Below are 59,289 nucleotides of genomic sequence, written 5' to 3'. Positions count from 1 at the left end.
AATTCTGTTTTTGTAATAGTTAATATATATAGATTGTGTGTGAAGTGAGGTGATGTACTTTGATAGAGAAACTAGTATTAACAGATCTCAAATTAAGACACTAAGCACAAATGAAGAAATCGACAATTCCATCATTGATGCTTGGGCTACAATTTTAAATTACAAGTGTCGAAAAAACAGCATTTACTTCAGCACGATTCCTTATGTAAGTAAATCTGTTTTTACACTTAAATATATATTTGATGTTCCTTAATATTTTATTAAAAGTTCATATATTAGAACTAGAAGTTCATTAATATTTTATTAAAATTTCATATATTAGAACTTATTTATTTATGTTTTTTATTTATGCGCAGGTGATAGTGTGCACATACCAAATTGTTAAGAAAGAGGGTGACATGGAAACAAGAATTTCAAAATTCTCATTTCCAGACTTCAAGCTAAAATGAAAAACACCAGTATCAAAAAAAGTAAAAGAAGTCAAACAATTCTTTTTCTCGATGTCAGCATGTAACCACTTCTACTTGGTTACTTCAACATGTACAATGCCACTATTGATATGATTGATAACAGAAAGCTTCCCATGGATATGAAAGCAAAAGATAAATATGGTATCAGTCCCATAAAAATGGTAAATACTAAATACTCATCTTTATTCATTTGAACTTTCTGTGTTGTTCACTAATTTATTTCTAATATTCATTTCATTATAACTAACTATTGAATGTGAATTTTCAAAATTAGCTTGAAGCTTTTATAGGGTTTTAGAAAACCAAACATTACGATGAGAAAGAACTGGATGCAATAAAAGCTTTCAATCCTAACTTGATAAAAATGAATTGGAGGAGCAATTGGGATCATAAGAACTATGGTGTTTATTTGTTGAAGCATATGGAAACATATACATCAGAACCTTCAGTAGAATGGGTGTGTGATCTGAAAGCTGATAATGTAAGGTTTCAACCTTTTAAAATTCAATTTATAAATATGTTCATTTATATAGTGTGTTTGTTCATATTTTAAATATCTATGTTCATACGTTTTTCCAGATTGATTAAACCAGGAAGCTAAGAGTGAAGTATTGTGCTGAGATATTACTAAGCAATACCAATAGATAGAGAAGCACACAAAATAAAGATGGCTGCAAGACGAAGGGTGGAAGAATCAACTTAGTTTTTATAGTTAATAACTTTGCAAAGACAACTTACTTTAATAGTAGTGGATTTCTTTTATTACTTGAAACATTGGTAGATATTATGCATTTTAATTTGAGATTTCTCTCATTATTATATAATGGTAGATAACTTATATAATGCTAATTCATCATCATTCTTTTTTACTATGTTAAGTTGCATAATATATTTAAAAGAAATAAAAAAAATCAGTAAATTAATTCTTGAAAATGAAAACCATTTATAAAATGAAAATAAGTAATAATGTGTTTTGTTACAACTTTTAGGCAATAGAATAAATAGTCAATTATTAAAAAATATAAACATTGATTGTCTTATTAAACATGGATAACATTTCATTATATTGTGAAACATTTGAAGATCCACCAACTTCACACCGTTCATCTGTACATTGCGCCTAGCATTAAAATACTAAAAAAAAAGAGATATAATAAAAAACAATTACAAAAAAACATAAGTTCAAAAATAAAGAGAAAATGTTCATAAACGTAAATAAGTTGTTCAGATTTACCTGATACCATTTGATGTTCTCATATTGAAAACTTCCATTTTTAGCTTGATATCCAAATTGACTTGATGAAGAAGGTTGACTCGCATTTGTTGAGGTATTAGTGTTTTTCTTTGAAGGTTGTCGTCCAATACCCTGTAAAATAAATGTTCAGATGCTATTGCATAAAATTCATATTAATAAACTTAAAGTTCACATAGATGATTACTTTTGATGATGAAGTATGAGAAGCATTTGTTGAGGTATTAGTGTTATTATTTGAAGATTGTCGTCCAATACCTTGTAAAATAAATGTTCAGGTGCTGTAGGATAACGTTCATATAAATAAGCATAAAGTTCAAACAAATGATTACTTTTGATGATAAAGTCTGAGAAGCATTTATTGAATTATAAGTATTTTCCCTTGATGAAGTTTGAGCATCATTTGCCGGTACTTTTCTCTTCTTACTTGCACCTTGAACACCCTACAACTATTATAAAAATTTAATAATAGAACACTACTACAATTAGAAAGTTTTTTAAAAATTACCATTGATGATTGCCCATTCGTCTGTTTTGGAAGGACATTAAGACTTGAATCTTTTGTTGTTGGGTGTGAGTAAGTCAAAGGATCACTATCATCATCTAAAACCTACAATATAAAACACAAATATAGCTATGTTCATATCCCATACAAATATATTCACTTAACTACACAAAAAATTCATAAAAGTACTGGGAAAACCTTTTGAGCAGTAGCTTTAACTCCATCCTTGTAGTTATCTACTTTTTTCTTTCACCCCTTGGCCTTATTAAAAGCTTTTTCAACAGTGCTCTTTGGCCTATCATTTTTTTCACTCGTTTTCCTAATTACTTTCGGATTTTGAATAGGTTGTGCATCCTTTTCAACCTCTTGAACCTCTTCTCCATCATCAAAATCTATTGGCCCCCTAACACTCTCAACCTTCTCCCTTAACATTTCAAACGTATATTCAATTTCAGCGCATGCTTCAAGTGATCTTGGCAAGATGTAACAAGTTGAACAAACTTTCTTAACATTTGAGCTCTTCAAATAGAAGAAGAAATCACATTCTCTTGAATAACATCTTCATCAACTTTCTTGATTACCCTAGTGAATTTATTTAACACAATCTCATGCCTAATAATATCTTTATTAGGCCTCCATACCAAGTAACTAATTGTCTCATCATTTTCATACTTTCTCTCTTGAGAACAAGAAATAGCTTTCGAAAATTGATCTTCAAACACAATATAAACCTAAATTGTATAAACCTCTCTAGCATGAATAAGAAGACTTACATTAGCAACTGCCAAATGACGATTACCTCTCAAAAACCGAAAGTCCTGTTTACTTTCCTTACTCCTCCACTTAGCCACAACATCAAGAAAAGTCTTGTAAAAATCACACAAACCATCCGACTTCCTCAATCTATGAGAAACCGAAAGGTTTGTTGTTTCACTCCTTTGTGAACTCAAAACTCCTCCAGAAAAATATTGTTTAGAATAGGCTGGACGCCATCTTTCTTTGATCGAGTACAAATGATTTAACCAATCATTATCATTACAATTGTACTTGTTCATCATCCTAGTATAAGAAAGTTCACTTTAATAGACATCATATTCATATACTACATCATTATCTTCATAATAGATAATATATTATGTAGAACAGTGAACAAAAACATATATATAATCAAATTACATATATTCATAAAATAATCCATGAACTTCATAATATATTTAAATATGTTCATAAAAATATTTAAAACATTCAATAGAATAACAATAAACAAAACAACCAGTATACATGTTCATACTAAACCAACAAATTCATAAAAACGCATATTCATAAAATAAACCTATAAATTCATAAAATATCTAATTATGATCATAAAAAAAATAAACATGTTCATATAAATAACAATGAGCAACAACAAAATAAAAGATAAATATATTAAGCAAATATAGGTTCATGTTTTAATATCATAAATTCATTATTTCATAAAGAAAGTTCATAATGTTGTACCTTGGCCAATAATGTTCGAATTCTGCAGCAGTTTCACTGTACTTGAGCAGATAATAAAAAAGATCAGTGAACCCCTTCAAAGCTCTGAATTTACCGATATTTGTTTTTGAGTTCCCCCCAAGGTGCCATGTACACAAACGATGTCTAGAATTTGGGAAAATTTCTCTTATACCCGCTACAATAGAAGGTGCTTGGTATGTCATTATAGTAATCGGATGATGCCCACCACCTATTAATCTCATGAAAGACTCAAACAACCATATGAAATTGCTTGTTTTCTCATCTAGAACAAATCCCATACCAAATATGACATTGTTACGATGGTGATTTATACCAACAAAAAGGGCACAGATCATGCCATACTTGTTTGTTCTATAAGTAGTGTCAAAATCCATCAAGTCACCAAAGTGTTCATAATCCCTTTTCATTCTTCCATATCTCCAAAAAACACAAGTAAAGGAATTTCCTTCATCTACCTCATACTCATAATAGAAATCAGCTTCCTTTGCTTGCCTTTGAGCAAAATACTTGATCAATTGATTATACTTCGAGCCATCAAGTCTATTGGCCTTTTCAGTAGTCAAAGCATTGTATATATATCCTTTCGAGTACACCCAAGATTCGGCGAACCACCAACTTCTTTGGACAAAAGACGTAGTGAATCAGTTACCCTAACACCACTTGCCTTCATTACACTTATGACCTTCAATTGGTCTTTATTCACTTTTCTTTGAGACCTTAACAAATGTCTCTTGTCAATTGGTATAAAAGGATGATTATGATCCATCTAATTGTGTCAATTGTTCTGAGATAATAGAGGGTATATTAAAGAGACATATGTAAATAAGTCTTTGTTCATATAGTCGTCGTACAATTTCTAGCTTTAAATTAAGGAATAAGTAAACTATGAGGGAGAGCAATTTTAATTTTATTGTTGTAAAAACTGGTGGAAATTAGGAAGTTACGAATTAGAATCTTCATTTATGTTGTAGAGGAAGTTGGAAAGAATATTTTATCTGTGGTTTTGATTTGAAATTTTATGAAATAGTAGTAATTATCATTTTTCTTGAATATATATCTTTCTGAAGTCTCACCAACTAATAAGTCTTTCAAGATGGTTTACATAAAAAATCATAATAAAAAATTGCTAAAACTTAGCCGAATGTAAGATGGTAAAAAACCAAAGAGAATGAAATAGTGAAATAATGTGAATGCTCCAATAAAGTCCAAAATGTCGCGCGTTGAACTTTTGTTTATTTATTTATGTCTAAAACTAGTTAGGCCCTGTTATTTTAAGCTTCTGAGCAGAGCAGAGAAGAGTGGAGCAGGAGTCAGCAAAGCAGATCTCAACAGAGTGGAGCCGAGTCGAGCCGAGAATAGCTGATTTCATTATTATTATTATTATTATTATTATTATTATTATTATTATTATTATTATTATTATTATTATTATTATTATTATTATTTTTATTATCATCATTATTATTATTATTATCATCATCATCATCATCATCATTATTATTATTATTATTGTTATTATTATTATTATTATATTGTTATTATTATTATTATTATTATTATTATTATTATTATTATTATTATTATTATTATTATTATTATTATTATTATTATTATTATTATATGTTATATTGTTATTATTATCATCATCATCATCATCATCATCATTATTATTATATTATTATATTATTATTATTATTACTATTATATGTTATATTGTTATTATTATTATTATTACCGCATTATTATTATTACCACATTATTATTATTATTATTATTCTTATTATAATTGTTATTATTATTATTACCGCATTATTATTAATATTATTAAATGTTAATTATTATTATAATAATTGTTAATATTAATTATTTATTATTATTATTATTATTATTATTAAATATTAATTATTATGATACTAATTCAATATTAATTATTATTTTTAAGCAGAGTAGAGCAGAGCAAGGCAGCTCTAAAGAATGGGGCCTTAGTTTATATTTTGAACTATTGATTTACTAAGAGTGAGGAATAGCTCAAGTGGTTAGAGCTCTCTTCTCGAATCCAATCGATCCTGGGATCGATTCTCACCCTCATCTTTGTGGCTCTCTTTACACCCAAAAAAATAAAGTTTTTTTTTTGAAGTTTATTTGTTTAATATAATTAATATTAAATGATATTTTTTATTTATTTATTACCGTGCATGGCATGGGACTTAAAACTAGTTACAAAATAAAGTTAAAGATACAACTAGAAATAAGGGTGGGGATTTATGGGGAAATACAGATCTACTAGATCAACAAAAATTGTCAATCATAAGGGTATTTTAGGTTTTCCCTTCATTTTTGGTAAAAGCATAAGCTTGATTAGGCAATATCACCATCGCCATTTTCTGATTGAACGACAAACTTACCACCTTAAACATGAAGCCTCATGCCCCTATGCACCATTAATATGAGTATATGACACCCCTGTTGTCAGCAACCACCACCAGCAAGAAAGCATCGGTGGTGAGCACGGTACGACATCCTTTTTAATTTTTTTATTCTATTTTATAAATGGATGGCGATTTTTGAAATTTTTCAACAGAATTGAAGCTCCAAGGGTAGCATTAATAGAGGAGGATAGCACCCCTTCCCTTTAGGGTTAACCATACCCTTAATTTCACCTTTTTAACATAGGGATTTCGTTTAATTTGGTGGAGAAGCCGTCGTGATGTCGTCTGTATAAGATGATGGTTTTGGTGAAAGATGGAGACGATGCAGATGGTGTCAGTGGAAGGAGGAGATGATGCAGATGGTGTCGGCATGGTGGAATTGGTGGTGTCGGTGGAAGGAAGTGGGAGGTGTCGGTGAAAGGAAGGTTGAAGCTTCAATGGAATATTAATGCCTATTTTGATGACTAAGTAATGACTAAACATGACTAAATAGTGACTAAGCATAGATTGACAAAATTTGTTGATCTAATAGATCAAGTAAGGCTCCCTCGGGGATTTATAGCTATATATCCTAAAATATTTGGAAACCCTTGAATAGCTAGTTATCTACACAAGCACCACTTTAAAGTAGACTGTAATTACAATCACACAAATCTGATCCCTCTCCTTAGCTTCAATGCAAAATAAGCCAGGTGAAGTAAGTTTGAACCAGCTGCTGTGCTAAGCAACCGCAATCCTAGGACAGATGGAGATAAGTTTAGAACTTCTTTTAAAGTGAGCCTAGGGAGAAAAGGATCCCAGTGGCACAATATAAGCTCAAGGCATCACCTGCTCTCTCAAAAACATCAAACAACACACAGGCATCCTTAAGCATAGACTTGTACTGATTCAATTGATGCTCAAAATCAACCTCAGAACCTAATCCATCAATTTCATTGGTAAGGGGTTATCCAATTGTCATCCTTATTTGACACGATCATAAAAGAAATTGTACATGACATATATGCAGTTAAACATATGAACAAAATGGCTAGAAAGGAAACATACTTGTCTCACTTGGACGCATAACCTCCTCTCGAGCAACCAAAAGTAAAGCCTCCAAGCAATTTCATTGGCTGACTCAATATGGCAAGCTAGCAGCCTTGTAGAGTACAATTTTTGTTAAGGCTTTAAATCGAATAAATACATTTTTAGTGTCTGATTTTTTTTAAAGGATAAAGCCATATGTATTTTGTATAATGGTCTACAAATATCACATAATATTTATAACCAACATTAGAATATATTGGGGCAGTCCACATATATTGTGAGGGAGGAGAGACAAAATGCTAACTGATGACTCTTACTCACTAGTAGAAAATACTAAATGGCAAGCGGTTCAAACCCCCTAATGGGAAGTGGTTTTGAACCGCATGCGCTTAGGGGGCTTGCCATTGGTCTTTTAAATGGAAAGCGGTTCAGAACCGCTTGCCATTTATAGTGAATGGGCAGCGGTTTTGGCGCCAATCAAATTAATACACAAGAACTTAACATATGTATAAACATAATTTTTTTCATTAATCAATTGTTTCAATATTACATTTTTTTATTTTCATAAAAAAAATACACTAAATAAATTAATAAAATGGTTGCTGCTCTTGTTCCAGTTCCACCATCAGCCATGCACACCACCAGCTGCCCGTGCTACCAGCCGTCACCTATCACAGCCACCACCAACCACCTTAACCCGTATCACCACCACCATTAGCACCTTATCCCGATTCACTCGTATATGCCAAACAAGCACAAATTTTAGGGAAAAAAAATTGCGCTAATCCAATCAAAATGTAAGTCCAAAAAATCAAAGAAATTCCAAAATTAAGCATATAATTCCAAAATCAAAGAAATTCCAGAAAAAAAATTGCGTAAACTAGCAAAGTCAAGCATATAATTCCAAAATCAAAGAAATTCCAGAAAATTCAGATCAAACAAATCAACTCAAAATGTAATTCAATTAATAAAGCAAGAAATAAAACCAAAATCACGAAAATTAAACCTGAAAAAAATTAATATTAGATACAAAAACCATACTGTTCTGAAGATAAGGGCCATAAGTTAACAATCCAGATCTGTGACCTCTAATAATGGCTTCCAAGTATCCGCCATGAATGTTGAAGGTCATAACTTCGAATCCATACATGATGGCAGAAAATTGAGGGTTTTGTTAGGTCAAAAGCGTAAAAGTGGTTGAACCCTAATGCCTTCTTCATTCTACTCGCTCGTCAGTGTCGATTGTCGCTTGTCACTCGCCGCTCGTTGTGATGAGGCGTGAGAAAGGAAAAAAGGGAGGTTAAGAAAGGAAATGAGAGAAGAAAGAGAAGGAGATGGAGAAAGGAGAGGGTGTGAGAATGCTTAATTTCATGAATGGAGGGGAGAGGGGAGAGAGGAGAGAGAAGTGAGGTTTGAAGGGGAGAGAGGAGAGAGATCATGAAAACTAAGGGTTGAGAGGAGAGAGAGCGTGAGAAATGAAGGGGAAAAGGGAGAGAGGAGAGAGAAGAAGGAGGCGGGAGATTTTTTAGGGTTTTTTTAATAAATGGCAAGCGGTTCAATGTTCAAACCGCTTTGCCATTTACAATTTTGCAAGCGGTTCATCCAAAACTGCTTGTCATTTGCTTGTTTCAGATTTTTTTTAAAGGTGTTTTTGAAAGCGGAATTCAATATCCACTTTTCATTTGGGGCTTCCCATTTACTTTTTTCTACTAGTGACTGCAAGCACAAGAGTTGCAATCTAAGGTAGAAGTGCTAGTAACATTCAGGTTATTTGTGGAAATAGGTTGCCTAAAAATTCTTTTTGATGGATGGGCTAATTGATGGTGCCAGTCAAGTGAATCAGTTTTAATGCTTATGAGAGTTTGAGGTGGAGTGGATTGAATTTCATATACACCCGACCAAACTAGACCCTGGAAAAGACAAGCCTCAGTTTTGAGGTCTTTCATAAGAAAAGACGTTATTCTTTTGAGGCGTTATTAAAATGCAAAATTAAGATATGGAGATAATGTTACGAGACATGGAAGGAACATAAAGAACATTATTATTAAGTTTAGAGAAGAGGATGAATGAGAAAGATAGAGAGAGCCAATGTGAGAGATTTTTAGACCTGTACCATCTTCGATAATTAATTCCTTAGTGCCATTGTAGGGGGAATGCAAAGTGAGATTGTTGAGGTCGGTTGTGACGTGGTGAGATGCACCATTATCAAGTAGTCAAGTAGATGGAGAAGGTGAAATATGATTTTTTGCACATGTGCTTAAGATTGAGTGTACCCCTAATTAGGTTGTAGAGTACAGTTGTACAAGAATGGAAATGGTGTGGGTGAGTTTTCCATATCAGTGAAGAAAGGGGGGGGGTTTATAGGGAAGATGGATTAAGGCTGTGATACCATAAAAAGATTGATAGAAGGTTATGTTTTATTATTGATTATGAGCAAATATATATGGTAAATTACGGTTGGAAAAAAAATACCTGTTGATTCCAAGAAGGCAAAAGAATAACAATAGACAAATCAAGAACTTCCCTAGAATAAATTCGATCGCCATACTCGAATCAAAGACCTGTCCCCCTGCGGTTGTGCTGTGGTTTGGTACACACTGCCTTAGAAGTCAAATACGCCATCACCGGTACTAGTATCCCAGTGACACACGCTCCCCAAGTTTACACAACGACCTCCACAATCTGTGTACCCGAATTCGAAGGTTGGAATTACTCAAGAACTGTTCAAATTTCAAAGGTAGGTTTTTGTTTAATGTATTTAGGGTTTTTCGAAGGTTGTTTTATTGAAGAGGCTCTTGTTTGTATTTATAAAGTTCCAATACAAGGAAACCAATGAATCCAAAAAACCTATCAGTTTATGATGTGCCCCACTAGGCCCAACTGATAGTCGCTCCAAATAATATATGACACACACGGTCATGTAGAAGAGGGTACACGACCGTATGTATACACACATACACATACATAAGTAACGATTTACAAAACTAAATATTATTGTTTTCTCACTAAATTATATTTGTTTTGTACATAATTATGAAAATGCATTTAAATATTTTTTTTATAATTTATATTAATAAATTTGAACCCACTTAAAAAAGATGCTAGATTCGTCACCCCGTAACAATGGTTTTCTAGTGATTTGACAATGAATCATCGACATATATCTCAGCATATGAGGAACTAGGTATATCGGGAATTAAAATTTGAATAGGATGAACGAATTCGGTAACCTTAGGCATTTGATAAAAAAATCAATCCAATGGATAGGAAAAGCTGCCAACAAATTCGGATCATCAATAACAATACATCTCTTGGTAATCTCTTCCCATAGCTAGTCCCCCAAGGAATAAGGCCATCTCAAGACTGACTCAACAAAGTCATGTATTATAAATATGATTTCACTGTCATGGCGAATGTTCATTTATTCATAACATGATTTCAGTTTTCGTTGGCAAAACCCATAAAATACAGCATACCGCGTCTCAAACTGAAAAAGATAATAAAAAAAAGCTTTTCAGATATATTATCAAAATTTATCACATAGATAGGTTGAAACTCGTGGATAACTTAATTACAAAAAAATTAATAAATCCCTACGTACTCCAAGAAAATTTACAAGCTAATCTCCTATGCCCTCTATCAGTAGACTAATTTTATGTGTCACCTATATTTTAAGTTGGATATCATGGTAAGAAAATCCTAAACTTAGTTTGATGTAGTAAGATTGGTAATGTTAGTCATTGAGATTACTATTTAGATTCCCACTAAATATGAGATACTTCTTGGGATTGATAAAAAAAAATTTCAAATATGTATAATTTTTTTTTTAATTTTTTAAAAAATAAAAATATTAAACTATAATTAAAGATTCAATAAAAAAAAAATCATCATTAATGTTATGTGTAACTTGTTATAAAAATTCAATGCTACCAACGATAATTGATTTTTTTACAATTTACCAAAGAGAAAAATAAAAAAAAAAATCCGATGTTACGAAAGAGAATTTCCCAAATTAATAATCTATTCATTGAGACGATTCCAACAAGTATCCACAAGACTATATTTTTCCTTATGTATAAATCACAAACATTAGTCAAAGTAAGATAATAAATAGTGCAAAAAGTAGAAATTAAGCATTAAGTATTTACAAACGGAGGGAGTACAGAGATATTATCATTAAGTATATACAGAGTACACCTTCTCCATTTTTTTTATTACCTCCGTTTCATATTATCTACAACAAAGACTTGTCACTAGGGATGGCAGTGGGTCAGGTGATGGGGCAGGGATGGGTATAAAATGTGGACCCGCCATGGGTGATGGGGTGGGTATGGATTTCAGAGTAAACCCGCCCCATATCCACCCCGCCCCGTACCCGCACCATATTTCCTTTAGAAGAGTTTAGAATTTATGAAACTTGATACCCCCTAAGACCCAATAAGCTTGAATAGTGAAAGTCCTAATTTTTTTAACCTAATTTGATATAATTGTCATTTATGTGATACAAAAGAACGTCATGGTAATGGGTTAGGGACGGTTTTGGGGCAGGTATGAGGTGGGTATGGATATCCAAGTGGGTGATGGGGCGGGGATGGATCCTATCTTGTACCCGGTGGGGCAGGTATGGATGTGGATATTGTACCCGCCACGGGTGGGGGGACGGGGATGGGTATAAGATTTTTTAGGCGGGTATGGGTATGGAGGTACCATCATCCGCATTCGGCCTGCCCCATTGCCATCCCTACTTGTCACGGACTCCTATGGAAGATTTGTTTATGAATAATGTTAAATGGAGAGAGAAAAATATAAATGCATGCGATGAATAGAAAAATAAACCCCATCGACAACCTCGATAACCACCTCCCTTTTCCTTCACCTTCAAAATGGTGAAATCGACCACAAAAGACCTAAAACAACCGATTTTGATGGTTAATTACGATCATTATGAAGTGGGGGAAGAGGATGGCTTTTGGGGTATGAAAGGGGCTTAGGCTGCCGATTTTGGGGTGGGAGAAGGGAGGGGGCAATACAGTCGTGGAGCTGGGGGCATTTCGGTAATGGGTAGGGTGTGCCAAAGGAGGGTAGAGGTAGGGTAGGGGGCCGGTGGTGGCTGATGGGGCTGGCTAAGTTAATTTTAGGTTTTTAAAAATTTTATTTTCCATTATTTGGACCAATAGCATGGTGACACCTGGCACATGGTGGACCCACAAATGAATTCTTGGATGGAATGGGTTAAGTTGTGGTAAAATCCATTTTTTGGTTATTTTATGGTGTTTATATAAAATTTTTGTTCAAGCCACAAGACAAACCAAGAGAGGAGGAAAGGAAGTCTTCTTTCGAATAGTACTTGCATTTGAAAACTCTAACAAGGAGGGAGTCAAGGAGGTTCACAAGTCTCCAAGCTTGTTTTTCAAGCAATGCTTCGTTAAAAACACCCATGGAATCAGAGCCCACCAAGGCACTTAGGCTCACACATCGAAGACCAGCTTCGCCAATGAACCTTGCGAGAGCTATTAGACTTTCTCCACTAGAAGTTCGAGACCATAGATCGAATCTCATTAATAATGCATGTTGGGATTTTATACATGCCCGACCATCATGTAGGAAGGAATGACTTGAATTACATATTTGATCATAACTTCCTTTCCGGCACGGAAAAGGAATTTCTCCTTTCACCTCGATAACTTCTTCCAACTTATGTCTTCAACAGCCAAAAAAACAGCTTTCTTCGATCTCGTAAACCTACTTCATTCCATAAGTATTTTGTTATTTTTTTCATGCATCTATAAACCCTAATTTTCTTGAATAGGCCGCTAAATAAAATGTTCGACACCAAAAAGAAAAAAGTTGCAAAGAGTCCTATTGTAGATCCTGAATTACTCAAAGACATTTCGAAACAAGTTATAGAAGAAGGGGAAAATCAAGATAACAGGTATATTCATTTTTTCTTCATATTTGTTGTTATTTGGTCAGTATTGAATTGTTCAGATTAATTTTTTAGTGAATTTTGTCCGAAATTTGCATGTATGTTGAGGTTTTTTGTTGATTGCTTGAGGAGGGAGATGAAGTATGGAACAAGAGAGTGTTGGTGAGTGGTTAATGTGGTGTGGGATTAGGAGTTGTAGGGTGTAGGATAAAAGAGCAGGAAAAAGGGTAGCAAAATATGCACTGAATTATTTGTTGCCTTGTTCTTCTTTTAAATAGTGATGTTCATGTTTGAGAACATTATATTCATTGATTAAATCCAGTTGACTAGATCATGTGATATTGAATGACCCCATGTCATGTTCCTCCATATTGCGGAGTTAGGATTATACTAACTACAATTGAGCTTTTTTTCTTTTTTACATCTTTGATTAAAGTATAATTGGTTTATTGATATCTTCACTAGTGGAGTGGGATAATGAATATATGAGATGTGTGCGTATTTTAACTATTCAACAAACATGATTTTGATTGATTTTGAACTTTCCCTTTCATTGTAATTCCTAGCACTAGACAATATGTTGAGCAACATTTCTCATCTTAACAAGTTAAGAGTTGTGTTGTTACAATGAACGAATTAACATAAACATATTACTGTGGAATGAACATTTTCATGTATTGCTGTAAAAGGGTGTTTGTATAGTATAGATATCGAGCTTGGTGTTGATATGTTGAAAGAGTTTTCCATTTAAGAAGCATGATCGATTTCAATGTTGATTGATATGTAAGTCAAAGTAGTTTAGATCGATTGGCTGAAAATCTTTGCTCATGTAGCTGACTCCATCGTTGAAATAGGTTATAATATTGATGTAGGTGGTGGTGGTGTTGGTAATATAATAAAATCACCAGTATGAAAACTTATTGGACTATCTACAATACATGAATATACCCCTTAAAGAGACTGGTTATAAAACTCAAATTGTTTAATCACGATTCTGGACTATGTTACGCGACTTATTGGACTATCTACAATACATGAATATACCCCTTAAAGAGACTGGTTATAAAACTCAAATTGTTTAATCACGATTCTGGACTATGTTATGCAACTTATCCACTCGATCTTGTAACGAAGTGCTATACTATATTCTTATATCTGCCACAGTCCTCCGATAGAAGTACTTGTGTCAAGTTTCCAAACCAATAGCCTTGCTAAAACAGAAACTATTTTAAGTATTGGTAACCTTGTTTTATAAGACACTATCAAAATAATACATGTGAAGTACAATGAAAAATGTACTCTGTAATTGTACAGGTATTGAAATGAAATTGACATTCTGCCATTGTTTTACCTCCCATGAGATGAATGGTTGCTTGTTTTTTGGAAACAATCACTGTATCTTATTGCAATATTTACACATGCACATATGGAACCTCCCATATACCAGTCATCGACAAAGCCTTACCCCATCTATCATCAAGTCGTCAACTGCCTATATACTATTATCATCGACCATAATGTATATGTCTAAATTGTGTGATTATGCAATTTCTTAAACTTGTACATAAAGCTCACTGTTATACACAACTTGTTACTCAGAGTCAACAATGAAGTTGAACCACAACAAGAACCAGAAGAACCGCCACAAGAAGAACCAGAAGAAGGGGAAAACAACCAGAAGAACCATCAAAAGAAGCACAAAAAGATCACAAAAGCAACAATTTTACCAAAAAAAAAGGTATGAAATGCTTATGTACAATGTATGTTCACATTGTAAATGCATATATTCATATTAAAATGCTTATCTTCACATTTTAAAATACATAATCTAAAACAAGCAATGCATATATTTATATTCAACTATGTTAAAGGTATATTGACACCTATACTATTGCATGTTCATTATTTTTATGTATTATGTTCATTGATTATTTCAAAATGTTCATAATATAAATATTTGTTGATAATTTCTCTAATTCAATTAGTATTATGCATATGTTCATATTTTTCTACGCATATGTTCATATTTTTTTATGCATATGTTCATATTTTTTTATGCATATGTTCATATTTTGAAATGCTTATATTCACTAAAGGAAATGATGGCTATATTCATATTTTGAATGGTTATGTTCACATTTGGAATTGCATATGTTCATATTTTGATTGATCTTTTTTTTTTGCTTCTTGACTCTCCCACTTCTTAATGCACCTTACAAGTAACGCATATGAGCTTAAAATTTCAATACAACTTATTTTCACTTTCTATATGCATATGTTCACTTTCTGTAATGTATATATTCACTTTTCTTTAAAATGATTATGTGTTCAATGCTTATATTCACATTCAGAAATGATTATCTTCACTTTCTATGCATATGTTCATTTTTTTTAACTTTATATTCATTCTAGTAGGGTGAAGCATATTGCAACAAAAAAAGAAATCATCAAGAAAAAGTTCAGAAGTCTCAAGCAAGAGTTCACAAGCTGAAGATCAACAAAAAAATGAGAAAGATGGTGGTGTGAAAGAAAAGAAAACTCAGAAAAGTGACAAAGTTGAGGTGGTAGGGGAAAAAAGTGAGAAAGCACCTGAAAAAAGAAAGAGAGATGCAAATGAAGATGTACATGAGGTGGTGAATCTTAAAGATGTTGAAGATGTGGAGGAATATGGTAAGTTGCAAGTGAGGGTTAGCCATTTCAAATTCATGACGTTTGCATCAAATTTGAGCCCTTCTAAAAAACAAGAAATTGTTGATATGGGATTTGGAGCATTACTTGATGTAAATCTGCCACAAAATGACCAATCATTTTCTGCTTGGCTTGTGCATTATTTTGAAGAGAATAGTCGCACACTTTATTATCCATACAACAAATCTATTGTTATTTGTGAAGAAGATTTTGAAGTTGTGTATGGAATCCCGAGAGGGGAGAAAGAAGTGAAGGAGGTTGAAGATGAGGAACAAGAAGTGACTTCTTTGACTAGATGGATGAAATATTGGGGTGTTGTATCTGGCAGCCCTAAGACACAAAGTTTTGCAGAACTATGAGTCTGAGGAAGAAAAGAAGAAGAAGATGGAAATAATGAAATAAAAGATGAACAAAAAGAAGCTGAAAATGAACACTGAACCTGCAAAAGAAGTTGATGAAATTTTCATTATTGTATCATTGTGTTGGTTGTAAATTGCTTGATGAAGAGCAGCCAAATCATACACTGCCACTATAAGTTTCTGTTCTCAATCAAGAATGTCTTTGAACTTAAGGAATACAATTGGTGCAAATATGTCCTTGGTAGCTTAATGGATACAACCAGTTCTTGGAAATTGAATCCAAGAGGGTTTTACAAAGGACCTCTGCCTTTTCTTCTGGTATGCCATTATTTTCATTTTCATATACAGCATGTTTATATTTTTATTGTATTTGTACTTATGCTAAGTTGATGATTTTTTTTTTCTGTATTTCTTTTCAGCTGTTTTACTTTAATCGCATTCAAAAGAAAAACATCATGCCACCAAAAACTCCTCCTATCATATCTGTATGGACAAAAGATATGGTGGTTGAAAGGATGAAGTTGGAGAGCCATGGAATTGGATTGGGTAATATTTTGCCTAGAGCTGAAATAAAAAAGGAAACAACACAAGAAGAATCAACTAATATACCACCGGGCAAGGTTTGATTAGAAAATATACCTATACTATTGCATGTTCATTATTTTTATGCGTTATGTTCATTGATTTTTTTCAAAATGTTCATACATCTTGCTATATAGAGAGTAAATTATGCATCTTAATGCATGTCAAATGTAATTTGTCAGTTTTTAATTTGTCAGTTTTTACATTTCTACTATCAAATGTAATTTTTCTGCTCCAATTATAGTATCCAGTTGCCAAATTCTCTTCAAAATCATTTCTTTATACAATTTCCGTACATGGGTTCTCGTTAATTTATCTTTTTGTGATTGTTTTTGTATGATTCTTTCTATAGTTTATAATCATGGGTTTTCGCTAAATTTGATTTCTTAGTTGTCTTTCATCTGTTTAGGTGATGCCCATTTGCCCGAACTTGTTCTAGAGTACTCTTTCTGCAGTTTATAATCATGGGTTTTCGCTAATTTTTACTTTGGAGTTGATTCTGAGTGATGCCCATTTGCCTTATTCCGCTTTAGAATCAGCCTTATTGCCCTATACTATTACATGTTCATTATTTTTATGCATTATGTTCATTAATTTTTTTCAAAATGTTCATAATATAAATATTTTTTGTTCATGAAATATTCTAAGTATGTTTATGCATATGTTCATATTGTTTATGCATCTGTTCATATTCTGTATGCATATGTTCAATTTCTGAAATACTTACATTCACTAAAGAAAACAATGGCTATATTCATATTTTGAATGGTTATATTCACATTTGGAATTGCATATGTTCATATTTTTATATATTTACATTTTTTATGCATATGTTTCATAATGATATTATTTTTTATTTCTTTATTTTTTATGTTCATAATTGAAGGCTTTATATTCATAATGTGTGTTCTGTATATTCATTATGTAGGAGGAATTTTTGCAAGATTTTATTAACTTGGTCAAAACTATGGGTGAGAATTGTGAAAAACTGTGTGAAAAGCTTAAGCATGCAAAAGAACTTTTTCCAAATAATCTTCTTTCAAAACTTTGGGAGATTATATGCAAAAGAAATTGAAGGATCCTTCAAATACTTCAATCTTGAGTCAAGATGAAGAAGTATTTGGTATAGAGTCTTTCTTGAATGCTTTAGATAAGGCTGAAAAGGAGTATTTAGAGAAGGTACAAGCTAAAAAGAGAGCAAGAGAAAAAACAGAAGCAAAGGGGAAGAAGATATTAAGAGAGTCATTCGATCCAGAAACTGCTTGGAACTTAGGGTTTGACAAAGAACAAACTCCTAGCCCGATGGTTCATCCAATTGAGACAGAAATTGCGCAAAAAATTGATCTGAACCTCGGGTTAGGTATGAGAGGGTCAAGTAGTGCAGGTGTGGTGCAAGAGCAGCCGGTGATTGAAGCATTGGATTTTGATCATATGTTCAAAACTCAAGACCTTACATTTGAGGACATTTTGAACAACCCATTGAGTTCTGAATTTCAATATCCAGGGTAATGTGACTCCTAACTATAATATATATTTTGTAATAACTAGCTAAGATATTCTAATGTAATGTAAAGAGAAAACTAATGTAAATTTTTTGGATGAACAAACTAGAAAAAGTAATGTAAATTTTTTGGACATGGAAAATTAGTATATATTATATGAAAATTATAAATTATATAATGAAGTTTTTGTTTTACTATAAATATTCATCTATTATTGTTTGATATTAATTTTGTTTTGTATTATGTTCATCTATTGACAAATCTAAAGAAGAAGCAAAAAATCCAGGGTAAAAAATGGAAAAAACTATGTTCATTTATATTAAGCAATTGTTCATTTATATTCACATATTGATCACTTTTACTTATTATTGTAGGAGATTATATGTACTAATTGCGGAATAAACATGAATCATATTCATACAGTACCTAATCCTAAGATCTAATGTATAACACATAAAGAACATATAATTGTACCTTTAAAGCGTGATTCCACGTGCAATCGAACAAGAACAAGGGAGATAAAGAACCTCAAGCGTGATTCCTCTATTTGGTCCACGGGCACAGATTAAGACCTCCACTAATGCTAGTTAGTTGCAATTGAACTTTTCAATTGACTTTCTATGGAGAAGAGCGAGCAACGAACCACCATGAACCACCACACGCGCCACCAAGGGTGGCCGACCGTACGGACGAGGGGAGGAGAGAGATAGCCGTGAGATAGAGAGAGGAATTAGGGTTTTTGGGATTGGTTTCCTTGATGTCAAAATACACTGTGTGTGAATTATGACTGCTTGCAAGCAACCCTAGACATGTATCTTATTTATAGATCTCATCTCTAAATAAGAGCCCATGTCAAAAGCCCAAAACCTAATTCCAATCTAACTATGCTAGCCCAATCTATTTCATGATTAGTTAATTGCTCATGAGGCCCATTAATGGGCCTCTAACTTGCTTAACCCAATACCCTTGCGTGTGACCTCATAGGATCCATTCTAGCGGGCTTTGGACTATTTAACTAGCCCAAAGATCATAGATCATAGTCTAGCAACAGATAATGACGACCCAAAAGAACGAACTTATTATCTCTATAATAGTGATCCTTGATATATCTAGTAATTTCACATTTAGTCCATGTCTTGTTTAGTTCACTCATTAAACAATGTGGTTGAACTAAAGGAAGAAGTTATGGCTAAGGGAGAAATAAATCTACAAGTTTACAAGCAAATGTAGATTTATTTCTCCCTTAGCCATAACTTCTTCCTTTAGTTCAACCACATTGTTTAATGAGTGAACTAAACAAGACATCGTATGTCCAAGAAGTAGCAATATGCTAAATCAATTTCTATAATATACTTCTTAAATTGGAACATTTTCATTCTTTTACCTTCCAACTATATGAGGTAGTTTCTAATGAATTGGAATTGGTCCATTTAATTTGAAACATTTGTTGTTCATAACAACTTTTAGCATGTAAGCAGTTCTAGGTTTGAGAAGTAGCAACTTGTTTGCATTTCTTGGCCTATAACTTCTTAATGCAATCCTCATATATTCCTAAACCTTTCCCATTTGAGCCACTTAGAACACTTCTCTTAGGTTCAAGATGATGCTTTGCTTAACTACTTTAAGCACTTTTCATGATTTTGCTAAGTCTTATTCAATCATTATTCATATTAGAGTTTAATCAACCATTTAACTCTATATTAAATGGATGAAGAATAATGTCATTGGATCAAATTTTGATCATAGAGATTTCCAATCACTTTCTTATATTCAATCATATTGAAGATAAGAGATTTTATTGGACTTCTATACTTGTCTTTTAGAGGGTTTGTACCTCCCATCTCATTATATCCCTTGAAACACTTTTCAAAATGAAGATGTGTTGACATTTTACTCAAACATTTTGAATAAAACCAACCTTAGACATTTGACATGGGTTTAAAACTTGCCTTTTAGAACCATCTTAGCAAAATTGGAATATTGGTTTATGGATTATCTTTTAACCTTTTGAGAACGTTTCTCAACTTTGTTTTCAATCGAGGAGATTCACTACACCAAAAAGTGGAATAAGAAACGCAATATACAAAACGGTTAGCTTAGATAACCGTTCTCTAGAACAATATAAAACGGTTTTCTATTACAACCGTTTTATATGTGAAAGAATATAGAACGGTTCACTACCCTAACCGTTCTTTATCATTTTTACCAAAAAAAAATAATTAAATTTATAACATTAATAAGTTAGAAAACGGTGTTACTTACAACCGTTGTATATAGACTATATGATACCTATTTATGAGTTCTAGCTACCTTAATGGTCGCCAATCGCCCTTTTTATATCAAATATTATCATTCTTATCATTTACTCCCTAATTCTAAGCTAAAAAAACCCTCAACTCTCTATCTTATTTCCCATTGCTGCCGTTGTTATTCTTATCACTAATTTTTTGCTTTCCTCTTCTATATTAATTTCTTAGAAATCATAAAAATTTCTACCAAATTTCAATGTTTTTGATCATCAGTTTCTTCGTTTTCCCCTTAATATCATCTTAATTTTTTGTTCTTATTTTTCCCCCCTTTCCGTGCTTCCGATCTGGCCAAGGTGTGTGTTTTCCCCTTTGTTTATGTATTTTTTTTTTTGTTTAAATCTTTGATTTATTGGGGGTCCTATACTCCTATATGGAATTAATTTTGCGGATTTGCATGTTTGTTGTGATTTTTGTTTAGATCTTGAGTTTTGTATTCCGATTTCGTATCTGTATTACATATATATTGAATTTAAATTGATGTTTGTGTTACATATGTAGGCGTGCAGCGATACTTCAAGCGAGATCTTGTTCAAGCTGTATATGAATTGGGATTATGAGGAATTTGATAAATAAGCTTTCATGATATGGATCTATATTACTCTATATCATCTGACTAAGGTAATCTCTTCATTTATAATTGTATTTTTTCCTCAAATTTCAGAACTTGAATTTTGTAGCGGTTTTTTTTTATATTGGATTTTTTTTTTATTCAAATCAGAATGTGTCACTCAATCACTCATATAATTATGTTTGTTTTGTAGATTTGCAACTATCAAATAAGGAGGGAATTGAAGATAAGAAACCAGACAATTGTGAAAGAAGATTGACAATTTTTTTTGTTTAATTTGTTCCTTTTCTTATGTTTTTTTGTATGATTCCTCTTTAATTTTAATGTCGTTGTTGCTTTCATACTACATTTGTTGTAAATATTGGTTTAATTTTTTTTTTTTATACTAAGTATATTAATTTGTAAGTTTTAAAGTTCAATTCAATTATATTAGCTTTTTTTTAATAACAACTGTATTAGCTTTTAATTGATACTCGGGTACATAAGAAATTAAAATACAATTTTTTGTAAAGAAAATAACGTATACTAGCATTTTTTATTTAAAAAAGGAGAGGATTAGAGAACGGTTATCTGTCTTAACCGTTCTCTTTTGTAATACAATATAGAACGGTCAAGCATACTAACCGTTCTTTATTCCTTCTTTATTTTCAGATTTTAGTAAGGGAATATAGAACGGTTATGTTTGATGACAGTTCTCTTTAGTCGAGTATATAGAACGCTTGCATGAACCGTTCTATATACTTTATACATCGCTTAGCAGAAGAACGGTCCTGAGGCGTTCTGTAAAGCCTATTTTAACCGTTCTATAAAGCTTTTTTGTAGTAGTGATTACATATAATAAAATTAGAACGACATGTTATTTGTGGGTAAACGCAAAATTCAATTATGTTTAATAAAATTTAAAGTACCATAAGCGATATAAGATTGGTAACTTTAAAGCATTTATTCAATATTAAATTGATCCCTATTGAATTAAATGATTCCAAGATCCTTTATTTGTGTAATAGTTGACCGGACTGAGGCCCTACCATCAAGCATTACATTTTCAAGGTGAGTAAACTCTTTACTGATTACAACTCTTTGTAATTCTTGGTTCAATAATTAATCATCACATGTTTAATTATTACACTTAGCTTCAAGGTTCTAAATGCTTTAGGTAACCTTGTTGAGTACAACCAATTAAATGTGTAGAACGTGATCTACCCCAAATTACCTACGATAACAAGTGACACTCTGCTGAGGCCGACCCATCACTCATGATCTAAGGATTGTTGGGTATTCAATTGGAAAAGCAACCTCAATATTACTAGGACCTAGATTCATTTATGTTGTGATTATTTAGTGAACTCTAACGCATCATCAATCAACATAAAATAAATCTAACATGCATAATCTACTAAATGCATAAATAAGACATAGCATGGCCCCTAATCCTAAGAAAACTAATAAAGCAAATGCTCCCACTTAAACCTTCATGGATCTCATCCACCTCGCTCCTTTGGGCCTTCACTTCATGGGCTTCTTGGATTAACTGCAACCATAATTTTACTCTATTCTATCTACTACTTAAAAAAATAAAATAAAATTACAAAAATACTTTATCGGTACGTAGACCGTACTAAGATTACAATAATACATCACGATGCGCAGATCGTATTTAGTAATCTACTGGGCCATACTAGTCATTATATATAGCAATAAATAATATCATATATTATAAAGTGCCACATAATAAATCACTCATCATGCTTTCCTAAACTACAACGTCGAATGATCATAATTAAGGAAACATGGCACCTAAATATCTCATATTTTAATTACTGCAATTAGATAATATCGTATATTATTCATAATCATCAATAAAATATCTTATATTTTAAATTAGTCATGAGATAGAATCAAATCTTATTTTAATCTTAAAAGATAAATCAAAAGATAAATCATATTTATCCTCAAAGATTATCCTAACAAACTTAGGAGATTCTATCCTAATTACTAGCCAATCACATAATTTTAAATCAATTATATCCAAAATTAATTATGGGATAATCACATTATTTAAATCAATCTTTATCTTTTTGGAATCTTGCTCAACAATCCTTAAAATTTTCAAAGATTAAAACAAATTTTAAGATTTTGAAATTATCTTAACAAATTTTATCCAAAATTAACAACTTTAATTTAATTAAGGATAATTATCAAAAATCAACTTTTGAAATTTGATTTTATCCCCAAAATAAAATCATATTTTATTTTGAAAATATTTTAAATAAAATAATTTTAATAAACATATATTTTTTTAAAAAATAAATATGCTGCCACGTCAGCTGGGGAAAACCCCAACCAACGCAGCAACAATTCCGGCATTGCACGTCAGTCAGGGAAACCAAAGACCCTAACCAACGCACAACCGCAGCTAGGAACAAAGCCTAGCCACAGCGCCACCTTCACCCTGACTGTCGAACGCCGGTGCTGCTGTCTGGGGGATGCCGCGCGTCGCAGCTAAGCCGGAGCCCAGCCACCTGCGTCGTTGGCTGCAGCAGGTCGCTGGCAGCAGCTTGCGGCAGTGCAACTGTTGCACTCCTGCTGCCACTTGTTGCCGCGACTTGCCGCTGTCGCGTGTCCTCCAACCTGCGCCCTCCCTCACTACCCCTCTTCCGACCACCTGGGTAGCCGTCGTGGCCACCTGACGGTGGTTAGTCCACCCAGTCACGGCTGCCCCCTCCCAAATACAAATCTTTTCCTTTTTTTTTTTTTTGATTTTGAGAGATTTAATTTAATGTAACAACTTTTGTTAAATTAAACTAAAATTAGGTCTTTTGAATTAAAACATAACATTTATTCCTAATTCAATTTTGAAATCAAATTCATAATTCAATTTCAAATCTAGGGTTCTTCACAAAATTAATTCAAATTTAATTTAACTCTTAAATCAAATTATTGATTGTACAAAAATAATATTTTATGTATCACATCAATCTAATTAAATTTATGATGCATAAATATTCGAAAATCATCAAAATTTAGGGCTTTATTTCAATCACAATTTTCAAAAATTCTAGGGCTCAATTCGAATTTTGTTTGAAAAATTGAGCAATTTTAAATCACATTTAAACAATTCCAAAAATTAAATCTCATTTAATAAAAAGATTGAACCATAATTAAATTATTCTCCCTCCTAATTGAATTAAAATTGTGGACTATCAAAGAATTAATATTCAATATATGTAAATGCAATAGGCTAACTGATACCACTGTAGGAGATTATAGGTACTAATTGCGGAATAAACATGAATCATATTCATACAGTACCTAATCCCAAGATCTAATGCATAACACATAAAGAACATATAATTGTACCTTTGAAGCGTGATTCCACGTACAATCGAACAAGAACAAGGGAGATAAAGAACCTCAAGCGTGATTCCTCTACTTGGTCCACGGGCACAAATTAAGACCTCCACTAATGCTAGTTTGTTGCAATTGAACCCTTCAATTGACCTTCTATGGAGAAGAGCGAGCAACGAACCACCATGAACCACCACGAACCACCACACGCGCCACCAAGGGTGCCCGGCCGTACGGACGAGGGGAGGAGAGAGATAGCCGTGAGATAGAGAGAGGAATTAGGATTTTTGGGATTGGTTGCCTTGATGTCAAAATACACTGTGTGTGAATTATGACTGCTTGCAAGCAATCCTAGACATGGATCTTATTTATAGATCTCATCTCTAAATAAGAGCCCATGTCAAAAGCCCAAAACCTAATTCCAATCTAACTATGCTAGCCCAATCAATTTCATGATTAGTTAATTGCTCATGAGGCCCATTAATGGGCCTCTAACTTGCTTAACCCAACACCTTTGTGTGTGACCTCATAGGATCCATTCTAGCGGGCTTTGGACTATTTAACTAGCCCAAAGATCATTAATCATAGTCTAGCAACAGATAATGACGACCCAAAAGAACGAACTTATTATCTCCATAATAGTGATCCTTGATATATCTAGTAATTGCACTTATCAAAGACATAATTCCTTCAATTATCTGCTTTTTGCAGAAATGTGTGAAAGGACAAAACAGCAAGGTGAATAAATTTCATTAAAAAAAACCGCCATTTTCATAATTTTTGACCTTATTAAAACTAACAATGTTATTTTATGTAGTGATAAAAAAAGAAATTGAAATTGAAATTGGCAAATGACCTATAAGACAAGTTCACAATTTGCCACCTTGTCTCAAATCACCATTCATGGTAAAATACAAAGATTTATTCAAGAATGTGAATGCAATGAATGCAACAATTTATGACTATGCATTCAACGATGGTCCTAAGGAGTAAGTTGCTCATTATTATATTATTTGTTCATAAAATAATATTTGTTGTTCATATATCTATTATTATTGTTCATTTTTTAACAAGGAATTGTTTTGTTTGTTTATTGCGTGTGAAGTGAGGTGATGTACTTTGAAGAAGAAACTAGTATTAACATATCTCAAATTAAGACACTAGGCACATATGAAGAAATCGACAATTCCATCATTGATGCTTAGGCTACAATTTTAAATTACAAGTGTCGAAAAAACAACATTTACTTCAGCACCATTCCTTATGTAAGTAAATCTGTTTTTACACTTAAATATATATTTGATGTTCTTTAATATTTTATTAAAAGTTCATATATTAGAACTAGAAGTTCATTAATATTTTATTAAATTCATATATTAGAACTTATTTATTATTTTTTTTTATTTATGCGCAGGTGATAGTGTGCACAGACCAAATTGTTAAGAAAGAGGGTGAAATGAAAACAAGAATTTCAAAATTCATTTCCAGACTTCAAGCTGAAATGAAAAACAGCAGTATCAAAAAAATAAAAGAAGTCGAACAATTCTTTTTCCCGGTGTCAGCATGTAACCACTTCTACTTGGTTTGCTTCAACATATACAATGCCACTATTGATATGATTGATAATAGAAAGCTTCCCATGAATATGAAAGAAAAAGATAAATATGGTATTAGTCTCATAATACTGGTAAATACTAAATACTCATCTTTATTCATTTGAACTTTCTGTGTTGTTCACTAATTTATTTCTAATATTCATTTCATTATAACTAACTATTGAATGTGAATTTCCAAAATTAGCTTGAAGCTTTTATAGGGTTTTAGAAAACCAAACGTTACGATGAAAAAGAACTAGATGCAATAAAAGCTTTCAAGCCTAACTTGATAAAAATGAATTGGAGGAGCAATTGGGACCATAAGAATTGTGGTGTTTATTTGTTGAAGCATATGGAAACATACACATCATAACCTTCAGTAGAATGGGGTGTGTGATCTGAAAGCTGATAATGTAAAGTTTCAACCTTTTTAAATTCAATTTATAACTATGTTCATTTATATAGCGTGTTTGTTCATATTTTAAATATCTATGTTCATACGTTTTTCCAGATTGATCAAATCAGGAAGCTAAGAGTGAAGTATTGTGCTGAGATATTACTAAGCAATACCAATAGAGAAGCACACAGAATAAAGATGGCTACAAGATGAAGGATGGAAGAATCAACTTAGTTTTTATAGTCAATAACTTTGCAAAGACAACTTACTTTAATAGTAGTGGATTTCTTTTATGACTTGAAACATTGGTCTGTATGATATTATGCATTTTAATTTGAGATTTCTCTCATTATTATAGAATGGTAGATAACTTACATAATGCTGATTCATCATCTTTCTTTTTTACTATGTTAAGTTGCATAATATATTTATAAGAAATAAAAAAATCAGTAAATTAATTCTTGAAAATGAAAACCATTTATAAAATGTGTTTTGTTACAACTTTTAGGAAATCGAATAAATAGTCAATTATTAAAAAAATCTAAACATTGATTGTCTTATCAAACATGGATAACATTTCATTATATTGTGAAACATTTGAAGATCCACCAACTTCACACCCTTTATTTGTAGCATTGCACCCATCATCAAAATACTAAAAAAAAAGAGATACAATAAAAAACAATTACAAAAAAACATAAGTTCAAAAATAAAAAGCAAATGTTCATAAACGCAAATAAGTTGTTCAGATTTACCTGATACCATTTGCTGTTCTCATATTGAAAACTTCCTTTTTTAGCTTGATATCCAAATTGACTTGATGAAGAAGGTTGACTCGCATTTGTTGAGGTATTATTGTTTTTCTTTGAAGGTTGTCGTCGAATACCCTGTAAAATAAATGTTCAGATGCTATTGCATAAAATTCATATTAATAAACTTAAAGTTCACATAGATGATTACTTTTGATGATGAAGTCTGAGAAGCATTTGTAGAGGTATTAGTGTTATTCTTTGAAGATTATCGTCCAATACCCTGTAAAATAAATGTTCAGGTGCTGTAGCATAAAGTTCATATAAATAAGCATAAAGTTCAAACAAATGATTACTTTTGATGATAAAGTCTGAGAAGCATTTATTGAATTATAAGTATTTTCCCTTGATGTAGTTTGAGCATCATTTCTGGTACTTTTGTCTTCTTACTTGCAACTTGAACACCCTAAAAATATTATAAAAAAATTAATAATAGAATACTATTACAATTAGAAAGTATTTTAAAAATTACCATTGATGATTGCCCATTCGTCTGTTTTGGAAGGACATTAAGACTTGAATCTTTTGTTATTGGGTGTGAGTAAGTCAAAGGATCACCATCATCATCTAAAACCTGCAATATAAAACACAAATATAGCTATGTTCATATCCCATATAAATATATTCACTTAACTACACAAAATATTCATAAAAGTACCCGAAAAACCTTTTGAGCATTAGCTTTAACTCCATCCTTGTATTTATCTACTTTTTTCTTCCACCCCTTGGTCTTATTACAAGCTTTTTCAACAGTGCTCTTTGGCCTAGCATTTTTTTCACCCTTTTTCCTAATTACTTTCGGTTTTTGAATAGGTTGTGCATCATTTTCAACCTCTTGAACCTCCTCCATCATCAAAATCTATTGGCCCCCTAACACTCTCAACCTTCTCCCTTAACATTTCAAATGTATATTCATGAGCTCGTGCTTCAAGATGATCTTGGCAAGATGTAACAAGTTGAACAAACTTTCTTAACATTTAAGCTCTCTAAATAGAAAAAGAAATCACATTCTCTTGAACAACGACTTCATCAACAACATGACTACACATAGCAGTTTTGGTTCATCTCTTAACAATATATTCTTCGGGTATCTTTTGAACACAATGAATGTTGTAAATACGAAGAGAATGTGAACACAATAAACCCATTTCACTCCAATACTTACATGTACAGTTGATTACCCTAGTGAATTTATTTAACACAATCTCATGCCTAATAATATCTTTATTAGGCCTCCATACCAAGTAACTAATTGTCTAATCATTTTCATACTTTCTCTCTTGAGAACAAGAAATAGCTTTCGAAAATTGATCTTCAAACACAATATAAACCGAAATTGTGTAAGCCTCTCTAGCATGAATAAGAAGACTTACATTAGCAACTGCCAAATGACGATAACCTATCAAAAACTGAAAGTCCTGTTTACTTTCCTTACTCCTCCACTCAGCCACAACATCAAGAAAAGTCTTGTAAAAATCGCACAAACCATTCGTCTTCCTCAATCTATGAGAACCGAACGGTTTGTTGTTTCACTCCTTTAGGAACTCAAAACTCCAAAAAAATATTCTATAGAATAGGCTGGACACCATCTTTCTTTGATCGAGTACAAATGAGTTAACCAATCATTATCATACAATTGTACTTGTTCATCATCCTAGTATAAGAAAGTTCACTTTAATAAACATCATATTCATATACTACATCATTATGTTCATAATAGATAATATTTTATGTATAACAGTGAACAAAAACATATATATAATCAAATTACATATATTCATAAAATAATCCACGAACTTCATAATATATTTAAATATGTTCATAAAAATGTTTAAAACATTCATAAGAATAACAACAAACAAAACAACCAGCATACATGTTCATACTAAACCAACAAATTCATAAAAACGCATATTCATAAAATAAACCTATAACTTCATAAAATATCTAATTATGATCATAAACAAAAATAAACATGTTCATATAAATAACAATGAGCAACAGCAAAATAAAAGATAAATATATTAAGCAAACATAGGTTCATGTTTTAATATCAAAAATTCATTATTTCATGAAGAAAGTTCATAATGTTGTACCTTTGCCAATAATGTTCGAATTTTGCAGCAGTTTCACAATACTTGAGCAGATAATAAAAAAGATCAGTGAACCCCTTCAAAGCTCTGATTTTATCGATATTTGTTTTTGAGTTCTCCCCAAGGTGCCATGTACACAAACGATGTTTAGAATTTGGGAAAATTTCTCTTATACCCCCTGCAATAGAAATTGCTTGGTCTACATTATAGTAATCGGATGATGCCCACCACCCACTGATCTCATGAAATACTCAAACAACCATATGAAACTACTTGTTTCTCATCTAAAAGAAATCCCATACCAAACATGACATTGTTACAATGGTGATTCATGCCAACAAAAGGGGCACAGATCATGCCATACTTGTTTGTTCTATAAGTAGTGTCAAAAACCATCAAGTCACCAAAGTGTTCATAATCCCTTTTCATTCTTCCATCTCTCCAAAAAACACTAGTAAGGGAATTTCCTTCATCTACCTCAAACTCATAATAGCTAGAAATCAGCTTCCTTTGCTTGCCTTTTGAGCAAAATACTTGATCAATTGATTACAATCCGAGCCATCAAGTCTATTAGCCTTTTCAGTAGTCAAAGCATTGTATATATCCTTTCGAGTACACCCAAGATTCGGCGAACCACCAACTTCTTTGGACAAAAGACGTAGTGAATCAGTTACCAACACCACTTGCCTTCATTACACTTATGACCTTCAATTGATCTTTATTCACTTTTCTTTGAGACCTTAACAAATGTTTCCTGTCAATTGGTATAAAAGGAAAATGAGTAAAGGGAACACACGGAACCCTAAAAAGATAAAAACCCTAAAAATAACACCGCGACACGGCAGTGAACACCGTGACACGGTGCCAGGCACCGTCAGACGGGGGAAAATCCCATGACGCGGGGAAAATTAGAGTGACGCGGGACATATTTGACCTACGGGAAGTGAAAACGCGTGAAGGGTTTACGCGGAAAAGACACGAGAAAATTACATGACACGACATACGTACCATGACACGGAAGTGTCCACCATGGCACGGTACAGTACACCGTGTCAAGGTATGGGAAAATTCGAAAATTACACGGAAAAAGCACCGTGACACGGTGAGAAATACTGTGTCACGGCAGTAGGTACCGTGTCACGGCAAGAGGTACCGTGCCACGGTGGATTTTCACGCGAAAAAGCTTCGAAAATAGCACCATGACACGATGTAAACTACTGTGTCACGGCACCAGGCACCGTGCCACATCATCAGTTTCCGTGACACGGTGCTTTTATATTGTGCGCGGTAATTCCAATTTTTTACCCATTTTTAAAATCATCATAACATTTTATCCGTAACTTTGAATAAGGCATATAATATATCATTGGAAATATTATCAAATCTACTTTCAAACACAATTAGAATCAGGTCAAAATGTTTTGTAGATTTTAAGATATGGCCGTTTTAGTGGAAGGGTGTCGGTTTTGGGCCGAGTTTAATGTTTTGCTCATATCGTTTTTGTTATAGCTCGGAATTGGGCTTATGATATATGGTTAGAAAGCTTATTTCAAGGACTATCTAACCAAATAATAATTGGATGAAAATTATAAGAACAAAAAATCAGTTTCTCTCGGTTTTGCGATGTGGACACGAAAAGTGGATAACAAGTTATGGTTTAGGGAAATGAGCTAGGAAAGGGATTGTTTTATGAAATTTATTGGATAGAACATGGATTTAAGCACTCCAAAGATTAAATACTCAACCCGACCAATAATGGCGGTGAAAGGTGTTCATCATCGGGTTTGTTTTTGGGGAGACATTTTTAGGTGTTTACAGTACCTTACCTACTATACCATGTGCACAGTCGGAATGAACTGAGGGACTGGGCTCTTCATGTCATTTTATACAACTTTAGGATGGACTTCTTTGCGTGGATTGAGAAGGACATGACTGTGTACTTCGACGGCTTTCCACTTCTATTCAAGGAAGATTAGGGGGTGGCTTGTATGTGGGGTAGTAGGTGGTATTTTTTTGCTTATGGTGGCAGTAGGTTTTTGGGTTGTTAAAGGATGATCTAGGTTGACTTTTGTCATTGTCATAGCTTAGAATGTAAGTAGGTTGGGTGAATGTGACATTCATGATGTTTTTTTTGGTACGTCACTGCTATGACAATGTAGGAGCTACCTTATTTTGATTAGGCTTTATTTAGTGATCTAGGTTGATGGAATTGTATGTAATTCAATTCAATGAAGCCTAATGTAGGATCTTTTGTAATGAACAAGTTGTTGGTTTATATTAATGAAGCCTAATGTAGGATCTTTTGTAATGAACAAGTTATATTAATGAATATGAATGTTATTATTCTGTTTACACTGGTGTTCCTTAATCTATTTAGCATTTAGTTATTATTGTATGTTTGATTTGATTTATGATTATGATGTTCATCTATTTTATTTGGTTGTAAATTTGTGTACTTAGTTGATTTCGCCATTGTTAAGGAAGTTAAAAGCTGTCCATTCTTTATGATTGTCAGATTATGGAATTAAAAGCTTGTTTGATTGTACATCATGGTGGTCAATGGCAAATAGGTTTTGATTCATTTTACCTAGGGGGAAAAATAAAAGTGTTTGAGGATATTCCTGAAACTATGGATGCTAAGTATGTGAAAAATTTAATAGATGGTTTGGGGTACGATGACATTGCTAAGGTCCATTTCTTAGATCATAGGAACAATTTTAACTCTGGGATTAGGTACCTAGGCTTTGAGAAAAATATATGTGATCCATTCTTGACTCTACTTCTACAATACAAGCTCATTTATATATGTATATATATATATATATATATATATATATATATATATATATATATATATATATATATATATATATATATATATATATATATATATATATATATATATATATGTATATATGTATATATATATATATATATATATGTATATATATATATATATATGTATATATATATATATATATATATATATATATATATATATATATATATATATATATATATATACAGAGCATGAGGAACCTAGCACCCCTTTATTTCAGAATATAGGGAGAATATATATGAATGAGCTTGTACTGTAGAAGTAGAGTCAAGAATGGATCACATATATTGACAAGTTCATGCAATTTAGCTCCTTCAGTTGGTTCTTACACCTACTAGCTGCTGATGTAGAAATAGAAGAAGGAGCATCGTATACATTCATGTCACATTAGCAAAAAGGCTTGGTTTCTGCAATTGCAGAGGTTTTTCCACAAGCTAAGAACAGGGTATGTGCAAGACATGTCTACTGCAACTTTAGGGGGGTGTTTGGGGGTAGCTTAGAGTTTAGAAAGCAATTTTGGAAAATTTCCAAGTCCACTATCGAGAATTATTTTCTGGCAAAATTACAAGTCGTGAGGGAGCTTTCAAATGATGTTGTAGAGGATTTGTTGAAAAGAAATTATAAAAAAGGTGCAGGGCTTTCTACACACCGATGTCATGTTGTGATAGTGTAGACAGCAACATAAGTGAAGTTTTAAATGCATACATACTGAAATGGAGACATAAGCCTATAATCAGCATGTTAAAAGACATTAGAGAGAGCTTAATGGACATATTTACACAAGAAAAGAGACATGATCAAGAAAGGGATCTCAGTTTATGTCCTAGAATCCAACAGCAACTAGAGAAGCATAAAATATGTGCCAGGGGTTGGAATGCATTCTAGGATGGTAGTTTTTTTCTATGGAGTGCGGGATGGGGCAACTCAAACTAAATATGTTGTTAATTTGGTGGAGAGAACCTACTACTATAATGCATGGTAAGTTAGTGGCATACCATGCAAACATGCTGTGGTGGCCATTTGGAATAAATTGGACCAACCAGAGCAATATGTGAATGATTTTTTCAGAAAACACACATATGCAAAGGCTTATGATCACCTACTTGAGCCTCTAAATGGTCCACAAGAATGGCCTACTACAGAGAACAGTGTCACTACTCATGAGATAAAAAAAGGTGCATAACAGATCTAAGACAAATAGAAGGGCTTCAGCTGGTGTAGACACCTAAAAATGTCTCCCCAAAACCAAACTCGATGATGAACAACCTTTCACCGCCATTATTGGTCGGGTCAAGTATTTAATCTCGAGAGTGCATAAAAGCCATATTTAGTCTAACATATTCAGTCAACAAATCAGTCAAACCATTTATTCAAACTCATTCCAACTCATATCCTAGCCCAAACCCTTTTTAATCTATTTCTAATAAATAATAATAACCCTAGGCTTGAAATTAATCTGGAATAGCTGAAACGGCGCATAAAATATCACATACTTAATTATTAAGCAAAAAATAAAGTGAATCTAGACAGATTTCAGGAAAAGGCATTTGTCGTGTCACGACAGATATGCCGCTTGACGACATTACTACCGTGTCACGGTATTCTGTGCCGTGTCACGGTATACGGTGCCGTGTCACTGTACACATGCCATGACGTGGTATTTTCCTAGGGTTTCTCCGCGGCGCCTTTTCACTTCTACAGTTTTGTGCTTTACCCCCCACATTTTCTCTATAAATACAAGGCTGATTTCCCAGTTTCGGGGCACCCACAATCATTCTATTATCTCTTTAGCCTAACATTAGCCTCCCTATTCTCTTACAATACTTCCCCTAGGCACTCCAAGGAGTCCATACTTGACCCGAAGTTCCATACTTAAACCAAGGCGTGAAAGGTAGAATTGACTGAGGGTTTGGACCAAATCAACTTTACTTTCTTTTAATTTAATTTTAATTTTGAAGTTACTAACAATTTATTCATGATGTAGCAATTTAAAGAAGCGCAGAACGTGAGTAATTAATTCACTTAATTACTCTTATTTTTATTCTTGTTGCTAGTATCATGATTAGGGTTATTATTATTATTTTATTTGACTAACAATATTAATGTTAAATTGCTTCCAATGTTGATGTTTACTCTATTATATTTATTGATCGCCATATTGCATATTAAAGGGAATATATAATTGATTATCACGCCTAATAAGATAATTTGGACAACCAGTTTAGGTTCCTTTTAATCTTATTGTTGGGTTTCGGTGAGTCCGACCCACCGCGGAAGGAAACCCGACCCCAACACCAAACTCACAATAATTATAACCATAATGCATAATTAAAATAAACACAAGAATAAGTAAGAGATTATTACCTTTATAGCGTGCTTCGCTCACTTAATTGAGCTCTTACTTCGAAAGCTCTTAGCCCCGCTCACACGAGGACCTCCAACGAAGTCCATCCGCAACGCGAGCACCGAACTCGGTCTATTGCCTTGGAGTCAACAAGGCCCGACCTCAAAACCCGAGTAATTAGTGTTCAAAGGTTTTCACACTGTGATGCCTTTTTCAACACTTACTCAAGTGAAGAATCCCAACACCCAAGGTTGGTATTTATAGGCAAAGGCTCTCAAAATTCCCATCGTATTTCCATGTGGGGGATTTTGATTTTATTCATTTTATTTTAAATCTAAAATAAAATAAATAAGCAAGCTACTAATAAATCAACAAGTGTCAAGCTCATATGAGGGGTTAGGTGAGGACCATTTGGAGAAGAGGGGGACCAAACTTGCTCCCCACTCCTCTCCTAAAAACCGCCACCTCACACCTCTCACCCTCTCTTGCTAGCCGCCACATGGCAGCCCCACTTGGGCACCAAGGCACCCCAAGTGGGCTGCCATGGCTTGGTGCCACCCTTCGGCCAGCAGGACCAACACTTGCGTGCGGGCTGCTGCAGCCGTGAGCTGCTGCTAGCAATTTGGTGCTTGTGGCATGGCTGCTGCCTAGCAGTGCCAGCCCAGCAAGCTTTCTTGCTGCTTGCTGCTGGGCGTGGCGCGCAATGTCGTAGCTCGCCTTGGCTGGCCCTGTGCGCCAGCACGCACGTACTGCTAGCAGTGCTAGTACGCTAGCGCGCTTCTAGCTAGCTAGCATTGCTAGCTTGTGCTGCTGCTAGCGTTGGTGCGCTAGCATGCACCAGCCAGCCTAGGCTCGGCTTGGTGCGCTTGCTAGCCACCTTTCTAGGCTATAATGCCCCTAGCACTCGGTTTGCTCGGGGCATTCCAATACTAGAGGTATTTTGGGAATTTGTTGATTTATTAGTTTTCTCGTCTCGTCTTTTATTATTATCGACTCGACTTTTGTCGCTCCAAGCTCGAATTTCCGACCTCTAAATATTAATTACTCGGGCGACTCATTAATTCCTTCCGAATTTATTCGTCGCTTCGGTTCGCTAGTTGCTTGGGTGTGACCCGAAGGGTTCAGTCAAGATTAAGCTGTACTATCAATTATACATTAATATTACTGATCGGAAGCGGCCTTCACCCAAGCATTCCAATCACTTAACCTCACTAAATAATTAGCTTTCTAATAATTCTGAACCCTCTATCGGAATAATACAATTGTTCGAAGGACACCATTCCTTTCAATCTCCCACTTGTCCTTCCGGACAAGTGCGCATTTAGTGTATAGCCTTTTTCCTATGTCACTTTATGTCTCTTCATGAACTATAAGGTAAGATTTATTCATCATCCTTATTTTTTCTAGAAGTGTTTCTCGATCCCGAGTCCAACTGTCAATAAACAGATAATTTCTAAAATCCATCCGAGTACGGCCATGCATTTTACAGTCTCGCTCTTCGAGAGGCCTTGTAAACAACAAAGACATCTTCCCTATTTTTAGTAGGGGGACATTCCCAATCTTGTAATGTAGCTTCTCTTACTAAGAGGACCTAGCCGCCTGAGTGTTGCCGTTATAATCCCCTATTACGGCAGACGTTTGACAACATCAAAGCAGACTAGTACTCAAACAAGGGAACTCACAATACTCATGGTCGAGGAAATAGGTTCCGATAGCCATAATGAGAAGTATACTTATGACGATTTTTAATCTCTTAAAGTATTCTCATAGGTCGATCCAGTATGGTTCTAAACCAATACCAGTGCAAATGATTTATGACAATCATGTCCTTGTAGCACAAGAAACGATGCTATAAATCAAACTACACACTAATCTCAAATGGTCATTAATCGTCCATCGTTTAAATGACCTCGATTAGGGATAATTTTCGATTATAATATTCAATGTTCACTTAATAAGTGTTTGCTTACCAAGACTGGTCTTGATACCCTATTTTGAATATTCTAAGAATCGAATGGACTCATTATTTAATCCTAAACCACAATTAAATAGCAACCGGAGCAATAAAATATTTGCATGAAATATTACTCCAAAAACTTGAATGGTTTTTCTTAGTGTCTTACATTAAATGTTCAAAATTAACTAAAACACTAAACGGGAAAATCAAAGCCAGTCTCCTACGTGCCTGATTCCCATTGCCTCAACGTGCTTGTTGAGCTTCACTTGAGGCAAAGGTTTAGTAAGTGGATTGGCTACATTGTCATCTGTTCCAACTTTGCAAATTCTGATTTCACCTTCTGATTTCCATTCTCAAATCATGTGAAACCGCCGCTTGACATGGTTGACCTTCTGATGTTCCCTTGGCTCTTTGGCCTGAGCAATAGCTCCATTGTTGTCATAATAGAGGGCTATTGGACCCTTGATTGAGGGTACAACATCAAGTTCACCAACGAACTTACGAATCCAAACAAACTCCTTAGTTGCTTCAGCAGCTGCTAAGTATTCGGCTTCAGTTGTAGAATCTGCAGTTGTGCTCTGCTTGGCATTCTTTCAACTAAACGCTCCTCCATTTAGACATAACACATATCCAGATTGCGATTTGAAATCGTCTCTGTCTGTTTGGAAGCTCGCGTCGGTATAACCTTCAACAACTAATTCCTCTGAACCACCATACACCAGGAATTTATCCTTGTTCCTTTTCAGGTACTTTAGGATATTCTTGGCCGTAGTCCAATGGGCCTCTCCTGGGTCTGATTGGTAACGGCTCATAGCACTCAAGGCATACGATACATCTGGCCTACTACATATCATGGCATACATGATCGATCCAATAAGCGAAGCATATGGAATCTGATTCATTCTCACCCGCTCATCAGGTGTTTGTGGACACTGCTTCTTGCTTAGGGTTATGCCATGTGACATTGGCATGTGACCTCTCTTGGCCTCCTCCATGCCAAATTGAGCAAGTACCTTATCAATATAAGTATTTTGACTCAATCCAATCATCCTTTTCGATCTAACCCTATAGATCTTGATGCCTAGTATGTACTGAGCCTCTCCCAAGTCTTTCATTGAGAAACACTTTCCAAGCAAGGCCTTTACAGACTCTAACAACGAAATTTTGTTTCCAATGAGCAATATGTCATCGACATATAAGACTAGGAAGGTGATGTCACTCCCACTGACCTTCTTGTAAACACAAGATTCATCTGGATTCTTGATAAAACCAAACTTACTGATGGCTTCATCGAATCGCAGATTTCAACTCCTGCTTGCTTGCTTTAGCCCATAAATGGACTTCTTAAGCTTACAAACTTTCCCAGCATTATTTTGGTCGACAAAACCTTCAGGTTGTGTCATATACACAGTTTCTTCCAAAATACCATTTAGGAAGGCGGTTTTGACGTCCATCAGCCATATTTCATAATTGTAATATGCAGCAATCACTCACCCTCTCTTGCTAGCCACCATTTAGGAAGGCGGTTTTGACGTCCATCTTCCAAAAACCGCCACCTCACACCTCTCACCCTCTCTTGTTAGCCACCACATGGCAGCCCCACTTGGGCACCAAGTCACCCCAAGTGGGCTGCCATGGCTTGGTGCCACCCTTCATGCCCAGCACTTGCGTGCGAGCTGCTGCAACCGTGGGCTGCTGCTAGCAATTTGGTGCTTGCGGCATGGCTGCTGCCTAGCAGTGCCAGCCCAGCAAGGTTGCTTGCTGCTTGCTGCTGGGCGTGGCGCACCATGCCGCAGCTCGCCTTGGCTGGCCCTGCGCGCCAGCACGCACGCACTGCTACCAGTGCTAGCACGCTAGCGCGCTGCTAGCTAGCTAGCATTGCTAGCTTGTGATGCTGCTAGCGTTGGTGCGCTAGTACGCACCAGCCAGCCTAGGCTCGACTTGGTGCGCTTGCTAGCCACCTTGCTAGGCTATATGCCCCTAGCACTCGGTCTGCTCGGGGCATTCCGATGCTAGGGGTATTTTGGGAATTTGTTGATTTATTAGTTTTTCTCGTCTTGTCTTTTATTATTATCGACTCGACTTTCGACGCTCCAAGCTCGAATTTCCGACGTCTATATATTAATTACTCGGGCAACTCATTAATTCCTTCTGATCGTCGCTTCGGTTCGCTAGTTGCTTGGGTGTGACCCGAAGGGTTCAGTCAAGATTAAGCTGTAATATCAATTATACATTAATATTACTTATCAAAAGCGGCCTCCACCCAGGCATTCCGATCACTTGACCTCACTGAATAATTAGCTTTCTAATAATTCCGAACCCTCTATCGGAATAATACACTTGTTTGAAGGACATCATTCCTTTCACTTGTTGTTTAATTCAAGTGATCACAATATTTTAGAATTATGTGTTGCATTAACATTCAACCAATTTAGCTTAATATTAGTTTGAAGCAAATTGAATCTTTGTTTGTATGATGCCTTTGAGATCGCAAGAATTACTTTTCACAATAAGATTCGAGTAGTAGCCAATACAGGTGAATGTGACTCCATGACTCATTTCGTACCATCATCCTCGATCCTCCTTTCGTGGTTTTGAACAATATGGAGTAAGTAATCTCATGGATTATGAATGGGGTGTAACATTCACGGGTCAATCGTTGTTGCCTATCGGTGTCCCTTATTCGTGGTTGCCTTAAATGATCCGTGAACGGTTTACAAGTTCCTTAAAAACTTGTTGGCGGCTCCTTACTTTGCTTTGTCCCTAATCGTGTACCTAATCTTATAATGTCAATTTCCACTTCCTATGATTGCCAAGCATATTCACAACATGCTTTACGTAGGCGCACTTTGAATGGCGCCTACCGTAGGAAGCTAAGGAAGAAAGGAGGCAAAATAACATGTAGCTTGTGTGGGGTTCCTAGCCACAACAATGCAACATGTAGGAATGCAACAAGGGAAAGTTCTAGTGGTCCTAACACCACTACTGCCCCCTTAACTGATCTTGCTCTTGCAGTCCCAATGCACAACAGAGGTGGGGGTGTATACACCTACCCTAATGACTATCAAAGACAAGCAACTGTAAGTATTTGCTATTGTCCTAAATTGCTTTATTTTTATGCTCCATTATTGTACTTATATAATTTTTTTTGTCACTTTTTTAAGCCAATTACTCAACCAATTCCAACAACTTCTAGAGGAGGAGCTGCATTTTACTTTGATTATGCAGGGGAGTAGACCATATATTCTTTCTCTCAGGAATATCCTCTGTCACAAACACAACTAGAAGCAATATCTCAATCAACACAAACAATATCAACACAATCATTACAGAACTTAGCTAGGGCAAAGCAAGTGCAAATTAGAGACAAGAGCAAATGAAGTAACTTGATTTATTTTATTAATAATGATAAAGGTGTTTTTAATTACCTTTTTTCACTCTTTTTAATTTTCTATGTCTGTTTTGTTGTTGTAAAAAAAATGATAAAGGTCTTACATTCTACCATTAGTAATATAATTACATTTAGTTGCCCTGCTTCCTAATAACATACCAAGCAAGTAAAAATGTAGCAATTTCAAAAATAACTCACACTTAAAAGATACCCTTGATTTTTTTCATTTTCAGCATAACACACTCTGAGGTCATCTTTCTTGCATATGTGTTTGCTTCATTAACCCTCTTCTTCAGCTCTTGAACTTCTAGACAACATTCTTTCGTCTTCAAGTAGCCCTAGGATGACCTCCCTCTGCCACTCTGTCTGATCTTCATCATCAATCCACTTAAAAATACTTGTAGCTCCTTCTGTTGGTCTTAGCATGCTAAAAATCTCCTGCCTAGATTATATCTTGTCCATGACCTTATTCTTGTCAGAGGTAACCCACAATGACACCTCCTTCCATTACCTTTAGAACCTCTACTGTAAGAAGATATCCTACAAAAAACAGAAAACATACATTATTTATCTGAAAATAAAGTTACTAGAATGAATACTAATTGCAAAATTACACTTTTGTTTTGCAGGTACCTTGACTTGAGTTCTTAATGCAATGGAAGAAATTTTTTGAAGGAGCCAGATTTTTTTAATGATCAACAGCATTTTTGTGAAGAACTTCTATCATTTATAAAGTCTTTTTAAATTGTTAACCGCTAGTTATTTGATACTGCAAAAATTTGTGCTCAATTGCTGTTAAATTGTTGATGTATTAATGGCTGAAGTCCCTAAACTATTTGCCTAGTCATCGTCCCTGAAGTTTTGCTCAATTGCTTACTCATCGTCCCTGAACTTTTTTGCTGACTCATAGTCCCTAAACTTTTGCTGACTAGGCAAGGTCCCTCAAATTTTTGGCCAGGAACACCAAGTGTGGTGGTTGAGGGACCAAAAGTGCACAAATGAAAGTTGAGGGACTAAAAGTGCACAAATACGAAAGTTCAGGGACCGTATTTATTCTTAACTCCATATAATTTCATCTTAATTGTGTTTTGATTATTTTATTATTTTTTTACACCCTCAAATATCTTCTTTAAAAAGCGTTTAAAATGTGGTCAAAATGTTATGTTTCAAATAATATGAAATGGATGAAAAATTAATATAGGATTCGTTGGCACATTAGTGCTACTTTTATAGTTTTTTTTAGTAGTATTGGTCGTTTTTAGGGCTATTTTTACAAAAGTTACATTGTCCTCTATTATGCTGCGTTTCTTATATTCTTTATATTTCAGGTGATTTTATGATGATTTGGATGCTTTCGGAGTATTAAACTCACTTGTTAAGTAATTAACATTACTACAAGTGGAAGATATAAATATACTATACTTTGGTACAATTTATAAACTTGGAACTAATCTAGAGCTAAATAATGTGATGGATGTGCTAAGTTTAAGAACAATTCTCCGCCTGTAAACAAGCTTTGTCAAGATGCATGTTGTAAAGTGAAATGTTGGTGCCTATAGAATTTTGCGGGATTGGAATGGATTGTTGCATTTTATCTCCTTCATGTGGGCTATTTGGTTATCTCGCAATCACAAGGTGTGTCGTAATGCGGTTTATTCTCTGGCAAAAACTTTTTACCTTACTGGTGATTGGGTTTCTAGGGGTATTGTGACTTCTACTTTCTCTCAGTAACAATACCTTCTTCAACAATCTCGACTCTCTTCTCCCAGGTCTTTTACTGCCGGTTGCTTGAAAGGGTCTGCAACTGATACTTTGGATTTTTGTCCTTTGCTGGATGGAGCTTGGAATGTTCAAGATAATACAACAGGTACATGTTGGGTTTTAAGGGAAATTCATTTGGATTGGATTTTAGGAGGAGGCTCGAGGGCTTGTCAGACGTCCTCTATGCTTCAAGTTGAGCTTCAAGCTTGCTTATGGGCCTTGCGTGTTGTATATCATAGGGGTTTTGTTCGGCTCCTTAATTATATGGATTGTGCGCAGTTGCCTTCTCTTCTTTGTCATTTGTGTTCGGATAATATTTCTTGTCTTTGGTTATTAACGACAATTAGGGAAGTTCTTCAAAACATGTCAATTTGCAGGATTAGCAAAGTTCCTTGCTTGTGGATATCTCCGGCTCATTGACTAGCAGTTCAGGCTTGTCATCACCAGTTTCTTTCTTGGTACTTTTAAGTGTTTGTGATTTTTAGTTTCTAGTTCTCTTTGTCGAAAAAATAAAAATTGAAATGTTATCCATTCACTCGATCTCAAACTAATGTTGTATTGAGAGGGGAAAAAGTAACTTTTGAGTGACACTATGTAATAAATTTAACCCTTTGACAAGAGATAGTTTCAAGAATTAAGAATAAAAACCTTAAAGCAACTAGTTGTGATTGTATACTATATGTATGACTATGCATGAACTCAAAAATGCAATGAATATACGACATGTCATTGTCCTACAATTGGATTTGAAGAACGCATTCTTAATTATTGCATGGAAATTTATAAGAAATTATATACCATAAATTGCTACCAGGCTGTGAGAAGTATGGATTCAGGTGTTAGAATATATGTCAATATATTTTGATAATATTGTATATAATTAGTTTGGTAATTGTATATATCTTTGCCTAGTTTGTAGCTAGTTAGTTTACTAGTTTATCTCTTGTAATTGTGTATTTATACTCAAGCTTAATTAATGAGAAAGGAAATGATCATAATCTTTCATGGTATTAGATTAAGGGTTTCGATCCTCGACCTTTTTTTCCCTATCATTCGGCCCATCCTTCTTCCTTTTCTTCTTCTTTCGCTGCACAATCTTTATGGCTGATTCCACAAAATACCACCCAGCCTTGACTATCTCCAATGTGAAGTCTCTTATTCTAATCACGTTGGATGCCGACCATGGGATGTATCACTCGTGGGCTGCACTTTTCAAAGTGCTTTGTAGGGTTCATGATCCTCTCAATCATATCATTCCTTCTACGGAGGCGAAGGAACTCGCAGCATATGAGGCCTCCAAAGCTGCAGACCTTGCTTTTTGGAAGCGCTTAGATGTTGTGGTCCTCAATTGGATTTACGGTTCCATTTCTACTGATCTCCTCACAGCTATTCTCCTCAAGGATGACACTGCTGAGGGTGCTTGGGCTTGTCTTGAGTCCATGTTCCAGGATAACAAAACATCAAGAGCGTCCCATCTCGAACAAAAACTTGTTAACCTTGACTTTAAGAATTTCTCATCCATTGACGTCTATTGTAATCACATCAAATCCCTTGCCGATAGTCTTGCGGATGTTGATGCTTCGATTCCCGATGCCCGTCTCATTCTCAAAATGACAGCCGATCTTCCCGAAGCATATGCAGGTATAGTGGATTTCATTCAAAACCAGGAACCTTTACCTTCTTTTGAAAGTTGTCGTTCTCGCCTGAAATTAGCCGAGAGGACCATCACAAACCGCTGGGCTACGGAGGGTGGGTCCACTAGCCGACCACCGACGGCTCTCATCTCATCCACCAGTAGTCAACAGCACTCGGATTCTTCTGTGAATTCCTCACGGTCGAACAACAAAGGAAGCAAGCAAAAGAAGTCTAATTTTAAGACATTTGGTAAGCCCTGCAACTCTAGACCAGCCCAGCAACAGTCCGGCCCATCTAATGGGCAGCATTGGCAATTCCAGCAAGGCCCGTATTCTTGGCCTGCATCCTGGAATCCGCGGCTAGCCTAGTGGCCTAATCCACCTTGTCCGTATCCGGATCAGTCTTAGGCTTCGAGGCCTGTTGCCCCTTCTTCCAGCTCATGGCCAGGTGGGCCTGGCATCTTGGGTCAACGCCCATAAGCGTACAGTGCTACCAATGCTCCAAATCCTTCCCCTACGGATATTGAAGCCGCAATGCACATGCTTGCAAATTTGTCCCAGCCGGATAACAATTATTATATGGATACTGGAGCAACATCTCATATGGCGGCCGATCAAGGTATTCTTTCCTCCTATGTTAATTTGAGCATTAAAAATCATAACATTGTTGTTGGTAGTGGTGATTTTGTTTCAAGTATTGGTCATGGTAGTGCTACTTTGCGCTCCCCGTACCCTCCCTTTACCTTAAACAATGTTTGCATGCTCCCAAAATAATAAAGAACTTGATCTCAGTCCGTAAATTCACAACTGACAATATGGTTTCCATTGACTTTGATCCTTATGGGTTTTCTATGAATGATTTACAGACGAGGGCCAAACTAATGAGATGTGACAATACCGGTGACCTCTATCAAATATTTTCCAATAATCAAGCCAACTCTTCAGTCTAACATTCAAATTTTACTGCTCTTATTCTTCAGATCTTTGGCATAATCGATTAGGACATCCTGGAGATACTGTTCTTAGATCTTTAAGTATTCAAAAATTAATTGAATGTAATAAGGCTTGTAACTCTTTTTGTTCTTCGTGTCCTCTAGGGAAACACGTTAAATTACATTTTTTTTTAATTTTATGTCCCACACTGCTTTGACTTTTTATATTATTCATAGTGATCTTTTGACTTCTCCTATTACAAGTTCTTCTGGTCATTGTTATTATATGTTGTTTCTTGATGACTACAGAAAATTATTATGGACTTATCCTATTGCAAAGAAATCTCAGGTCAAACATCTTTTTCAATCTTTTCATAAGATAGTTCAAAATCAATTTGAACGTGACATTAAGACTTTTCAATGTGATAATGGCATCGAGTATGTTAACGGTACTCTTAAATAATTTTTTGAAAACCATGGCATGCTCTATCGTCTTTCTTGTCCTCACACATCTCCTCAAAATGGAAAAGTTGAATGCCACATAAAATCAATAAATAACATCATTAGGACCCTTCTTGCTCATGCTTCTTTGCCACATTCATTTTGGCATCAAGCATGATCTGGCTATGGCTACTTATCTTCTCAGCATTCGTCCAACCAAAGTCTTAGGTTTTAAATCTCAAACTCAAGTTTTATACCAGTTACGAACGTGATCCAATCTATTTGGAATTACGTGTCTTTGGTTTCTTATGTTTTCAACTTTTCCCCTCTAAAACTATTAATAAATTGCAAAAATGGTCCACACCTTGTGTCTATCTTGGCCCCAGGCCAAGTCATCGTGGTTCGAAGTGCTACAACTTATCAAATGGCAAAATCATCATTTGTAGGCATGTGAAATTTATTAAAAACGAATTTCCATTTTCTAAAGTTCACACACCGAAATCTGATGCTTATGATTTTTTGGATTTTAATCCATTAGATCACCTTCCCCATTTGCACACCATTCAATCAAATCCCTCATTCTCCAGCCCATTCTACACCTCCAATTGTGCGGTTTGGACCTTACCCCACATTTGGGCCCTCTTCCCCCTCCTGCCTAATTCCTCTTGGTACAGTCACAACCCAAAATGCGCGCCCCCAACAGCCTGCCCTTCATCACACATCCTTTTTCGGGCGTCCTTTATTTGACAGCCCAATCAGGCAATCACCACTTCCTCGAGAAGTGATGATCATTCCTCACCACTGACTCCCAGCAGCTCTCCTGCTACCACCGTCCCACCTCCACTGTCACCCATTGCCGACCACGCTTCACCACCCCATCATACTCCCACCATTAGCTAGCTAGCTACCACAGCTCATCCTATGACTACCCGAGCTAAAGATGGCAATGTTAAACCTAACCCAAAGTACTTTCACAATTTAAACACGACCACCACTACCACCATTTCTCCTATACCAAAGGACCCTAATAGTGTTATTCGTGACCTGAATTGGAAAAGTGCAATGTTAGATGAATATAATGCTTTTATTGATAATCATACATGGGATTTGGTACCTCGGCCCCTAATGTGAATGTTATTCGTTCTATGTGGATTTTTCGTCATAAACGAATTTTATATGGTTCTTTTAAGAGGCATAAGGCCCGTTTTGTAGGTGATGGCAAAACTCAACAACATGGTATTGATTGTGATGAGACTTTCAGTCCGGTTGTCTAACCAACCACTATTCATACTATTCTTAGCATTGCTTTATCTCACTCTTGGCCCATCCATCAGTTGGATGTCAAGAATGCTTTCCTTCATGGTTATCTCAACAAGACAATTTATATGTATCAACCAATGGGTTTTCGCGATAAAAGTCGCCCTGATCATGTGTGTTTATTGCGAAAATCTCTATACGGTCTCAAATAGGTTCCACGGGCCTGGTATCAACGATTTGCAGATTTTGTTACATCTATTGGATTTGCTAACAGTAAATCTGATAACTCTCTGTTTATTTACAGGCAGGGATCTAACACTGCTTATATTCTGTTATATGTTGATGATATCATTCTTACAGCATCCTCTGACCGTTTGCGAAAACATTTTATGACCCTCTTGAGTTCCGAATTTGCAATTAAGGACTAAGGTTCATTGAGCTTCTTTTTAGGCATTGATGTGACTCGCAATGCTCACGGTATGTTTTTGTCCCAGAAACAGTATGCTGCTTCTATTATGACAGGGCTGGTATGTCAAATTATAGCTCTTGCCCTACTCCTGTTGATACAAAATCTAAGCTTAGTGCCTGTCATGATGCTCCATATGAGGATCCAACTAAATATAGGAGTCTTGTAGGTGCTCTTCAGTACCTGACTTTCACTAGACCTGATATTTCATATGCAGTTTAACAAGCGTGCCTTCACATGCACGATCTGCGCAATGCGCATATGGGTGCCTTGAAGCGTATTATACGCTACTTATAAGGAACTCTATCTTATGGTTTGCATCTGTATAAGTCCTCCATTGATAGACTTATCTCTTATACCGATGCGGATTGGGGGGGATGCCTCGACACCAGGCGATCTACTTTAGGTTATTGTGTTAATATTGGTGATAATTTGATTTCTTGGTCTTCTAAACGACAACCTACACTGTCAAAATCAAGTGCAGAGGCTGAGTACCATAGAGTTGCTAATGTGGTTTCCGATTCATGTTGGATCAGGAATTTGTTAATTGGGCTTTACTTTCCTATTCAGAAAACAACTCTTGTTTATTGTGATAATGTGAGTGCCATCTACCTCTCTGGGAATCCCGTGCAACATCAATGCACAAAATACATTGAGATGGACATTCACTTTGTTTGTGAAAAAGTCGCTAAGGGCGAGGTACGAGTATTACATGTTCCCTCCTGTTATTAGATTGCATACATCTTTACGAAGGGACTTCCACGGGTTTTGTTTGATGACTTTCGTCCCAGTCTTAATTAGCGTCCGTGATGCTCCTGCTACGACTGCGGGGGAGTGTTAGAATATATGTAAATATATTATGATAATATTGTATATAATTAGTTTGGTAATTGTATATATCTTTGCTAGTTTGTAGCTAGTTAGTTTCCTAGTTTATCTCTTATAATTGTGTATTTATACTCAAGCTTAATCAATGAGAAAGGAACACTACTAAAATTCGGTCAAATTGCTACTGTTTTTTTACGACCGCCATTAAAACGGTCGCAAAATATAAAATCTGCGACCGTTTTTAACACAGTAGCAATTTTGCGACCGTTTTCAAAGAGGTCGCAAATTTGCGACCATTTTTGGGCTACTAAACGGTCGCAAAGGTATTTAAAGATTTTTTTAAAAAAATAATGCATGTGTAAAATAATTCTACATAAAAATAATTCTATTGCTACCGCTAAAAATGGTCGCAAAATGCCGAAATTGCAACTGTTACAGAAATAGTCGTAAGTTGCGACCGTTTTAAGCGGTCGTAATAGGATTTTTACTTCTTTAATAAAAAAATAGGTATAAATTGAGTGGCAACCTCCCCCTAACCCTAATTATGTTGAACGCCGCTCCACTTCTTCTCTCTTTTTTCTCTCTCTTCTCTTTCCTTTCTCTCTCTTCTCACACTTCTCCTCCTCCCTGATCTGCTTTCTTCTCTTTCCTCTTTCCTCTTCTCCTTCTCCGCATTTCCGCCTCTCCTTTTCTCTTTCTCTTTCCTTTTCTCCCACTCGTTCTCTTTCCTCTTCTCCTTCTCTTCCCTCTTCTCTTCTGATCTAGTTCTTGGAAGTTTCCCGCAACTTCGGTGGTGTTGGCGAGTCCGACAGCTGCTCACGCACGGTTCAATGCTTAGGTGGTGTTTTAAAGCAAGTTAATGGTTTTGATCTAGACTTTTCATGGTCGAATTTGGTCTTATTAAACCAAATTCGAAATCAATTTTGTGTTTGAGGTATGTTTTCCTATTTGTAATTTTTTTTGATTGATTTTTTGTTCTAATTTGGTTGATTTTTTTAAATTCTAATTTTCATGTTTGATTGTTGATTTTTTTTATTTGATTTTTGTTCTTTTTGGGTTTCATTTTCGTTTTGATTTTAATTTTGGGTTTAATTTTCGTTTTGATTTATGTTAATTTGGGTATGATTTTGCTTGAATTTCGATTTTTTGTTTGACTTCGGTTTGATTTTAGTGGGTGGTTTTGTTGATTTAGTTTTGTGGGGTTTTTTTTTATATCATATGTTTGGTTGATTTAATTTTTATGGGTTTTTTTTTTGGGTTAAAGGTTGTTTAGCGATAGTGGTGGTGGTGGGTATTGGTTGTTTAGGGAGGACGGTGGTGGTGGGTAAGGGGGTTTAGGGTGTGAAAGAATGCAACTAGTCAGTGGGTATTGGTTGCTGGGTTGCGTTTGACACCTTTTTTTAAAAAAAAAAAAATTAGCGACTGCCTAAGACCGTCGCAAATGTCCATATTTGCGACCGGTTTGATAATGGTCGCAATTAATTATATTTGCAACCGTTTTAGTGCCGGTAGTTGAAAATAAAGAAAATGGTCACAAATTAATTGCGACCGTCAACCAGTCGTAATTATTTCTTTTTGCGACCAAGTGAATAACGACCACCACGTTACGACCGTTGACGGTTGCAATTATTTTCAGCGACCGTTTTTGCTATTTTCAACGACCGTTCAAGACGGTCGCAAAAACTCATTTTTAGTTGTAGAAACGATCATAATCTTTCATCAGGTTCACATTAGAAAGTCAAGGATGCTTTATTGAAAAGTATAGCAAATGAGAGAAATTGTGTAACATTCGAAGGGAGGAGTGAAGAGTTGGTGTCCAAAATATAAACTACCAATCATTCCCTCCTTTCACTTTTATTTGAACTTATAACAATTTAGGCAATAAAATAAGGATTTTTTTTACTTTTACCAACAAAAAAATCAAAAAAAAAAAAAATTTTTTTACTACCACCAAAAAGAATTTTAAAAATTGTTTTTAACCACCTACCGTCAAGAAAACAGTTAAATCTAACGGTTTAAAATAAAATTCTTTTATTTTCGTGCGCAAAACATGTCCTTCATAGGTTTAGGGGGCATTTTGACCCTAAGGGTCTCAATTTGGGGTCAGAATTGACAAAAAATTATCTGTAATACCTCGTTTTGCATGTTTCACGCAAATTGATGTATTTAAAACACTCAATAAGAAACATTTCTGGTCATTTTTTGTCAATTCTAACCTCAACTTGGATCATAAGGACCAAAATGCCCCCCAAAACCCCTAAAGACCATGTGTTTGGCACGAAAATCGAAGAATTTAAAATTTTTCATTAGGTTTTTTACAACAGGTGGTAAAAAAACAATTTTTTATTTTATTTATTTTTTTTTGGTAAAATAAAACTTTTAAAAGTTTTGGTGGTAAAAAATAATTTTTTTTTTATTTTTTTTGTTGGTAAAACTCAAAAAATCCATAAAATAATCATGATTGATAAACCTGTAGAGTGTAGACACCTTCTTATAGATAGTCTCTTGTAGTCTTGCTTGTCCCAAAACGAAAGTGCGATCGATGATGATATCAAAACCTGTTTTTCAAGCTGGATCAAAGTTAGAGTATTTATGGACTTCGGAATGTAATTTGAAGTGATATGATCAAACCCTTTTTGAGATCAAAATGTTAAAGTCGGATCCGCTTATTAAAAAGGCTTAAAATTTGCTATAATTTGTTTAATCTTGATTAAATAATAACGGACTCAAAATGCATCAATTAGGTCAAACGGTACAGACATGTACTAGGAATGCATGCATGACACGTATTAAGATGTATTATTTTATTCTAAATTATTATATGTTCATTTATTTTGAATTATATGCTCTCTCTTATAAGTCCATACATGCATGCAGTTTTACTATCGTGTTCATCATTTTGATAAAGACAATATTCAATTATTCAATTGTTTATTTGTTCATATGATACAGTACTACATATGCTGCTATCTATGTACGCGTATGATCGTGTACAATCATCTTCCATGACAATCCAACTCTCTATTTACGTAGTTCACATCTATCTATGTATATCTCTTTAAATTCTATAATTATTTAATCTTAAGAGCATTACAATATGCATGTATTATACAAATTGATTCTGACAAAAAAGTGTTCACGTCGATCCCTTAAAGAGTAGTACATACCACAAGTTAAACTAGAAGTCAACGAATGAAGTTGATTATTATCATAAAGTTTTCGCACTTAAAGTATTAAATGAAGATCTTCTGAGATTATTTCTTAGGAGATAATTGTTACATTGTTATTAATGGATAATAAAAATTGTCAAAATAAATGGCCAAGTTGGAGCAACAAGTATAAGAATTTATCAGAGTTTAAGCTCCAATAAGGTGTGGCAGGTGAGCTTGCAATACTCTCTGTTGGTAAATTTTTTGATTAATAATTCAATTGCATGCTTTATTTTCCCTGAAATTCAAGAACAACCATGTGTAATTTGAATATTTCGAGGCCATGTATTTCTCAATCATAAACTTTATATTATAATATGATGATAATAATAATAATATGAATCCATTTTAGAGTTCCAAGGTGATGAAATTTTTATTTTGTGGTTTTTAAAGGGTTTGCGTGGTTGGCATTTGGCTGGAATTTGCAGAAGAATTTGATAGAAATTTGTTTTTTGGAGAGTCGATCAGGTAGGAACCAATTAATCAACGAGTGATTGGATCAGTCGGTAAAGGGTTGTTCCAACTTAACCCAAGAGTGTAACAACTGTTGGAAGAGCTTTCATCATTATTGGGAGTTTGGGACCTTTAATTTAAGGGTATATCTCAGCTTAAATCCGTATTAGTTTGAGTTTAAAAGAAAATGAATTAACAAAGTAACCAATGTATTTCAGGAAATATGATTGGTTGACCACGAGGGTATATGACAGTAGACAATTTTGCTATTTATTGGCTGACCTCTAGAAAGGAGTATGAGTGACACGCGCCCTACTATATTGTTAATTAGAAGTTATTTATAACAAATAATACAGAGAAAATCAGACCTTTAATTAGTAATTTACAATCAGTTAATGCCCTATCAATTTAACGATCTTAGATTCACCTCAACGTGTGAGGCTAGGGCTACTAACCTTGACAGTCAATGACTAAACTTTGATTTAAGATTAATAATCATGGTTAGGTTTTATCTTATCTCTTGGTTTTTAGTGTTACAATTAACTGGGTTTGAAGCAATTATTCCAAAAAAAATTATGGTCAAAATCATTAATACTCCTTTTGCAATTTGGTGTAGAAAGTTGCATTGTCACATGGATAAGATATTAAAGAAAGAAAAAAAAAAAGAAAGTTGGTGTTTTGCTTAGCTTCAAAAAGGCAATTTTTGGCTCGTACTTGTATGTTAGAGTTTAAATAGTTGTTGGAGTATTAATTTAATTTTCAAAGCAATTATGCAACTTGATTGGAATTAAGATGAAGTAGTGGAGAAGAAATAAAAATAAAAATAAAGTTTAATTTGTATAATTTGCATGCTCGATAATTCATAAATGTATAAATAAATAAATAAAATAAATCTAAATTTGGATGGTCTTAATCTATCAGTTGATAGTCAAGGCTATGTGGATGCACGTGAATCGCTCATTCTTTGATTTTACAATTTATATTCAATTATTTTTATTATAAAATTATGTATTTTGTATACTATATATTAAGCTTTAAGATTACCTTCTTCTTTGTTTCTTTGTATGGTTGTATGTAGGTAATTTCCGTCACACGGATGAGTAGAATTGTGATTGATTACTTCTTATACGTGTTCGCTTTCAAATTTACAAAAGACATTAATAAACTATGTTCCTAGAGTTATTGAAAATTAATATTACTATTTTTTTTGTAGAGTTTTGTAAAGACGAATGCAGCTAACAAATCCGAGTTTGTACATTATAATAATAGGTGATATGATAGATTGAACGTAAAATATATCACCGGCATTTACTAAAACGCTAAGCGAGAAAGGGTGTTGAAAATCAAAGATGAAAGCGAAAATATATGCCGTATGAATTAGAACTACACACTACAGTAGACCTAATACAAATTGTATACAAATAACAGTGTATCTTTTATCTGTACTATGATCTGACCTACTCAATATTCTAGTGTTATCTACATTGACATCAGAATTCATGCATGATTATTCTTATAATAAGAATTCCATGTGCCGTTTTCTTATTGGATGTGTATCTTCTGAGAAGATATCTGACCGTTTAATCAACATGCAACTTTAATTGTCAAAGGTGAAAAAACTTTATCTTCTAAGAAGAATTCCATGTGCCATTTTCTTATTGTTCAAAAAAAAAAAAGAAAAATTAAGATCAAATTGTATCATTGACATAGAATTGTTTACTCTCTTTATTTGTCTAAGGTGAAAAAACTATAGGACTTTTAATTAACTATGTATTACCAATTTACCATAGCATCATGTCTTAAATGAAATAATGTGAAACTTTATACACCGTAGTATTTATTATCATGTACTTTGTAATTAAAAATGTAAGCAATAAAGGCCTTCTCATAGCTCTTTAATTAACAAGGTATTTGCGATATTCAAATTGAGGGTGACAACCTTTTAGTTATCAATTCTGTCAAAAATATCTAGTCCATTTCATGGAGATTGAGCACATTATCTACGATGTTAGAGCACTTTTTTCCAGTTACAAAATTGAAATATTCTCCAAATCTATCAACAGTCGAACAGAGCAGCTGATTGGATAGCAAATGTGGGTCATTAGTTAGCGATAATATGAGTATTATTCCTTGAAATTTAATAGCTCTTGTTTAATTCTCATTTTTTCTTCAGATGCATTAAGAATTCCCCCTTTGAGGATGGTTTTCTAATGTTTTTCCTTTTTCTTACCTTTTTCAAAAAATTAATAATGTAAGCAAGGAAAAAGGATTCCAGGCCATCCGTTGTTCATTTTAATTTATTCCCTCCCGCCCCTTGTGATAATTAGGTTTTTTGTGCTTGTTTGGTTTACAAATTAAGCACATATTCGAAGTAAAGATTGACAACAGGTTACTCAATTGAAATATTCACCAAATCTATCAAGAGTCGAACAGAGCAGCTGATTGGATAGCAATTGTGGGTAATTTAGTTAGTGTAAATATGGACATTATTCCTTGTAATAACTCTAGTTTAATTCGCATTCTTGTTTGAGATGCTTTAGGAATTCCCCTCGTAAGGAGGATTTGCTAATATTTTTCTTTTTTCTTACATTTTTATAAAAAAGAAATAAAAATTTACTAATGTAAGAAAAGAAAAAGGATTATCTCCGTTGTTCATTATATTCCTTTCTGCCCCTTGTGCTAATCAAGTTTTTTGTGCTTGTTTGGTTTACGTATAAAATCACAAAATCCGGAAGTAAAGATTCACAATGAGTTACTTAATCCCCCTAGCTAAGGTCATGTTATCTTCACCAAATTGTTGTTGAATTGCATGATATTTTTTTTACTGAACTTAAACTATTCTTAATAAATCGGAATTAATTTTGTTGATTAAAATTTATTTTTACTAATCCTCTATTAAATTTGTTCTTAAAAATTATTGATTTTTACTGATTAATTTTTTATTTTTTTTTACCAAATTGAATTTATTTTTACTAAACTGAACTTATTTTTACTAAACCTAAATTATAAATGTAAGTTTTACGCTTTGAACTACTTCCTTCGCTCCAAAAAATATTATGATATAAAAAATAAATTTATATGATAATTTTTTAGAATTATAATCTAATAATTTTTTTGAATAAAATTATAATTCAACTTGTACATTTGAAATATTTGTATTTTATCAATAAAAATAAAACTCTAAGGGCTCGTTTGGCATTGTTGTGGTTTCTGTTTTTTGGTTTTTTATTTTTCAAAATCATATTATACATGTCATGAAATGAATCAAAAATTATTCAAACTTATTAAAAACATGATAATTTTGAATACTGACAACAGAAAAGCGGAAACACCTTTTTCTTGTTTCCTGTTTTTGGTTTTTTGTTTTCAAATAAACAGAAAACTAAAAACCAAAAACAATGCCAAAAAAGCCCTAAACTAACAATTTTATCTTTAAATTCTATCCAAATAGAATTCTAAACTAAATTTTTTTTAATCTTATGAAGTTTATTTAAATCTATACAACATGACGCGACACTTGGCGTTGCCTTGTATATGATGAGTTACCTCATGGTCCTATGTAAGTAATGACACAATATGATAATAATGTTCTTTCTAGAAGGAATCTGTCTCAAGACGATGTGGATATAGATAGAGTATCACTCAACTCCCTAATTTTTGTTGATTGTGACACCATTAGCCGGTGGATATATAAGCAATTAAGTATACATTGATTATCTCTTATCTTTATCAACAAATCATATAGTGTATGATACTATATGATGTCTTGAGAACTTTATTAGGAACTTTCAGGGCAACTATTTCAATATTATGTTCGATTATTTGCGACTAGAATGAAACACATTCTAATACAAATAAAGAGTCTCTTTCAGTATCACATTGAATTGACATAGTCTAGTTCTAACATACTTCTCTTCTCCTAAATAAGATGGATGTTGACACAAACTTAGCTGTTTACAGTTAAGAGAATCTCTTAACAATTCGTCACATATATATTTGATCATCATATCTTAATTTTAATTTATGATTAGCCAAATGTCATCTTGCAATGGTCCTAGTTTCTTATACACTTTCTTGGGTGTTTCACTGTGGCAATTCCTCTAGGTTTGATTCCATACTAGACTTTTGAATTACCTTATTAGCTTATTCAATTTTTTAGTTTTTAGGATTTTGACATTGGTTCTTTTCTTTTTGTTCTTTACACTTAAAGCGTATTCTGTTTTTGGTTATCAAATTTACTATTTACTCCCTCACCACCCTATACAAAAGATCAACTTGTTGCCTGCTTAATATTCTCTCGATATTAATTAAGGTTAAAAAATAATTAAGGTTTGTGCATGCAAATAGTAACAGAAAATAACATGCACAGTTATACATGAAGTTGGTATTATTTGAGAATACATAACTATATATTGCGTCTGTTCTTTACTTTAGGTCTCATTTGAAACCTTCAATAAGAAAAGTAAATTCCCGTCAAAAAAAAAATATAAGAAAAGTAAATTAAAAAAGGGAGGCTTTTTTATTTTGTGAGAATGAGCCATGGGCTATACAAATTACGAAAGACTAAGGTGGGATTTGGATCTATGATCTAATGTACACAAACTCTTAATTTTAATAAATTATTAAGTCAATACCTTACTGGTATGAAGAATTTTTTGTAGATATAAGATATAAGAAAAAAAAATGTTACATACGATATTGTTTGATTTGTCTCAATGAGTAGTTTTAAAATACTACTAACAAATTTATATAATTTTAATGCATGATGCGTAGCTGAAGATATTGATACTGAAATACATAACTGTGCAAACAAGGAAATTTGACAAACAAAGTGGAATAAAAGGATATTTGTTTATACTTAAGCTCCCGACCCAAGTCAAAGTTGAATTATCATTAATTTAATGAGCTAAACACAATTATATCCTTTGCATTAACCAATGACTTTTAAGCGTTTTTCTTATTCTTTTTCATTTGTTTTATGACAAATGCAATTATTTTATTATCTAGTGTATGCTAAACAAAGGAACATGTGGGATAGATTTTCTGCTTACGGACCAATGATTTTAATTCCCTTTAGTTAGTCAAGTACTTAGCACCCAGTGTATTATAATGCAAATGATTCTTTTTGAATTTTGAGGTCCTATTTTGACCAGCAATTTCTCTCAAACTATTTTCATTAAATTAATGTTGTCACATTTTGTTATTATGGAGTATATTACTTTTCTTTTAATAATCTTGTCAATATATGCTAAGATAAATCAGTAATCAAAGTTATTTAATGAAAAATATGCCGAAATAATTTACCACTACTGAATAATCTATGGTAATCAACCTTACCTTTAAACTCATCGTTTTGATATAACAAATGAGTATTAACATGTCCCATCAGTTTAAGTTGTGATCTTAAGTTATATATATTCAGCCATCTTTGCTTAATTTAATGCATTCTGTTGTTGTAAAAAAAAAAAGTCCGAAATTTTTATTTTGTATTAATCGAATTTATCCAATAAGTTATCCAGCCATTAATTTTTATTTAGTTCAATTCTTGTTAGGTGATCAAGTAACAAGCTAACTAACAATTATGCAATAAAATCTATATGCTTAATCCAAAGTTTAAAATATGGAAACTAAACATTGGATTTTAAAATGAAATAATTTTATATTTTTGGTGAGACATGTTCTTGATACATGTCACATTTTTAGAGGTCGAGGCCGCCAAACAAACGTCAGCAACAACTTCTTATTGATCCCTTTTTCACCTTAATCTAATTACGGAGTATAAAACAAATAATCCTTTAATAGATCGAAAATCTTTTGTTGTTGAATTTTGCACATGGATTTTCATAATCTTGGGCCGACAATAGCATATTTTTCTTGTCGTTAAATTTTTTTTATTCGATTTTCCTTCTTTTTTTTATCCTTATTATTTTATTTTTAGTGTAGTTGGAGGTACATAGTTAACTCATTCTGACAAATTAAAAATTAATTCTAATCCTAAACATTACACTTTTATACCATATGCTGCTTATTTGTTGTGCAAGAAACATTACATACTCTAATCATATCCACTTGTACTGTTAGTTGTACATAACCATGCATAAAAAAATATTATTTATATCTAAATTAATCTACTAGAGTTCGACTAATTTTAATTTTAGTTGTCATCTCCTACCTTTTGTAGGGCTTGAATCGAAGACAGCTAATTAAGCTATAACAACTCCATTGTCAATTGACCCAAGCTAAGCATGTGATGGTTACAAATCTTACAATAGATGATCAAGTTACGTAGATCGTACCTTTCTATGCATTTCATTCATGCATGCATGTCGTCTCCCTATCTAACCTTTCATAGGGCTTGAAATCGAGATTTCTAGTTAATTAATAGCAGTTCCCTTACTAGCTGATCTAAACATGTGGTAGTTACATGCAATATATGATCAAGTTACGTTGACCTTCTAATGCATGAACTTCATGCATATATGCATGTTATATTAATTCATTATTTGAGTGCTTGAAGTTGGTATGAAATTGATTTTATGGTTTTACTCAAAATCTAGTATGATTGCAATTTGTTGTTTGAGAAAACAACATAATAAAACCATTCATATTTCATATATAGGGTATTTTGACTTAGTATATGTTATGTTATGCTTTAAATTGATGTAGTTATAGGTCATCAAATCTTATAGTAGCCTCTTATTTTGTCTTTATTTATCGGAAAATCAGAATCTTAATCTTGTGTAAATTAGTATCTTTGGCCTCTCGTCAGAATTTAACTACTGTCAGATCTTATTCTTTGTAGTGTTTTAGGTATTCTACCTATTCTCCAAGCATGACAGTATACACTTAACAGTAATGTTCTTAATTTTATCCTTCTCTAAAGATTTGATTCGTCTTAGGTTGGAATTGCAAGCAATTACCAACACAAAATTTGAAGGACGTAAATATAAGTATAAAATTTGACTAGTTTATGACCTACTAAATTTATTATTATTACTTAAACGTTCAGTAAACTAAAAAATAGAAATTTGTCTAATGATCGAGTGAAACAATGTTAACTTTTGATCATGTGTGATTAGAAAATTATACTGAATAAAAGAGAATAAGGACATTAAGCAAGTAATACTTATATAATTCAAACTTTTATATTTCAAATAAAAAGATCAAACTTTTTTAAAAAAAAAATCGCTCAAGTTGAATAAATTATTATTTGTAACTTATATATAATGGATCTTGCTAATGAGCGTCCCGGAGCGTTAGATAACTAATGAATATATTGCTTAAAATAGTATTAAGTTATGAAAGCATGACAAAATCACGCGTCGTTTAGTGTAATAAATGTTATTTTTATTTGAACTATTTTCACTTTTAGTTCTCTTATCTAATGCCCCAGGGTACTCGTTAGCTTTTGCCAAATATATAATTTTTATTCACTTCCTTTGATTATTTATAGCGCTGCTAAGGAAATTATAAGCATGTGAATTCTATAGATTAACATTATAGCTTTTGCGTATTGTTAATTAAAGATTTTAAGATATTATTAATGATTGAAGTGGTGCATTAGCAAAACTTGAAATGAAAAAGTGTTGCAAGTAATAAAAAAATAAAATAAAAAAAAAGGTTATAAATTGAAATTCAGGTTAAAAGAAGACTACCTTAATTTTCATACTTGTTTGGCATAGTTTTTTGTTTTCACTTTTTTATTTTATTTTTTTTAATACAAAAAGACCAAAAAACAAGAATAATATGATTTCACTTTTCTGTAATCAATTTTCAAAAATATCATGATATTAATAAATTTGACCAATTTTCGATTCATTTTATGACATATATTATTGTATATGATTGTGAAAAAACAAAAAAAAGAAAAAAAAAAAAGAAAATCACAACAATGCCAAACAATTCCTTTAATTATTTAATGTTATATTTTGTTATCATTATATTTGTTACTCCCTCTGTTTCATAATGTTAGTCCTATATGGAATCAATCACATAAAATAAGAAAAGAAATATATTTGGAATCTAACATTAAAATACAACATAATTCATAATTAGTTTACCTTATTTAACTTTTTTGATTTTTTATTAGGAAAGCACAAGTCATAATTGCATAATTTAATGTAAAGATTTCCTTACTTAGAGTCATGCCATCAATCCACAACGAATTAATTCCAAAAAAAATCAAGTTATAAATTAAATATATTCAATATGGGTATATCTTTTTGAAACGCCCAAAATAGTATATGGGACTAACATTATGAAATGGAGGGAGTATTTATTATGTTTATTTTTGGAGAGACAATATATTTATTAAATTCTTAATTTAAGACAGTTTTGATCTCCTCACCTTATTTGCTAATAATATGGATTAATTTCAACAAAAATAATTTACGAT

General features: G+C 33.6%; 1 protein-coding gene and 1 long non-coding RNA gene across 2 annotated transcripts; both read left to right on the top strand.

Annotated features, from left to right (window-relative positions):
- The first annotated feature begins 20,588 nt into the window (after window positions 1-20,588).
- Window positions 20,589-21,641, top strand: LOC145578947 (uncharacterized). Its single transcript, XR_014098947.1, has 3 exons — window positions 20,589-20,865; window positions 21,071-21,190; window positions 21,334-21,641. It is a non-coding gene; the product is annotated as an uncharacterized LOC145578947 (long non-coding RNA).
- Window positions 21,642-42,774: 21,133 nt separating this feature from the next.
- Window positions 42,775-43,677, top strand: LOC145577803 (uncharacterized). Its single transcript, XM_081635242.1, has one exon. It carries the CDS (start codon window positions 42,775-42,777, stop codon window positions 43,675-43,677), a length of 903 nt encoding a protein of 300 aa, XP_081491368.1.
- Window positions 43,678-59,289: the final 15,612 nt, after the last annotated feature.

The sequence above is a fragment of the Chenopodium album genome, chromosome 14 (genome assembly GCF_948465745.1).
Source record: "Chenopodium album chromosome 14, dcCheAlbu1.1, whole genome shotgun sequence".
Classification (NCBI taxonomy): domain Eukaryota; kingdom Viridiplantae; phylum Streptophyta; class Magnoliopsida; order Caryophyllales; family Amaranthaceae; genus Chenopodium; species Chenopodium album.
This window is presented reverse-complemented; position numbering and strand designations above follow the sequence as displayed.

Coding starts and splice junctions, on each gene's coding strand:
- LOC145577803 (XM_081635242.1), top strand. CDS start 42,775: ATGGCTGATTCCACAAAATACCACCCAGCCTTGACTATCTCCAATGTG.